Here is a 52,332-nt window from a genome sequence, read left to right on the forward strand (position 1 = left end):
GGAAGGTCTGCTCCAGGACAAACCAGAACTGCACACCTATTCCCTGAGGATGGCTGCATTTAGAGAGAGTGGCTGCCTCTGGACTGGCTGTACAACCAACACTTAATCCACACACCAATTTGTATCACTGACTGCTCTAAGTGCTTTAAAAGAAATTTCCAGCCATACAGCATTTCCTCTTAACCATACCCGAGTTGTATAGTAAACTCTACTTTCACTTAAGGCTGATGCATTGTTGGAATTCTGCAAGCTCTCAGATGCATTCCATTAATTATAAGACACAGAGAAATCTCCAAATATTTTATTGTCTCCCCCCCAAAATTAAGGATTTTGAGGGGTATGCATGTTTTGCTGTAGTACTCTGAACATGAGTAAGTGTAAGAAATGGTAACAAAACTTAACGTATTGGTTCTCAAGTATGTATGGAATGCTTCCACCCCTGCCCCACACTGAATAGGTGCTAGCCTACACATATCTAGCTGAGGAGAAATGTTTTCTAAAACAGAGGCTGGCTTTAGTTCCAGCCTCTGCCATTTTAAGAATTAAGCACTGAATGGCAGGAAGAGAGAAAAAAAAGTAAGACACAGTTTTTGGTTTCCACTACTAACTCAGTGTACTTTATTCACCTGCAGCCTACAGCTGAACAGCCAACACTGGACAGAGTTCAGTAGCACTGAGGAATGATCAGATCTCCCCTTCACACACCCCTCTCCCCGATTCAGGAATGGCTTTCGTTTTGTGGGTGTCTTTCAAGGAAAACCCCACCCCAAAGAAAAAAGGCATTAAGAAAAGGTGGACCCAGGTTTGTTAAAAGCCCATCTTTCAGACTCATACTGGAGCTTCCTGCTTAGCCACCTGGTCTTTTTTGTACACTGGTTCAAGAAGTTGGCACTTGGGGCTCCAATTCTGAACCTGGCACTGAAAGGCACACATCAGATACCCTGTACAAGAAACTGGCATGCTCACTTTCCAATAAGGATGGGCAACTGAAGAGAATCCCAGGATGAGCCTGGGAAAGTGCTGAGGCAGAAGGGGTGGGAGAGAAATGTTCTTTAAAAAAAAGCTTTTTGTATGGTATTAAGATTTCCTTCCTGACAAGGCAAGCTTAAAAAGCACCCCTCTTTTAAAAGTCCCTAAGCCTCAATAGCTGCATAGTTAGAAGCAGGTGCATCTCACACCCTTAGCCTTCTTTTTAAGCATCCCGAACAGCTATAGAACTGCTGTCTCTCCCCCTCGACTGTAAGAAATTTTAAGAAAAGGATTGTTTTAAAAAGTGATGCAGCTATATCGAGTTTAACTGGTATACCTAGCACATAGCCGCCCATATTCAACTGCTCTCTTTTGTTTAAAAAATGATCTCCTGATTACTGGAAAGACCAACAGAAAAAAAAGTAGTACTGGGGGAATGTTTGACACCATTTTATTAATCTTCAACTGCAGTGGAAAAATATAACCTTTTACAAGTGCCATCCTGTGTAAGCTCAAGTCAGTATATATATATTTATATAATTTTTTCCTTTTTGAAGTGCATGAAGACTAATACCATATCAGAATCAAATAAAGAGAACAAATAGGCCAAGCAGTTTCCAAATCGTACTTTTATCTTTTTTTGCTTTGTTTGAACATTTGAATTTCAACCTCATTTTTGCAATCCAAAATATCTCCTGAAGGTTTTTTCTCGTTTGGACTTTGTTTCCTTTTTTTAACTCTTTGGCACAGTTGTGTGTGGTTCGGGCTACTTTGTTCACGCCAAGAGAGGTGCTATGTCCCTTTGGGTTTGTTTTTGTTGCCAATTTTGAGCATAGTTGCATTTTGTTTTAAAGCCTTGCATCCCATTTGGAAAAATTGGATCCTAGTATCTCTACTAACTTGTGAGAGTTTTCCTGGACACCCTCCCCCCTCCCCAGCCCCTGGTTTTCTACATTCACAGTTAAACAAAATTAAGGAAAGGCGCTTTTTAATGAAACAAGATCGTGAAAAAAGTGTCACGATGGGAGCTTTGAACATCCCACCAGCGATTCCCTAAAGAAGCCCTCTGGAGCAACTTCTTTCTCTTCCCCCCCTCCCCCCATTAAACTCTTCCTCTTCTGCCACTTCAAGTAGACTGAACTTGTTTATGAAATGCAACTGCTAATCTCTTCAGTATTTCTCTTTTTTTGGGAAAGATTAACTGCAATGACAAAGTTGAGAATGTAGATACCGCCTCATTCATACACACTCACTCTTGAAAGAAAATCCTTCACCCTTCCCGTTTCTCTCGTGCACTGACAGCATTGAGCGGCCAAAAACTCCCCTCCCCACTCCCGAAAAAGGTGACATGAGGTGGGCTGGGGTTCCCACCTCCTCCTCTCTCTCCAGCAACGAAAGCCAGACCTTATTATATGAGCACTTAAAATTGATCCTGAAGCTAGCTTTCCTGTCTCCCAGACTAATCGCCCTCTTCACTGGCCACAAGACACAGAAGTTAGTCCTTGTCTCCAACAGAAGAGACTGCACTGAAGCATGGAAACCAATCATTTTCCACTTCCTGGAGGCAAGCGATGACAAGGTTTTGTTGCTACGCAAGTCAGTGATTAGCTCCATTAACAGCGCTGCTGCCGTTTGCCGTGGCTGGATTCTCACCGTGGTGTGTTTTAAGCCTCTCACTCACTCATCCTCTCATTCCCAAACACTCAGCATCCGTGCACACTCCTCACTTCCGGGTTGGGTTTGTTTTCTCAATAGATTGGGGGTCTCAGGTGTCATCCCAATGGTAACAGATCTGTAAGTAAAGAAGGAAAATGGTCAGGAGGCAAGGCCATACACAGAAAGAAGAGAAAAATGGCAGGCCCTTTAGCAACAAATGAATTTCCTAGACGTTATATTCAAACTTTTTGCCCTCAAGAAATCCTTTCTGCTTCAAATTCTGAGGAATATTGTAAGTTCCACCAGCAGCTTGTGTGAGTCAGTGGCCCAGACTGCTGGGATTCACTATCACCTTATGTGAACTGGGACTACAGCGTAGGAGAGTCCTTTATGAGGAAGGGTGGAATATACATTTAATACCTATAGTGGCTGATGTGCTGCCTTTCACCTTACCTGCTATTACTGACCTTCTAATTGACAAACCCATGATAGGCTTCTAAGGACCTCTAGGGTTCCCACAACACAGTTCGAAAACTCCGAAGTTCACACGTGGCAAGATTTAAACTAAGGATGTCCAGCACATAGGCACAATTGCACACCATCCTAGCCTCCACTAAACTGTACAATCTACAAGGCGGTATTGCCCAGGACCAAGATACTTCATCAGGCAATCTGAAATTAATACAGCCTGATTTTCTATAATTTATTCTGATGGACTTTCAGGACAATGGAATTTTTCAACTAGTACTGGGAAAATGAGAGGGAAAAAATGGTGATCTTTACTGAGGCCGACATTAATTCCTTGAATTTCTAATAAAAGTTATGTAGGAGAAGTGCTTTGAGGAAGAAACAGTTTCTTTACCAAGCTTGATTCTTCAGTTTTCTCAGCTCTTTAGTGGCCCAGGCAGCAAGAGTTTTTGTTTTGTTCGTCTTTGACCTCCTTCCTTCAGTTAGCAGTTCGTGTATCATGGGCCTAGCTTCTACCAACTTGAGGACATCTTTCCCAAATGCTGTGCACAAATCTCTATGGAAAACAAGAGTACAAATAAGTAATATTTTTGTCAGTGTCTACTGTCAGAGACACCGCCTCTAATCTTCATCTCAAGGGTTACTGTAGTATGCTCTTATTTGTACTTAGTAAATTCCAGTCATAAGAACATAAGAAGAGCCTGCTGGATCAGGACAGTGGCCCATCTAGTCCAGCATCCTGTTCTCACAGTGGCCAACCAGGTGCCTGGGGGAAGCCCGCAAGCAGGACCCGAGTGCAAGAACACTCTCCCCTCCTGAGGCTTCTGGCAACTGGTTTTCAGAAGCATGCTGCCTCTGAGTAGGGTGGCAGAGCACAGCCATCAGAGTGGGACTGAACTGGTCCTACTGCAGTTTCAAGAGTTCAGCATGAAACAGCTTGGTAGGTCATATGAGAGTCACTGGATTACTCATCTTATTCAACATCAATTCCAAACTAAGTGTAAGGATGGGGCACATAAAACATAGGCCAATGGTTTTGAAAGTTTTATTTTTGGGGGGTGGGGGTGGAACCTCTTCGGTTAAATACCTCATCTTGCCTTTGTGGGACATATAATTCACAGGAGGCCTGAACCTTCAGTGTGGTATTTCTAAGCTCCCTCACTCCCCAAGCACAAAGAAGTTGTTAGTATTTACCCTATCAGCCCAGCTGCACAGGCTACAACCCCATCAGTGTGATCTTCATCTGCAGCAATATGGTCAATGAAAGACAAGATGAATTCTACTCTGGGCTGCACCAGCATCACATCCGCTGAAAAGAAAGCACCATTTTGTTTTACTGGGTGGCTGCATAGCTGTTTTCTACTTAGATATTAAAACTTGCCTTTTAGCCCTATGAATCAGTGACCTCCAATAGCATCTGTTGTGAACCACCCTGTTCAGATCTTGTAAGTTCAGGTCTGTGTCTTCCTTTATGGAATCAATCCATCTCTCGTTTGGCCTTCCTCTTTTTCTACTCCCTTCTGTTTTTCCCAGCATTATTGGCTTTTCTAGTGATTCACATCTTCTCATTATGTGTCCAAAGTATGATAACCTCAGTTTCATCATTTTAGCTTCTAGTGATAGTTCTGGTTTAATTTGTTCTAATACCCAATTATTTGTCTTTTTCGCAGTCCATGGTATGCGCAAAGCTCTCCTCCAACACCACATTTCAAATGTTGATTTTTCTCTTATCCGCTTTTTTCACTGTCCAACTTTCACATCCATACATAGAGATCGGGAATACCATAGTCTGAATGATCCTGACTTTAGTGTTCAGTGATACATCTTTGCATTTGAGGACTTTTTCTAGTTCTTCCATAACTGCCCTCCCCAGTCCTAGCCTTCTTCTGATTTCTTGACTATTGTCTCCATTTTGGTTAATGACTGTGCCGAGGTATTGACAATCCCTGACAAGTTCAATGTCCTCATTGTCAACTTTAAAGTTAAATAAATCTGTTTTCATTACTTTAGTCTTCTTGACATTCAGCAATCAACTATATATACACCATGTTAAATAGCCACCAAACACAAACACATATCCAAGTTAGGTGCCATTTTGGTAAACATGTAGTAGCTTTTCTTTAAAAAAATGCATGTGTGTAATCATGTTGTAGTCACAGAACAGAGCAGTCAGTGGCCCCAGGCTGAAGCAAGGTGACTGGCCCAGGACAAGTGATCTCAGGGTGGGATCTCCCCTTCATTGTGTTATTTCATTTCATTTCTTAAATATTTCATTTAAGACACGCACACTATTTCAAAAGAACTCTGGAAGGCAGCCCTTTAACATACAAGGTGGTCAGAAACTAGCCCAAAAGGACTTCCGGGAAGGGTGACTTCGCCTGTGCCTGCCTTTGAGACGAGCTCTCGTCTCAGAGGAAGCTTTTTCAGTTTTAAAATCAGTCAGAACGTTTTTTTTGACTGGTAAAGACTTTCTCCCGGGCAGGGAGAAACGTAGAGATCAACCACAAAAGCCTGTGTTTGTTGGGAGGACTGGATTTCATTAGTTTATGAGAGAAGGTTCAGCCAGCAGTGCCGGATGGACTTCCAAACAAGCTCTAACTGATTAAGCGACACGTTTATCTTTTCTTTAAAGGAAAACGGATTTTAACAGGCAAGCATCCTTCTTTCTATTTTTATCATCTGGTTTAAATTGTTGCAGCAAAAAGAGATTTGTCAATGAATCAGCTATAAAGAATCCCTGGGTGAGTTATAACTCTTCTCTTTCATTCACGAAATTAAGGAGGAAAGAAATTGAAAAAGCTTATCTTTGTTATTATTGCAAAAAGCTGGCTGGACTTGTGCATTTTAAAGATACAAACGGATGAGGGATTTCTATTCCGAGGAGAAAATAAATAAATAAATCTGATTTATGAACTTTGGAGTATTATATGTCTGGGACTATTTTTTTTGGTCTATTTCATTTTGACGAATCTGCTTGTTCACGATGCCACTAACTGTTTTGATGCTGTGAACTAAATTTGTTTTGCATTCCTGATCATATAAGAGATAAGGCAGGCTGTGCTGTCTACACTGTGATGTCATCAGGCTTGGAATATTAACCCAATTGTTGCTGGAATAAGAAGTGGTTTTTTTTTTCTTCGTGGTTTTAAGAATGGCAATCAAGAAAGTGGCTGAGATCCTGGAAGAAATTATGTTTCAGAAAATAATGGATGAGATTGAGATAATGAATCAAACCCTGAGACAGGGTAGACAGGAGATGAAAATTGAATTTGGCAAAATGAAGCAGGAGCTTAAATAGGGGATCTTGTGAGAGAGGAGGTTGATGAGATCAGAGATACAACTGGACAAGCATTAGAAGATGAAAAAAGAAAAATTAAAGGGAAGATGCAAGCCCTGGAGATTGGAACAAATGTGGAACTGGAAAAAGACTTGGAGTTTATGGATATTAGAGATAAAATTTACTGTTTGGAATTCAACGTTGTCTCTGAAGAAATTAATGAAGATATTAGAGATAAAGTTATCAATGTCTTGGATAAATTTCTGGACTGGAATGATGTGATGAAGCTTGACATAGAAAAAATCTATGGAATTAATTACAGATATGTGACAATGGAAAAACTCTCAAGAGATGTGCCAGTGCATTTCGTAAAAAAGAAGAACAGAGATATGACTTTACAACAATATTTCAGCAACACATTCAGAATTGCTGGCAAGGAAATATTTGTGATAAAGGAAATTCCCATCAGACTCTTATTATATGACTATGGCTATGACAGCAAGACTATTATGGGATATTGATAATGGAAGAATGGCTACTGAAATTACTGGACTTAACAGGATTATTGAAGATGGAAGATGGAATTAACATTGATAATGGAAGAATGGCTATTGGAATTATTGGACCTAACAGATTTGATGAGATGGATTAATCGACATGTTTATTTGGAGAAAAATTGATATATATATTTCTCAAGGAATTGAAACCTCTCTTTGACTTTTTGTGGAAAGAATAAAGTAATGTTTATGAGATTTGATGATTAATTAAGATAACTACTGGAGGAAAGTGATTTTGTAATATAATTTAAGAGACAGGTTTGTTATATATTGTAGACCTATAACTGATCTGCGACAAATCGGAAGTCAACATTTTATTTTATTGTTTAATTGTTTTTGTTTTGTTTTTGAAAATTTGAATAAAAATTAATGATAAAAAAAAGAAACTAGCCCAAAAGTCACCTGCTGAATATAACCTTCTTTCAGAGCCCTGGTTTACTCTTCTACTCACCAAAACACATTTAACAGCCTACTCACAGGAGTGGCAATTAACACAATATACCTGAGTGCCCAAGAACAAGGCAATTTAGAGATCTGGACCAGGGATGCATGTGCCGTATTTTAAATATTTATTGTATTTAAGACAATTTATATTTTGCTTATTCATTTGCATTTCTAAGCAGTCCTAACTCCTGCCATTACCCCTTTGCCACAGCCATATCCAACTTGGTTAAATGAAAGGTCATCTTCAAATGTTAAAAGTTGTTTGAGGAAACTTTAAATACTCACGATGCACATTCTCTTGGTCTCCTTTCAGTCCCTGGATGATTCCTGTGTATGCTTCCAGACAGCCCTCTCGCAGATCATTCAGGTAGTCCACCATGTCATAGTCAGACTAAGGCAAAACACACACCAGGAATCAGTTTGAGATGGCTATGCCAGCACAACTCATCTACACAGCAGCCCAAGTTTCCAGGCCCTACCTTATCAACCTGGGCTTGAGAAGCTTGTTGTAGGGTATTCAGTACAACATCTAAATATTTCTTAAATTCCCCTCCAATTGCAAGAGCAATGTCACCAAACACTGAGAGAATCTGGGGCTTCACAGATCGATGCACGTTTTCATTCTGTAATGACAAATAGCTATTTTATTCACAGAACGTGTAAACCTTGAGCAATTACATTAAGTGTGAAAACATTTGTGACTTCTGACCCACATAAAATCTATCCAACCCTGCTTCCAACTACAATACTAAGGTGGGAGGGAAAGAGTAAACCTCCATGCGCACACTGAAATCACTCAAAGAGAGCTCATGCAAGATAAAAGCTTCTTGCCTTGAAATGTCTGTTTATACTCCTTTCCTTTGCCAAAAACCTAGCCACCATACCTATGCAATGTTTACACCTGTGGATCTTTCAACATATTAGGGGTTTTTATTCAGAAGCTTCCCTTTTTATTTCTAGCTCACCTCTGTCAGCTTCCTCATTCAAACAGTAAACTATCAAGGAGCACTCACCCCCAAGTTTTCTAAGAGCAGCTGCATAACCTCATCACAAAAGGGCAGGATGTTGGACTGCAGAGCCCGGCACAAGTCACCCACTAGGCCCACTGCAGCCAAACAGACCTATGAAGAGAAAAGCATTAAATTATACACCCACCCAATCTATGAGTCACTTTTCACCCACCCTTTCAGTGCTGATTGTTACATCCATGCCCTATTAAAAACGCTAAATAAAGCCAGCAAGACAAGCAGTAGCTCAAGTGTGATGTGCCTGGAAGAGTCATAGCTTTTGTTAAATTTTTGTTAATAAGAGCTACAAATAGTGAGAAAGGAGGCAAACTAGTTTGCCAGCTGGAAAGAAACATACTTGGGAATTAGCTTCTTAACAGTCTAGTAAGGGAAACTCATTGCAAGGAGTAATGCCCTTCCTTGAACTGTCAACACCAGACTGAAATACCAGTGAGCGATACATATGCATATAACATTAAACTACAATCTCAGGCAACTTGGAGCAAGCTCACCTTTATACCAAACAAATTCTCTCGTCAGTGACTTTCCAAGTTGTCATGTCCCACCCCTTTCCCCCTGCTGAGCCTGTATTTCCAAGACTTAGGAACTTGATGTTCGCACATCCTACACAGCACTCTCCCCACCCAGCCACATCTAGGCAGGTTCCTCTGTCTTCTGTGCCCTATACTATATTTTAAACCAGATTTACATAATTTATGCACAGCTTTTAATTTGGATACCCACTAAGGCAGTCATGCATCCAGTCTAGGGGCTGCAAGCTACATACTGATGTGTCGGAGAATCTGCAATATCAGGCTGTGTGGACAGTGGCATCCAGTTACTCTGTAACAAACAGGGGTTTCCCATTTGTACCCACAGATGTACCCTATGCATGGTCTCTGAAAATTTCCCAAAATTTCCTGACACGTTCTAAGTTAATTTTCTTTGAAGTATTACATTTTATGTTTTTTCTTACTTTCTTATTTATATTTCATGTGTTTTCTTACTATTGTATTTTATTGCCATTGTGAGCTACTTTTGACAAGCTGCTGATGATCTGTGCTTAGCTTTCTATTACTGTCACAGATCTATATATGGGGGCCTTTTGGTCTTTCCTGGTAGCGCAGGGGTGGCTAGCCTGCGGCTATTTGACCACAACTCCCATCACCTCTGACCACTGGCCATACTGGCTTGGGGCAATAGGATTTGTAGTCCAGCCATGTCGGGGAGGGGGCACAGGCACAGACACCCATAGAACCTGTACACCAAATTTTATCATAGGGCCTCTAGAATGTTGGTGAGGAGCTGCACGTAATGGACAGCATGATTCTGAGGCAATTAGAATCAGCAAGGAAGGTCAGTTGGGTATGAGAAAAATTACTTTTCAGATATCTATAATTTCAGGATTTACTATTAACCAACCAATAATCTGTATGACCTGTTAGGGTAACATCTGTTAATTCTTCAGATTAAGAAATGTTTGGACAACTGTCTACCTCTTCCATGTATCTGAAGTTACTGCCTGAACCTCTTGCCAGTCTTGACAATGCCACCTAGACGATACCGAACAAAACGTCTCAGCAATACATCCATTTACTCTTACTCTCCAAAAGTAACTCCACCAACTTATTTAGGCTTCAAAAACCTTCCTGTTGGAGCCAATATGATTTTTGAAGCCTAAATGTGGTTCAGGGAGAGACTGAGGAGCAAATGGGGAGGCCCTGCAGGCAACATCCAGCCTGTGGGCTGGTTGTTCCCCACCCCTTTCCTAAATTAATCTACGCATTCCAAATCTCCCGACACAGATTAACTGTAGAAAGTTTAAAGACAGCAGAAGTCAACCCCAACAAAACTAAAATGCTCTGTGAGACAAGAAAGAGGACCTTACCTGGTATTCAGCATAGTTCTTCAACCCAACGTTCAAGAAGGGTTTGAAGGCATCCATGTACTTGAGAAATTCTCCTCCCAACACTATGGAGAATGGGGGGGGGAGGAATAGTAAGAGTTCAGACATCTAAATGAAGGGCTTAAAGTCCACAATCTACAGGTTGTCTATAGGTTTGCCCTCTAGATGTTGCTGGACTACAATTGGCCTTGCTGGCTAGAACCAATGAGAATGAAGTCTAACAGCATCTGGAGAGCCACAAGTTCCCCACCTCTGATATAGACGATTCATATGTCCATTTAGCACACAATGTTACAGAGAAATGAGGCTTGGAAAATATCACATTAAGGAATATGTAACAGCAAATGTTTGGAGGCCTCTGGTAAGGTGCATATTGCATTCACAATATACCAAGATATGGTATATCTAATTCCACAGCACCTAAAATCTGCTGGCCTCAAAAGAACCCCATGAAATTACTCTCTCTCCACCCGCCTCTCCATTTCACAGATGCAAGAACCAAGGATGAGAAGTGACTTCAAGGCAACACTGAGGCTTGCTATGTGTCAAGCATACTGTCTAGTCTTCTTAAGATGGTGAGGAAACTGGGAGCATTTTTCAGGTTCATGTACTTCCACCATCCCTTTGGATTTCAGAGTTAATTATGCTCAGCACTACATCCAAACCACAGCTGAAAATTGGCTTGGGGCCAACTATGGCCACAAAAATGCTGGTGCAGACTTCAGCACAGTCAAACTAAAAGGAGGGCATGGAAAAGAGGCCCCTGCTAGTCCACAGGTTGTGTTCTATGAGCCCCAAATTGAGTGAGATTTGAACCCAGGTGTTTTATACCCAAAACCCACACCTAACCCAACTACGTCTCAATTTGTGTGTGCCCCATTTCTTGTTCTAGTGAGCTTTCAGCTACCATCTCCAAAAGACAAATGAACAGTATGTGTCGCCATCCATAGCAACAATATATTTTTTAAAAAAGCTTCCAACTGTGGTATGACAGTACACCCAAGGCACACAAAAAGACGATCAACTGTTGCAGTCTAAACTTCAGGATGAATCATTTCTCAACTACTGTGTGGTTGTTAGAAGCATCATAAAGGAGGAAAGAGAGACCTCAATGTCATCCACTCACGGATGTGGGGTGGAACTTTTTCCAGTGCTTTATTTTTCCACAGAAAAAGCTTTGTACCTGACATTACCGATTTAAGCATACTTAAGCCACATTAAGCATACTTTAGTTTCCTAATAAATTTTTCAGTTCAAATCCTCATGGCTTTTGGGGCACAAACATTAATATGGGGAACTTGTTAGTTTTGTTTACGAAAAGGGATTCAACCATGCTGAAGAGGATTATGCACTATTTAGGGTACCCCTGCCCCCAAGGGTCACATTCTTTCAAGGAAAATCAGTCAGGGGCTGCATGTCAGTGATGGGCAGGGCTGGAGCCACCAACACTCACTGCTGCTCATACCCATCACTGCCTTTCTTTTCTCCACCTCCTTCCCCTGCCCTTCCAGCGAACCATACCTTTCACATGGCTATCAAGCTTAGGAAAAGAAGGTTCAATTCATGCAAATACCAGCAGAGGGGAGGGTGAGGGCTGGATACAAAGATGCTGTGGGCCACATCCTGTTTGCAGGCCAAAGGTTCCCCACTCATGATAAAAAGGCATCAGAAAAATTTCCCCCAAATGTGTAGAAAGCAGACACACTGACCTCTCCTGAACCAAATTCCTTATTCACTCCCAAGCAGATTTAAAGCCATTAGTTTACTTTGACTGTCTGCATACAAAATATTATCCTGCCCTTCAGATTATCAGGGTGGCATAAACCATTGAAAAAGCTTTCTAAACAGACTACTACCTAATAAATCTCACACTCTAGACATTTACAGTGCAATCCTATGCACGTTTACTCAGAAGTCAATCTTGCAGTGTTCAGTGGAACTAACTCCCAGGTAATTGTGCATAGGATTGCAGTTTTAGCTACATTTTCCATAGGAGAGCTTCTTGTGAGCATGAAGTAATGAGCTTTTATAAAAAATGCACAGCATTATTAAATCATATACCAGAATCATTTTTTAAATTTGTCTTAATTGCCTTGTGCAATTTTGTTACCCATTTAAACTGAAAGACAAGACAGGGCTTCATGGGAAAAAGTCTGCCCCTCCCCAACATAAGAAATTTGAGGTGCTGTAAGAGGTAATTCCCAACCCAACACTAACAAACTCCAAGAGAACTAGGCAGGAGCCACAAATGCACTATTGGCAGACCTTGTCTTTGACCCTATTCCTAGACTTTTGAAGCTTGTCATGGCTACAAGGATGAACCACACACTCTTCCTCAGATTAGGGTGGCAGGCTCATGCCTGCAATGGCAGAGGGCTTGAGGTCCTCCAAATCAGCAAAAGCTCACGCTGCTTCCCAACTGCTCAAAAGCCTAGCACAGACAGAGATGAGACCCTGCAGCCCCAACCTCTGGGGAAGGCAGTGTTGACAGCAGCCACAAACATTGGATGGAGGGCAAGTTGTGGAACCCTGGAACTAAGTCATATTATGCAATCCTATGTTCTACAACCATCCGGCTTGTAGACTACCCCAGAAGTCACTAAATGGTGTGCAAATGTTGGTAAATAGCCTCCAGAAGGGAACTAATCCTTACCCCCAGCTCTATTCTGTCTTATCACAGACCACACATACTATATCCATCCTTCCGTATTGTCCTCGGGTTTGATGATCCAGACAGCAATCACCCAATTAAATACCACTAGTTTCCTGATACAACCTCCAGCAGTTCTCTCCATGCATATAGTCCTCCCATCCTCCATTTTCCTACCCCAAATCTAACAAGCAACTCCAAACATGAGATTACTTATGCAGCATTACATCAGCATTCTGAAAGCTTTGAGGCCATGGAACATACTCCTGCAAAGCTCAGCTTATCTATTGCTGAAGAACCATTCCCTACAAGGCCATACCAAGGTCAGAGTAAAGCACTGACCTTCTACCAAGGTGCTGACAGCCATGAGGGCATCTTCTTGGACACCTCCTGATCCTGCTGTGCTTGGGAACATCCTCAAGAGTGATGCCATCACCACATCTGAGATCTGCAAAGCATCTTGGTGCTGCACTTTACGAAGGACATTCTGTGGTTTTGGTGAGAAAAGGAGAACTTAGATGGAGGCTCTCAGATCACATTCTGCTCCTAATGAGTCAATCCCCACATCCTACCCTGTATATATACAGCCATAAACTCTGCAGCTGAAATATAAGTCCATAATGATGGGGATCTAGTATCCATTCCAAAGTTTTCAAACTGGTGATTTATCCTTCCCCTACTGCAGAAACTTTCTTTTGGCAATTCATTTTAGAGTGGATGTGGGTCCTGGCTGGCATATACCTGACCTTATAATGCAACTCTCTAGAGCAGAAAGAACACTGGTAAATTAGCTAACTTTAATAAGTCACCCCATCTGGTGAGCTGGATTTATCTGTGTAAGGCAGGGAAAGCCATCATGGTGCCCTCTAGATGTTATTTGACTCCAACTTCCATCAGCCTCAGCCAGCTAGCCAACAGTCAGGGATAATGGAAGTTGGAAGGTACCACACTGGTTACCCATAGTGTAAGGGTTTGTAACTTCTTGGTTTAATCTTCCTTCTGCCTCAGCGTCCTTCCTCTGCCACCATGCCAATTCAGAAATGAGGTGCAATCTGGGCAGGAGGCACACACACCAAACTTATTACAGTAGGGCCCCGCTTCTTGGCGTTCTGCTAATATGGTGGTGTTCAATTACAGTAGGGCCCCACTCATATGGAGCTCGTTCCGCTTTTTCCGGGCACCATTTTATTGTCAGTGTTCCACTTTTTGGTGCTTTTTGGTGGGGGTCTGGAACCTAATACACCGTATGAGTAGGGCCCTACTGTACTTGCTTTCCATGCTCCTTGTTAAGATTTTTCTAGGCAGTATTCATTCTTATGCAGAACTTCAAAAGAAAAAAATCCCACATTTGAGTCACAGACGTATCTTTGTGCTATGGGTAAAAAATCCCAACTCAAATCTGTTTTCCCCTTGAAATCCTCATGCTAAGTACCTAACTAGTCCTCATGCTAAGTACCTAACTAGTCCTTCATATGTCCTCATAATTCACATAAAACAAGTTTTTACCTGTAAAGTGGCACACAGCAAAGACTGAAGATCATTGAACTGGATTCTGTCAGATGTGCTCTGGATATGGGACTGGAGAGAAGATAATCTTTAGCATTCAAAAGATTTCAAACGTTTTTACTATTGTTGAGTCTGACTAAACAACTAGAAGTCATAATTAGGAAAAGCTCTGTGCATGGATGATTCTAAAACCAGAACAAACTCTGGCCTCACATCTCTCATATACAAGTATTTTCTATAAATCAAGTGAACCTATGTTTACATGGCCACATTATGGTTAGAGGGAACTAAACACATTTAAACCAGGGAAAAATAATGATTGTAATTATGTATCGCAGCTACATATCTGCACTAGGAAATCTCAGTATATGCAGTAAATGGTTTGCTGAAGCTAACAGATCTTCTATCTCAACCTTAGTAGTTACTAACCTCCACCCACAAATGCTTTCTCAAAAGTTCACCTAAAAATGATAGAAAACATGCAAAAAGTCACAAAAAATTATTATGACTACTACTGCAAAGTTGTATTCCTACTCCACTAGGCACCAGTCATTTGCTGGGGCACATATCAACCCATTTTTGCCATCCAACCAACCTCCATTTGGAGCACTTGTTGTAGCCGTTCCATAATGACTAAAGTTGTCTTCTGGACAGCAGGATAACAGTCCTTGGCGCTGTTTTTCACTATCTCCATCAGAGCTTCATATGCAGCACTCCTCAGGTTATTCTGGTGTCCATCAGGCCTGAAGCAGAGAAAAAGATTTTTAGCCACCTAGAAAATACAGTTGCAATTAAATGCTAGCCATCATAGTATAATTTAACTTTTGTCCACCTCTCTTTCTGGCAAGAACTGAAATGGAGATAGCAATACCTGTAAGAGCAGATCAAACTGAAATGGATGGAAAGAGTCAAGTAGGCAGAGGACATGGTTAACTGGGCAGTACAGAACTATGCTGGGAAATAAAAATTAGAAGTGTCATGGTGCAGGGATATCTAAGCCATATTGCACTATAAAGGTTGTTCCTCAAGCAGTTGCCCCCTAATTTTTATTCAGTTCATGTATAAAATTATCTTCTATCTACCAGGTCACAATACTTCATGTTAAGGATTTGTAGCCCACCTTTTGATCAAATTACCTCTAAGGTGGCTTAATACAATAAAAGAACCCTGCCCAGCATCCTTGGTACACCAGGCTAGTGGCAGAGACCAGAATGCCCTCTCATATGCTGTGGCAGTCCCAGGCCAACTGCCATTTGGAGCAGAGCTCTCTCTGCCAGGAAGAGGAAAACAGAGGACCCCGGCAACTCTTCCCTAGTAGTTACTAAGCCTCCACCCCCATGGTTAGTGTTCCCTTCCCATGGGAGCCTTTCTAGGAGAGAGGGGTTCTTCCCAGTAGGGCAGGTTCTACTGGCTGGCAGCAGATGTCAGAGTGCCCTTATCCTCACTTCTACAATCCCAACAACTGGAGGCTGGAACAGAGTTGTTTCTTTAGTAACCACAGTCTGGTCAGCATTTTTTTTTAAAAAGAAAGTAAAGCACATTAATGGCTTCATCCAGAAACAGACTGAAGGCCTATGAGGTCAGTTCAGGTGGCAGGGCGTGCAGAAGTTTGTCAAGCAATTGAAAAATGTTGCCATTCAAGCAACACAAGTTTAACAGTGAGCAGAACATAGCAAGTCACACACAAAATGGCAAATTAAATTTATTTAAAGCATTTTACCATGCTGCCCAGCCAAAAAAAAGCTTCCAGAGCTCACTGCCCTAAGGCTTACATTCTATAAGACATGACACAGGAGGAAAAAGGAATGGGGCAGGAGGAAAGCGAACTCAGGAACCATTCTTGAAGCTAACTGAATTCTTATAATGGACAACTCAGATGGAAAATGTTCAGGGAAAGTTGCTGGTCTCTCAGTAGAGACCATGAAGCGGATCTGCTTCCCTTTTCCTCTTCTGCTCTGCAGTGTAATGGAACAGGCTTATGATTCAATAGAGCTGTTTTCCTGTAATTCTTGGAGAGATATATTTCACCTTGATCAAAATACCAGTTTGAGCAGAATTTGGGTGTTCTGGCTTTTCCAAAATTCTTGTGAATGAACAGTTTAGATATGAAGGTGGGGTAAAGTTATTAAACGGGACCCCAGTATGTCCAGATCAAGATGCCATACCAGCAGCCTGATCACAATTAATAGCTTTTAATACCAATGTATCTAGGAACACCCCCACCCCAAAAAAACATGGCAACCTAGTACTGGCATTGCCAACCTTTTTAGGCACATTTGGATTTTTGAGCAAGTACTATGGGTGTCATGCCCTCTGGCCACTTCCAGTAGAATTGGAAGGTCCTCGAACGAGTGGTTGCCAGCCAGCTCCAGACACTCTTGGATGAAACCGATTATCTAGATCCATTTCAATAGGGTTTCAGGCCTGGTTTTGGTACAGAGACAGCCTTGGTTGCCCTGTATGATGACCTTTGTCGGGAGAAAGACAGGGGGAGTGTGACTATTGATTCTCCTTGATCTCTCAGCGGCTTTTGATACCATCGACCACGGTATCCTTCTGGGGAGACTCGCTGATTTCGGAGTTGGTGGCACAGCTTGGCGGTGGTTCCGCTCCTACTTGGCAGGTCGTCTCCAGAAGGTAGTGCTTGGGGAGCACTGCTCGACACCCTGGGTACTCCAGTATGGGGTTCCACAGGGGTCAGTTTTGTCCCCCATGCTTTTTAACATCTATATGAAGCCCCTGGGTGCGGTCATCAAGAGTTTTGGAGTGCGTTGCCATCAGTATGCTGATGACACGCAGCTCTACTTCTCCTTTTCATCTTTTTCAGGTGAGGCTGTCAATGTACTGAACCGCTGCGACAATGGACTGGATGAGAGCTAATAAACTGAGGCTTAATCCAGACAAGACCGAGATGCTGTTAGTGGGAGGTTCTCCCGACTGGATGGTGGATGTTCAACCTGTTCTGGACGGGGTTACACTCCCCCTGAAGGAGCAGGTTCGTAGTTTGGGAGTTCTTTTAGAACCTTCACTGTCACTTGAGGATCAAGTAGCCTCGGTGGCACGGAGTGCCTTTTACCAACTTCGTTTGGTGGCCCAACTTCACCCCTATCTGGATAGGGATGACCTCGCTTCAGTTGTCCATGCTCTGGTAATCTCTAAACTAGATTACTGCAATGCGCTCTACGTGGGGCTGCCTTTGAAGACGTTTTGGAAACTGCAGCTCGTGCAAAATGTAGCGGCCAGATTGATAACGGGGACCAGGCGGTCCGAACATATAACACCGATTCTGGCCCGCTTGCATTGGCTGCCTATATGTTTCCGGGCCCGGTTCAAGGTGCTGGTTTTAACCTATAAAGCCTTATACGGCGCGGGACCACGATACCTGATGGAACGCCTCTCCAGATATGAACCTACCCGTACGCTACGCTCAGCATCGAAGGCCCTCCTCCGGGTGCCTACTCAGAGGGAGGCTTGGAGGGTGGCGATAAGAAAGAGGGCCTTCTCAGTGGCGGCCCCCGAATTATGGAATAGTCTTCCTGACGAGGTACGCCTGGAGCCGACATTACTATCTTTTCGGCGCCAGGTTAAAACTTTCCTCTTTTCCCAGGCATTTTAGTATGTGTAAAAATGTTTGTTTTTAAGTTTATATTTTAAGCTTTTAAAAAAACTGTTTTAAATGTGTGTTTCATTGTATTTTATGCTGATTGTTGTGAACCGCCCAGGGAGCTTCGGCTATGGGCAGTATATAAATTTAATAAAATGAAATGAAATGAATTAATGTGACCCTTGAAAAATACATAGAGCTGAAAGAAAGTGAGAAAGTGTTACTCTTCCAGTTTCCTCCTTCACATCTATGTACTTTTCAAAGGAGAAAAAGCTAATCATCCTCAGCATCTCATGATCAAGGGGACAGTGTGGGCACCAGGGGAAGCCCCCAAGGGTATCACTATGCCTTTGGGCAACACATTGGCGACCTCTGATCTAGCATATGAACTGCCTCCAACTGGGAGGACATGACTATGCAGCAGGGGCCAGCTAAAGTTGAACAAAGTTAAAGGACAACAATGAACAGAAATCAGGGTATATGACCAGATTTTCTAGGCCCCATAATTTAACATGATTCAAGGCTACAGATTATTCCACTGAAACTTTTTTGCTATAATTTTGTGCCTATGGATGAATGCTGCTCCCATGTGGTCATGGGACTCGAGTGGTCAGTAAAAGTTGCAGAACTAGTTTGATCATGATAAAATTGCCAATACTGTTCAAGGGTGTCACAGCCTCACATGGGCCAACTTTGACAGATGGGTTGCCCCACACACTTGTCAAAACTCCTTGCATGTGCAAAGCCCGCCCCACGCCCCTCCTTTCAAGCTCTGCAATTAGAGCTTGAAAGGAGGGGGTGGGGAGGCTTGGAAAGCTCACCCCGTGTTGATCCCTTCAACTTCTGGGAAGGATCAGTGTGGAGGGGGCTTTCCAATGCAAGCAGACCCCTTTCCCCCCCTCTTGTTCGCTGCAGACATTGGCTCTGGCAGGGAATGCTCTCTCATGCAGCAATGAAGAAACAGGTGCTTGCTTTGCAGCTCCCCCCCCCTTTCATTGCTGCACAACAGAGCAGTCTCTGTCACAGCTGATGATTGCTTCCAGACATCAGCTCAGGCAGGAACCACTCCATTATGCAGTGATGAACAGGCTTTGAAGCTGGAACAATCTTTAAAGGGATGGAAACTGCTTCAAAGAGCACTTGCTCTTAAAGCATTTTGCAGCCCTGTTGGAAGCAATCTTCCTCACACCTTTAAAGATCGCTCCAGTGGTCTTTAAGAGGGGGGAACTGCTTCAAATAGCACTTGCTCAGATCACTCTCTTTCTTTATGAACAAGTTGATGCAGGGTGGGGCATGTGCAATTCTGTTTAGTGCTAAGTTTGGGTGTCCAAGAGAGTGGAGTTCATGTGTGCGAGAAAGCTAGTTGTCAGGTGCTTTAGAATCTGCAAAGAGGGGGACTTCCGGGAAGGGTGACTTCGCTTGTGCCTGTTTTTGAGACGGGCTCCCGCCTCAGAAGAAGCTTATTCAGATATAAATCAGTCAGAACATTTTTTTTTTTGACTGATGAAATTTCTCCCGGGCAGGGAGAAACGTAGAGATCAACCTCAAAAGCCTGTTTTTGTTGGGAGGACTGGATTTCATTAATTTATGAGAAAAGGTCCAGCCAGCAATGCCGGACGGACTTCCGAACAAGCTCTATCTGATTAATGCGATACGTTTATCTTTTCTTCAAAGAGAAAATGGACTAACAGGCAAGCACCCTTCTTTCTATTATTTTTTTTACTTGGTTTAAATTGTTGCAGCAAAAAGAGATTTGTCAAATGAATCAGCTTTAAAGAACTTCTGGGTGAGCTATAACTCTTCTCTGTTATTCACGAAATTAACAGCTTATCTCTGTTTCTATTGCAAAAAGCTGTCCTGGAAGTGCATTCTAAGATATAAACAGAAGAGGGATTTCTATTCCAAGGAGAAAAAAATAAAAAATATGAACTTTGGAACATTATATTGTCTGGGACTATTCTCTTTTTGGTCTAGTTTATTTTGACGAATCTGCTTCTTCACGACGCCACTAACTGTTTTGATGCTGGGAACTAAATTTGTTTTGTATTCTTGAACATAGAGAGATAAGGCAGGCTGCTCTGTTTATACTGTGATGTCATCAAGCCTGGAATATTAACCCAATTGTTGCTGAAATAAGAAGTGGTTCTTCTTTATTTTTGTTTTGTTTTGTTTTCGTGGTTTTAAAAATGGCAATCAAGAAAGTGGCTGAGAATCTGGAAGTAATTATGTTTCAGAAAATAATGGATGAGATTGAGATAACGAAACAAACCCTGCGACAGGGCAGTAAGGAGTTGAAAATTGAACTGAGCAAAATGACGCAGGAGTTTAAAGAAATAGGGGATCCTGTGAGAGAGGAGAATGAGATCAGAGATGAGAAAAGAAAAAATAAAGGGAAGATACAAGCCCTGGAGATTGGAACAAATGTGGAATTGGAAAAAGATCTGGAGTTTATGGATATTAGAAATAAAATCTACTGTTTGGAATTTAACGTTATCTCTGAAGAAATTAATGAAGATATTAGAGATAAAGTTATCAATGGCTTGGATAATTTTCTGGACTGGAATGACGTGATGGAGCTTGATATAGAGAAAATCTATGGAATTAACTGCAGCCATGTGACAATGGAAAAACTCTCAAGAGATGAGCCAGTGCATTTTGTAAAAAAGAAGAACAGAGATATGACTTTACAACAATATTTCAGCAACTTATTCAGAATGGATGGCAAGAAAATATTTGGGATAGAGGAAATTCCCATCAGACTCTTATTATATGACTATGGCTATGACAGCAAGATTATTATGGAATACTGATAATGGAAGATTGGACACTGAAATTACTGGACTTAACAGGACTATTGAAGATGGAATTAATATGGATAATGGAATAATGGCTATTGAAATTATTGGACTTAACAGATTTGATGAGATGGATTAATCGATATGTTTATTTGGACTATGGTTATGACAATAAGATCATTATTATTATTAACGAGATGGATTAATCGACATGTTTATTTGGAGAAAAATTGATAGATATATTTCTTAAAGAACTGAAACCTCTCTTTGACTTTTTGTGGAAAGAATAAAGTAATGTCTATGAGATTTGATGATTAATTAAGATAAATACTGGAGGAAAGTGATTTTATAATATAATTTAAGAGACAGGATTGTTATATATTGTAGACCTATAACTGATCTGCGACAAATGGGAAGTCAGCATTTTATTTTTTTGTTTAATCATTTTTGTTTTGTTTTTTGTCTTTGAATGTTTTATGATTTTGTTTTGTTTGTTTTATGAAAATTTGAATAAAAATTATTGTAAAAAAAAAAAGAATCTGCAAAGAGGGCTTTGAGCAAGCCCTTACCCTTACCTGTATAACATCAGGTCAAGGGGGGTGAGTATGGCTTGCTCAAAATGGCTTCACAGGCCATTTGGGGAAACTTGACAGGCCGAGATTGGCCCATGGGCCAAAGGTTCCCTATCTCCACTTTCACCTTCATCCCCATGCCTCCTCCATGCACAAAAACCACCCGCATGGTAACCTCTTGCATCTTCTTCCTCCCACACATTGCAACTACACAGCACGCTTTTCACTTTCTGCTCAATTATGAGGCCAGCACTATTCTTTGGGCCCCTCTGTACCCATTTTCATCTTCACTACCATTCCTATGTCTCCTGCTCCCCCCCCTTTTGCAACCCCTTTGCCTCCTGTTTCCATCTTCAACCCTTTTTCTTCCCTTCTCCTTGCTCCTTTTCTCAAATCCCTTACACAGACCACCCCCATTTCCATGCCTGCTCTTCTTGTGCAGCCCCCTTTGCATACACACCCCATTTTAAACAATGGGTGAGGTTTGAGTAAAGCAAGGATGGGAGACAGGGAAATTGGCTTTAAACCACAGGAGAGGTTTAAGTACAACAAGAAGGGAGTTGGGAAAGGCTCTGTTGTACCAGTATTAGCTTCTGTGTTTATTATTTATTACTATTTGGTTTAATCTGGCCCTTCCTCCCAGCAGGAGCCCAGGGCGGCAAACAAAATCACTAAAAACACTGTAAAACATCATAAAAACAGACTTTAACACACATTAAAACAACACATCTTCAAAAACGTTACCTGACGGTGTGTTGTACCCACTTCTATTTCTCCTTGTTAAAACTTTAGAAAAGCCCTTCAGTGTTCTTTCCTTCCCAACCTATTCAGACCTCTCCTGTTTTCAGCCACCACCTTCCCCCTTTCTCTGCCCTTCTCTGTCCTCACTGCTTTGCCAGTGAAGGAAAGGATCTCAGGATTGCTAGAGAATGCACACAGTTCAGAGGCCACATCCGTGCTTTGCTCCTCGCCCTCTAGGTTTCCATAGAGATGCGGCCTGCCCCTCCAGCGTGATGGCATTCTAAGGCAAATATAGAATAGGAGATATATCTAGGGTTTTAAAACACGTATTTTGATGATAGACTATCACAAAGATGAGAGAACATGTCTTTGCCAGTCTCACTCAGAAGATTCAGAGTAGATCAAGCATAGCTTGGGACAATTGCTACAATTGGTTATAACAGGGATCATCTGGCCTTACAGCCATGTGCCACACCACCTGAAAGCAAGTAAAGCAGACTATATCCATCCCTTTGGCAAAAGTCAAAACAAAATGCAGAAGCTTCTACCCTAAGTTAAACAGGCAAGAATTCAGGTGGGCAATTAGAATTTGAAACATGAGAGGAGACTCTGCAATGTCTGGCAAGACCACTACCTTTCTATTAAGATAAAATAATGTTTGAGATTAACAGCACACAGAAATTTCAGTTTGGGGGCTAGTGGCACTGATAATACCAGAGATATCATTGTTCCAAGAGTTTCTGCAGCTCTGGCAATGGATTTGGCAGATTGTTGCTCACACCTTTTATAAAAGCAGCAGGTTCAGCTGCATGGGATAATAATGGAAACCATGCCAAGCACGCTTCAGTTCTTGCTGTTCTGCATCACAGGTTGTATTCATCAAAGGTTTAAGAAAACAATTATTGATGTCTGGGTGTACACTGCTCCAAGCAGCAATACAAACATTTTAAATATTTCACCAAGGCATTGATTTCCCACAATGAAAAGCTGATCCCCCAAATGATAGCAATAGCTAAAGAAATGCTTTTTTGCCAGAAGTATTTACGAATAAGGTAAGTGTTAATAAAGTCTATGGGAAGAACAGATTCTATTGTCCTGCCTGTATACCTCTGGCTGGGGTCTTTTAAAATTGCTTGATTTCACTGTTCACAGTGGGTCTGCACCTGACTTCAAAGTAGATCACTAAGAGTACCATTATTTCTTACAGCTCTCATCACCCACAGTGAGCAAAGGCATGCTGGCTCTGGCTGATGGGTGCTGTAGTCCAAAACATCTGGAGGGCAAAAAGTTGGCAAAAGCTGCTGCATATGGTATATAAATGGTCAAGACAAAATCTTTTATAGGACCATATTTGGGGTAGATACATATAAGCTTTCAAGTTGGCATACAAGGAAAGGTGCTACATCCGAGACATAGCAAGGCCAGTTAATTAAATGCTTTGCTTTAGTACTAAATGATTTTGCAGCCCAGATTGCTCCAGTACATAAGAGGATTTATCCATGCTAAAAAAATAATAATTCTGCACCAGGGTAAACCATATTCTATGTCAAGAGGAATGGAATTCTGCTATCTGTGTCAGCAATGCAAGTTAAGAAAACTTGCACGATATTGTATAATTCTTGTATATTTTATTTTACATAAATTTATGCTGCTTCTGATAAGTGATGAGTAAGAGCTTGACAGGGAATTATTCAGATTTTGAGTATGCTGCTCACACAACTTTAAGCATATCTTTGCAACAACATGGGGTAGATTTTTTGAAAAAAACAAATGCCAAGATTTTTTAGAAAGTTGCATTCTGTGCCTCAACTGTTGCTCTCATGTGGAATTGCAGGACACATGCAGTCCAACCTCTATTGAAGTTTACTGATCTTCTGCTTATCCAGGCTTTACTAGGGTTAACTTCCAACAGAAACCCCTAAAGGATAGCTTGAAGTTCATTATAGCAAGGGTAATGGCTCAGAGAATGAGAGTGGCTGATTTACCTGTCTGTGGTCTCTAAAAGTTTCTGAACTATGAGTTCAAATGATGAGGATAAGCAGTATGTTGCAGGCTCCTCCTGATCATCAGCCACATCAGCAGCTTCATAAGCAGCTTCTGCCAAACTAGAAAAAGCCTGAAAGACAGCAGATATTAACAGCTTAGCTCACTGTTTCAGGAAAGTTGGTTCAGTTTGTAGGAAATCATTTTCAGTCTGAACCCTCACATCCCCTAAACGTTTGAATTTTTATTTTCAAATAAAAACGTTATTAAACGTTTAAACTCCCTGAACCTCTCCTTAACTTCTCCCATCCCCAACATTACAGAAACTAAATTACAACAGACCTGTCACCACAGTTTGCATCTTAGAATCAACCTAAAGTCTAAGAATGAGTAGCAGTTTTAGTCGTGGAACTGTCTAATGATAGAGCTGTTGTGCTGTGTTCTTTCTATATTATATTTTTATGTGTATTATACAAAACCTAAACACAAAGTCATTCCCTAATATTTTGCCAACATACCACCCCCCCAACCATGTTTGGGAGCAGCAACTAAATGGACTGAAACACTAGCCACTTTTTTCCTAAACAGAGAAAGGATTCTGCCTTACCCAGCATACATTGGAGGCCACTCTAGGCTCTGCACTCAAGCCTTCAATTAGACACTGCAACAGTGGAGCGAGGTAAATATCATTTATGGCTGCTTCGGGGAGCAACTCGCAGATCCGACCCACAGTCCATGCAGTTGTGTCTCTGACTACTACGCTGGGGTCCTTCATTAATTCTATTAGGGTAGGCATAGCCTAGGATAGAAATGGGTAATTAAGAAGTCAATAAACTTTATTGCATATATTTATACACCACCTCTTCATTATCTTCCCCCACCCCGTGGCTTACAAAAAGTGTAAAGCCCTCCCCAACATTTCAATTAGCCTGCAGACCCAGGAGGCAGTTAGATCTCAAAATCCATAGCATGGTGTGGAATATTCCTAACATGTATGCTTACAGCCTATAATGAAAATGGGTTCAATGTGGTGCTCTAGTATCAGAAAAGAATTGTACTGTAATAATGGAAGACACTGAAGTGGTGAAAGTGTTGGTCTAGGACTGGAAGACGCTAATTCAAATCACTGTTCGCCATGAAGCTCACTGGGTAGCCTTGGGTCAATTTATTAAGAAAATGTACACTCTGCTTTCCACAAAAAAGATAGCGTTCAAGATAGTTTATATATCATAACACAAACTAAACAGTGAAAAAATAATTAACAGCAAATAAACCTAGCCAAGAAAATAAAAAGCTTGTCTGAATTTTTTTAAAAAAGGTCTTTAAGTGACAGAAGACTGGCCAAACTGATCCCCCCAGTGGAGGGGGTTCCACAGTTTGGGAGCAGTCACAGAGAAGGTTTGATCCCAAGAGATCCTCTCAGATCTTAGGGAGACAAAAGGATGATATGGAGACTTTAAAGCCACAAATGTTTTCAGTCCAGTCACCAGCACCTTGAATTGTGCTTGGAAATGATGGGGGGAGGAAGTAAATTCTCTACAGCTACTGTTCTCTGGCCAATGTCTAGTCTTGTCATGGCATTCCTTTTTGGGAGGGAAATACAGCACACCAATGGCTCTCATTCTTCTGGCCAGTGACATACACCAGAGTGCCCTTCCCTCATTTCTGCAGTCCCAGGACAACAAACTTTCTACCAAAAATAAAGGAAGCCCATATAATATTTCCTATTGCTGTGTTGTCTCAAACATGACTCATGGTCCACATGCACAACACAGCTACCTTATTCAAGCTCAGAGGCTTTGCCTTCTGTAAAAAGTAGGCAAATACATATGGAGGATGTTGTATTTCTTCTCCTGGGAAGGTTTACATTGATTACTATACTCATGAACAGCAATTGGTTCAGGTTGGTGGTTAGTAAAGGAAGTTTGAAGTGAACTGTTTTGCCCTTGTCCTTTGAAATGTCATATAAAAGAACCAAAGCCTAGTGAATTGTTATGCTCAATTTTTTTTACTTAGGGCACTGATGAAAACCTCTGTCAAAATGCATTTGGCTTATGTTGTGCTATGATTTGAGCTATTATGGATTCATTACAAGAATTTATCTTTACTGTAAAAAAAAGTACTTTAATTACACAACAGAACCAAGGATGCATGCATGCCCCCCCCCAAATCTACTTCTCAATGTGCAATGGGAAGATTTCTCATGAAATCTAAACAACCTGATATATTGACAAGCCAATAACTATCATATGGATGCTCTCATGGCTCTGAGGATCAAGTACATGCCACCACACAATCTCTCACCTGAATAACAAGGGGTTTGAGCTGGTTGGGCTCTGGTCCTTCCAAAATGCATCCAAATGCCATGACAGCAGCGTCTCTATATCGCCAATCGGGGTTTTTTATGTGTTCTTTGATGAAGGGCAGAACATGAGGGACAATGTCATCTTCACAACAAGTGGCCAGGAGCATGAGGCAGACCCCAGCAGCTTTGCAGGGGTTCCAGTCATCATCATCATCATTCTCATCCTAGGTCAGGTGAGGATGGGAAGAGACAGCACCCAAGTCAATTTCTTTCTGCACATACCTAATTTAAAAAATCAAGACCCTTTCACTCTACAGCCTTGAGAACTACTTTTGTTTGTTGGACTACACTTGACACTTTTAGAACTAGCTTAAGTAGTAATCAGGAATGAGAATCTAGGCTAAAGCAGACTATCAATCTCACTAGTGAAAATGTTACCACACATGAAGTTATGTATTCACTGCTTGTCCAGTAGAAACTGGAAAATTAATGTACAAACTTAGAGCACTCTTGTAGTAATTCTGATACAGAATACAAGTAATGTTTTTAATAATATGAAAAAGAGGCTTAATCAAGAGGCTTTTAACAAGGACCCACTGCTGCTAACCCAATTCTTGTGAAGCTCCCATTTAGCAGTTTTTAATTAAAAACCCTGATACAAGTGCTTAATAGAAAAAGCATATTATATTAAGGAATAGCCTCAGGACCACAAGAATGGTGCATCGTTTTGTCTGTTCAGTAGGAAGACTAGCTTCAGAGAAGTGGGAGGTGCCTCCTTGGGTCAGCCCTGAGTAGTCTTTCTTCCAAGAGCTTGTATCTTAATAGATGGAGCTGAAAGCAGCCATGTGTCACAGCCCACTATATGGCAACAAGCATGGAGAATGGTACACTGCTGATCAGTGGAGTGAACACAGCCGCATCACAGACCAAAAACTGCCATGAATATTCCAGAGTCCTTAAACAATAGCAAGTCATAGGAAAAGAAACAACTGAAGGGGGCACATTATTTTGTCAAGACCATGCTATACTTTTTACTAGAACTGGACATATTCCAAGTGTAGTATAGTGGTTAGAGTGTCAGAATGGGACCTGGGAGACCAGGGTTCAAATCCCTACTCAGCCCTGTAGCTCACTGGGTGACCTTGGACCAGTTACTGTCTCTCAGCCTAACCTACTTCACAAGGTGGTTATGAGGATAAAATCAGGAGGGGGAGAACCATATTTAGATGCCCCCTTGAGCTCCTTGAAGGAAAGGTGGGATATAAATGAATGAATGAATGAATGCATGAATAAATGATTCTATTTCTTCAACCTCACAAGAATGACTGTAAGCCCTAAACCTCACTTATTCTAGACAGTGACACAGACATACCTATCACATACCTGTTTGGTCAATGTCTGTGTGAGAATTGGGACAAGATACTGGAGTGCACCCTTGGCATAGAATTTGCTGGTATGCTCTGGAGGTCTTCCTTGCTCTGCTGCCTAAAAACACAATTCACAAATATTTTCATCAGTTCCAACCATCCATGCACTTGAAATTGGCCTACCTATCTGAGACTTTAAATACCAACTAGATGCTTTGAATAACGCACTGGCCCAGTTCACATGTCACATTAAATCACTATTTAAAACTAAAATTGGTTTAATGTGAATGAACAGCACGCTGGTGCACGCTGCTCTGAAGTTCCTGCAACAGTCGTCCCCGCTGCGCACAAAACAAGCTAGTGTCCACCTTGCTGTGTCATCTGAATGCAGGCCCATTGCTTATTTTTCCCAAATAAACTACAAATAGTAACCCACGAACAAATCTTGTTTACTGCTTGTAGTATGGGAAAAAACATGAGCTTGGTTGTCGGTAGCATGGCAGGAGTTAAGGAGCACTGTGCAAATATTTGACTAGTGTGCATCAGGCAGCTGCTTGTTCACGTTAAACCAGACTTGGTTTTAAACTATGGTTTATGTGTGACTAATGAATCAGGCTACTGAAAAATAATTAATTTAAAGTGTGTTCAGTTGGTTTTGAAAATATGCAAATACTGACAATATAAGCAAATTACAATCTAATCCCCTTTGTGGTTTTAAGTATTGACGAATTAGCACATAGTTGGGAAAAAGCAGATGTAAATCCCAGCTCAACTACACATCCCATGGGAGACTTTGGTCGAGGTATTCTTACTCATCCTCAGTTCTCCAACCTGTAAAACATGAACTACCACTGCAGAATGGCTATTACAATGGCAAGAGCAAATGTGTAAAGTTCTATATAATTCAACCATATTTTCAAGTGCATTCTGTCGTAATGGACACACTGAGAATCTTTCAGGAAGATACGTTTCCCAAAGGAAGAAAAACACAGCTACTTCCATTCTTAATTTCTACACCACCCTTCACCAAAAATGGTCAGAGGATGGTTTACAAAAATAAGATAACATAAAAAATAAGGAAAGCATTAAAATAATTCTCATAAAATATATACAAACGTAATAATCTGCATCATTAAAAATGACATAGCCCATTAGTCTCTGAAGACCTGAAAAAAAAGATATCTTCACCCAGTATATAAAAAATGTCAAATTGGGGCAAGACACACCTCAGTGGGGAGGCTCTTCCACATACACAGTCACCACTGGAAAGGTTCTTTTACAGAACAGCACACTATGCACCACATCTAATGCAGAGATCACCAAGACAGCCTCCTCCACTGATCTTAATGCACAGATAAAACTTGGGCCACAGATTCAGGGCTTTAAAGGTTGACATATACATCCTTGAACTGGGCCTAGAAGATAACTGGCAACCAGTGAAGCTGTTTAAAAATATGAGTTATATGTAACTGGCCCACTACTCCCATCAACACCGTGGCCGTCTCATTATGCACTAGTTGCAACCATGGTAATTTTCAAGGGGAGCCGCCAGTACAGTGCATTACAATAGTCCATCCTGGAGGTTACTACAGCATGAACAACTGTAGCCAGGAACACTTCAAGGACAGTGCAATCCTTGTTCAGAAAAGGCTGTTACACATGAAAATTGGAATAAAAATTAATTGAAAAAAAAAAGAAAAGAAAAGGCTGTTCCACCAAATCGCAGGCCTGGGAACCACAGAAGCTCTGTCTTGTCTGGTTTAAGTTTCCATTTATTGTCCCACATCGTCTATTAATTCCCCAGGCTTTCACTGCCTCTACCGATATCAATGGAGGAGAAAGAGAGAGTTGGGTGTCATTAGCATACAAGTGGCACTCTGTTCTAAATCTGCTGATGACTGATCCCAACAGCTTCATATAAACAGCATGGGCAACAAGACTGATCCTTGCAGGACAACTACCAAAAGTCATCTAATGCTACTTTCTGAAACAATCCTTAGAGAGAGGAATGAAACCATCAGCAAAATGATATCCCCAACTCCTAAGTCCTAAAGGGGTCCAGAAGGTTACAGTGGTCAGTGTTATCAAAAGCCACCAAGAGGTGCAGGAGAGTCAACAAGGTTGCATTCTCTCTCCCAAGTCTTCAACCAGGGCAACCAAGTCAATTTCAGTTCCAAACCAGGCCAGGATTTTGAAATGGGTCTGGATCATCAATTTCATTCAAGCATGCCTGAAACTGTCTCACCACCATCTCCTTGAGCATTTTGCCCAAGAAGGGGATATTAGCACCTATGCGGTAGTTGTCAACTATTTCTGGGTCCAGCAACGTCCTCTTGAGGAGACAAACTGCCTCCCTCAAAGCCAATGGCACCTACCCCTCCCACCTAGCTTCGGTCTCAGCATTAATAGATGTATGCATCACTTTAGTCAGAGTGGTGCATGGTGTCTCATCATGGACCGAAGGCTGCTATACAAGTTATAACTATCACCACTGATCACTCACCTCTGATGCCTCGATAGCAAGGTCCATTTCTTCATCACAGACATTTGACCAGAATTCAATTCCTTGTAGAGCCACCTCATCAATGTCACTTTTCATGGCTTCAATTGTGATCTTTGGAGAAAGAAAAGGTATTTTGAGATCTTTGTTGCAGCTTTACTAAGGCAACACACCCATTAAGCAACTACATTGTTAGTATTGATTCCCAGTCTTGAATACTCACAGCGAAAAGTGCAGGACCCATATAAGTCTCCATGTACTGATAATAGAGGGACATAATCTTCACCAAGTTCTGTAAGGCAGCTACTCGCACCTAAGGACAACGAAAAGGACAGATGCAGTTACCTCTATGGATGCTCTTTGAAAGCAAGACAGTTTATTGGTGCATTAGATACAGCAGTGGAGCATGACCACCCCACCCCCCAAAAAAAACCCTGGGTTTCAAACTACATTGGTTGACCAAGTAAAAATTCATGGTCTGCTTCCCAATTCTAAATGGAAAAACTACTGGGAGACTGGAACAAAGGAAGGCTCCAAGGAAATAACCTTCCTATGGTATTTTTGTAAGTGTCAGCAATGGAAGAGTTGTGCCTTACTAGCTATGAAAAATATCCATAGAAGTAGACCATAACATCACTGCAATGCAAAAAATGTAGCAACGTCCCAAGCCTACCACCTTGCCAGGATTGTTCTTTGAGCATACTGAAAAGGCTTGGGAAAGAAGGAAACATCTGTGCACTGCCTCACTCAAAAGCAACCAGCTCTCACAGCTAAGTTACCACATCCTGAAATGCTCTTTTTTCCCCCCAAGACAAAATTACTTCGTCACAACATAGGACAGTTTTTCATAAAATTGTGTCACATCAATACTGGGGAACAATGTTGCTTCAGGGAATCTCTTCCACTTCAAAATGTCTGTGTCAATCAACCTCAGTTATGGGCAAATAGGTACATCCATTTACCAAGTAGCAACTTACCACATTATGGATTTAATATCTTACTAAGCTAGTGATCCTCCCAAGTGGCCAAGAGAAATTCACAACCAACCTCCTTCTCTGGATTTCCAAACAGATGCAGAACTCAACATTGGCAGGATGATACCATGTTAGCCATGCTTATGTAACCTGTTGAAAGCTACCTTAAAGATCATTTGACCAAAAATAACTACTTATGTCCCCATGGTGAATGATCAGATGTATTCACCTTATATTTCATAACAATAGTGCAGGCAGCTTAACACCACTAAGCTTTCATCAAGGCCAAGGAGTGTTGTGCTAGTGCTCAATACAGCACATCCCCTTCAATGGCCTCTTGGAACGAGCAAGGTTGCAGCCTGTATAATTATGGGGCCACATGACCTCTGTATCCACAGTCTATTCGGTCACAAACCATAAGTGATGGTACGAGAGTAGACAACATCCACAATCAGGCCTATTCCCAGCAGACAGCCATCACCAAAATAAGGCAGCTACATATACTCTGGAGGAATTCGATTACAAAAATAAACATTGCAGATTCACAAAGGAATGGGTCAATGACTTATTAGCTGCCATAGCCAAAAATGGAAGCATGGTCTGGATTACCTGGTGCTGCGGACAAAACAAGTAACACAGCTATGCCACTCGTCTCCTACTTGCCAGCTTCTGAGCATTATCTGGCTGTCATAGTTGGAAATAGAATGGTGGGCTAGACAGACGTTTGGTAGGAAGTGGCCAGCATCACCTCTGCAGGAGTATATCATGTTTGCTTGTGACTGAAACCATGCTCTAACTTAGCTTAGTCTGCTCTGCAGACATGCAGCCCTGACATTCTATTTGACTCCTTCCCATGCAATTGTGTTGCCAAATCATATTTGCTTCTTACTGAACATGTCAAAAAATGCACCCCTTGCTTTCCTTGGCTAAAACTATAGCTCATGCTCCGGCTATCTCCTGTGCCTTGACTGTTGCAAATTCCTTTTCTTTGGCCTACCTGTATCAGTACTCCTACTTCTATCCAAAACACTGTTGAAGTTACTCATTTCTCTCATTGCTCTGACCATATGAAGCCCCTCCTCAAATCATTTTAATCTACATCCCCAACCGTAACCAATCTTAAGGATGCACAACTGGATTTGCTCACATTAACACTTTGCCTACCCGTATCTTTTCCCATCCCTCTGTTCTCTACCCACTGTCAATTTAGATTGTAAGTTCTTTTGAGGCAAACACATGACTTTTGTTTTGTTTACATAAGTCTAAACCACCACACACACTGATGGTCCTGAATAAAAAACTAAAAACAGGATCCTTTGAAGAGGTTTCCCATCCTTGCTTTGAAGAAACAAGTCTCATGCTTTGGCTAGTTTCATATACCAAGACCAGTATCAGTTACTATTTCTTTTAGACCAATTAGGACTTAGCTTACCCTTGTATCCGGACACTGTGTTGCTTCGCAGACTACTTGCATTATAAAGTGCCTTTCAGACTGGAAGGGAGGGTGGAGAGAAGAGAGAAATACAGAAGTTAAAGATTGAAAGTTGTAAGAAAATACTTTGCCTCAAATTAAAATAAAGGCAGATAACTGTATCTACATACTCCTACTAAATCCTGACAATTCCAGTGTTTATTACCAACTGTGGCTCTCAATATACAGAGTCAGATCTCTAAGGAAGCATGGACATTAGTCAGAAAAGGCTCAAACTCCTGCTTTCTTGGGGCATAAATGAGTGCCTCCATTTACTGGTAGCTTTGTTAAGCGGCAGGGGAGCCACTATTGTCACCCATAAGTAATTTGCTGTCACCTTAAAAGAAAGATAAGGGTCTCACAATCATACTTTTATTTTGACTAGTTTCCCTGTAATTCAAGGACCAGATTAATAAACTGCAAGATATAAGGCACATCAGGGTTCCATAACACTGGTCCTCATGCAAAATTGTTCCGTCTGTCTTTGGTGAACTTAAGAGGAGCCTCCACCAGCCTGGAGCTAAGGAGAGAGCAAGGACCATGTCTGTAGGTGAGATACACATCATAACCATAGGGAAGATCTCTATATCCTACCCCCAGCGCAAAGCTCAAAAGGAAAGCTAGGGGTTGTCATTTTGAAGCTGGGCTGCTGATGCATTCTATAACACCTCAGCAGCCTAGCACCAAAACAAGCTCAGAGTTTGGAGCTGGAGAAAGGATAGGACAACTTGGGAGCTGGGGAGTATCCTTGATCCCATTCAGAGAAACAGCATAATGTCAGGGGCAAGGAGAAGAGCAGAATCTAAACACAGATAAAATGAATTGGGCTGTACTTTAATAATGTATTTTTATACTGAGAGCCTATGTTAATGGGAAGTCATATAGATCTGGTAAACAAAATAAGTAAGATTTATCAAGTGTTGGGTTGCAAAGCAAGCCAAAAGGTATTAAGTTTAAGGTACTGTGAATCCAGTATAACATGCAACAATCTATGCGCTGTTCACAGAAAAAATGTTAGGCAAAACTCTGCATTGGTCTCTAGTAAGGATTCTGATGTAATCCTCACTACTGGAAAAATCAGCATTTACTGCAAAGTTTTTAACACTGTATGAGGCACAGTAGAAAGTAGAAAACTGCCAGCCACTTGCTTTTTGAAATTTACACACACCATAGAAAAATTTCTTGTATGAAAAAGAAGACATTTACGCTCTGACATTTGACCATTTTAGTTTCTTTTCTCAGTTTATTTTTTGGGTTCTTATAAAATATAGTTTCTTAAAACTAAAACTTATTAAAATCAGGACTTTATTTTCAGAAATTAGAAGAAAAATACACTACTAAGTCCTAACTGACTCTGCAAGATGATTTTAAAATCGCCTGCTGGCTCCCAGAACATTGCAGTTGATTTTGTTTTCAACAGTCTAATGAAGTAGCTTAATTCAGAGCCTAATTTCTAAATTTTCTGGAAAAGTTAGATACCAATTGGCAAGAGGTATTACTTCAGCACTTATTCCATGTGCAGGACACTTAGGTCTTGAAAACTGAAAGGCTCTGTGAAGAATGATTTGTGCCCATTTGAATGGGTTCTCTCATTCTTTCTTGAAGCCTCTGTATAGAAGAGGTAATGATTATGGCCTTTCATTTATGCTACCAGAGTGCTTCTTTCCATGCCTCAGCTAATTAAAGAAAAAAGATCTAGCCCCCTATCATCATTTCAGAGGCAGCATTAAAACACGGATACCCAATCCAAGTAGCTTTAATGATTTCCAAAGGCTGACAGCAGGGCAGCATTGCCCATACTGACTCTTAAAAGCTGGTCTACATTACATTTCCAAAGACGCTGAAACATAGCTCCTGTTTGAGATACACTGGCAACATCTGAAAAAATAATTATGCAGTAAATTAAGTATGCTATGGAGCATATTCAGATAGAAGAACTCATCCACAGGCAGTATCACACCCAAAAAGTGGAAGTGAACATGCAAACCAGGCTTCAGAGCACAGACTGCTTAGGAAGCAAATTGCAGGCACTGCATAGCCAAGAGATTGCCTCATTCCCTGTTTACTGATGTCCAACAAGGACATGCAAGGAGGTGCCCTCTATGCCAGCTTACAACTGCAACTCTTCTAGAGAGTTACTAGAGTCCCTTAGGTGGCCAAACCTATGTCCATTAAAAGCCACAGCATTTTTTGTTCAATTTTGGTTGATTTAATATTCATTCTTCACCATTACAACAGGATTACATTTTCACAGCATATCAATACACAAATCCAAGTCTCAGCAGAAATGGGAGTGCATCAGAACTCAGAGTGGTGCATGGTTTCTCATCACAGACCATGGATTTAGTTCTCATGTCCCACTGGTATCACTCTCAGCCACATTCACTCTCCCACACGCACTAGCAACTACCCATTTACCTCTTTGTCAAAATTTGCTTTGGTGAATTCCAAAGAGTTAAGGAGTGCATTGGTAGCTGCTAACTTCACATTATTACTTGGCTCTTCTTTCCTCATGCCTTGGATAATGGCTGTTAAGATCTCATTGGACTTGTCCTGAAGCTGCTCTGGATCCTGAAACAGGTATCAAAACAAGGCGAACCATTTCAGTAGCAAGACATTACACCTAAATCTTTGGTTATTCCAGGCAAGTACAGAATATAAGTATGCATTGTTCTCCATTAAAAAAAACTCAGACCAGCAGCATGCCAGAACTTGTAGGGAACACAAGTGACAGTCCTCAAACATTTAGGCTCCCAGAACATTTTTTCTTGAAGAACAGTGGTGTAGAAGAGGAAATGGAATGGAATTACTGCATCAATAGGCATGGTGGAGATGGTAAGAGGAAGAAGAAACAAATGTGAGAGCCCAAAAACAGTCTTCCTTCTAACCATTTCAGGAAGCTTGTACATACACATACACCTTCTGAAAAAGATTTAACAGAGGGGGCTGAAAGTTGTATTACAGTATGTTCTATAGATTATCTCAGTGGTTCCAACCTGGGTGTCAGGACCCCCAGGAAGGGTTGCAAAGAGCCAAGAGAGGATTTATTAATTTAAAAAATTAATTAATGGCTGGTCTGTACACCACCAACTTGCAAGTTTGTATTGCATGTGCACACAGCACCTCTGCCTCCCCTTCCTTCCTTCCAGCCGGCTGGTAGTCAGTTCCCACACACAGAGAGCTAAGCAGCACTGCACGTGAGTGAGCAAGGAATGTGTGGGGTGAATGCATCAAGAGAGGGGGCCGGCTGGACTTAAATAAGCTCCAGCGCCTCTCCCCTCCCCTTTTGTCAGTCAGGGAAGATTGATCAAGCTGATTAGCTCTGGCTGTAGAGACAGAGGGATCCTGGAAGGGGGCCACTTGCCAAAAAAGTAAAGGGACAGAGTCCTGGAGCATCCCCCCATAAATACACACCTGGGCACTCATTAAAATTTCACTGTATAGTAAACTTATAGTACAATGTATACATGTCTGCTCAGAAGTAAGTCTTCATATTTAATGGGGCTTACTCTGAGGTAAATCAACCTGCAGTAATCAGACCAAATTCTGTTGAAGCTTTGAAGCTGTACTACCTTTTTTGGAGGGGGGATATGGGGTTTTATAGTACAAAGATGCATCATTCTGGTTAAAGGAAATGAAAATATATGTCTATAATACAAGGACGTAGGCTGCAATCCTAACCAGCTCTACTCATAAGTAAGTTCTATAGAATTCAATGGAGCTTACTCCCAAGTGAGGTTAGGACTACAACCAGTTTAATTCTGCCTTCTATATCTTCACAACCACCATATGAGGTAGGTTAGGCTGAGAGTTAGTGGCTGGCCCAAGGCAGTGAGCAAAAAGAATTATGGATAAAGTAAATTTTAAAATGTGAAACTGCACATGCTCAATGTATTTTTGTTGCTGTTTATCAAGCCTTGAGTGTTTTTATAGTTGTATATGTTCATTTTAAATTTATTTTAAAAAATGCCAAAATTTTGTTGTTTTTACTCTTCACTTTAGTTGTTTGCATGGTTTAGGGTTGGAGGAGAACAGACCTCTTGTGCCTTTAATAGCTGTGTGGCAGGCAGAAATTAAAGCCTTTTCTAGTATGGAAATACAATTATGGGGAAAGCTTCACCTGTTGACTTATTATTGTCATATGAAACCCCCTGAGCTGAATGCTGAAGATGAGGCATCACTGTATACAGAAAGAATACTTAAACCAGAGTCCAAATGCCCTGGCATCAACCAGATTCTGTTCACCACACTGGGTGGTTTACTATTATCTCCTGCCTTTCATTTCCTTCAAAATTTGTTAAATGTTGTTTATATTGCTGTAACCTGCCCTGGGAAGGTATGGTGAAGGCCAGGTAATAAATATCAATTGTCGTATTTGTTGTTATGATGACTGAAAAGTTACACTATTTAACATTTCATTATGTATTTTTTTCAGTTAACAGAGACTAAAATTACAACAATTGCATATGGGGTTCATGAAAAATTTTGAAGTCACAAAGGGGGTGCCGTACTCACAAAGGTTGGGAAGCACTGGATTATCTCATACCTTAGTGTGACAGTGTGGCAGACGTGTAATAGATCTGACAGATGAGTCCAGTGGGTAGAATTTCAGATTCAAATCAAACCATTAAGAGCAGAGGAGGATAACACATGCAGGAAGAAGGGTAGCACTTACAATATCCTGACAAATATAGCCAATGGCCTCCAATGTCGACTCTTTCATATGCTCTGTGCTGTGTTGATTTGTAACATTAGCTACCAGCTGAGGAATAAGTTCAGGCCACTGATTCATGGGGATCTCTGCACAGGCGATGCCAGCAACGCACTGTGATGCCGAGCTGGGCCTGTAGGTTTCTGTACCCAAGGTCTGCAAAACCTGTAAAGAGAAATGGGGAGGGATTAAGAGATGATACCACTATACTTGGAATACTCTTGGGATAGCTGGACTTTCAATTATACTACAGGACTGCAGAGATCTTCTGGGTGTGCCACTTTCCATTTTATGATAGGCTCTCAAAGAGTGTCAAAATAAGCCTCTTGAAGTTGAGAAAACAATTTCAGCCTCCAGAGACTGAACAAATTATTTTCTTGACTTGGGAATAAACAGGAAAAGAACAGTAAACTGAAGAGGGAGGTCTCAAAACACAGATGTAGAAGTATGTTCTGCATGCACTATAGAATGACAGGGTGTCTGAAGAAAGACAACTGTAAAAAAAGCAAAAATGCTGGGGGTTTACATACATAATTCTTGACTTCTCGGCGAGCATTGGCATCGATTGCAAGCCATCTCTGCTGGTGCTGGGCCTTTACATCAGGGTCTTTAGACGTCAGAGAGTTCTTGATCTGCAAACCAGCTGCAACTCTGGCAACCTGGCTGTTCCCTGGGTTTGCCAGCACTCTGGACAGTTCCACAAGGAAAGTGGGCTGGCCGACAAAAGAGAGAGGTGAAGATATTTCAGTAACAGAAACTAGGTAAAAACCTTCTCTTGAGAGAAGGTATCATTATGCCTGATCTCCATGCTTTAAACAAGTTTAACTGCAGTACATCCAGTTGAATTTAAGGGTCCAAAGCCATAACTGAGGAATCTTACCTTGCCAAGTTAAAAATACACAAACACACCTGTAATATAGAATATAAATATGTATTCCTTCTTACTAGCCATTTATATAGCACTAACCGTATAACAAACAGTGCAGGCAATCTGATTACCCATAATTTACAGATTAAGAACTGACACACAGCAACTTGCTGAAACTCATTGTGATTCCATGCCCAAACTCAGATTTGAACACATTTCTCAAGTGTAAGTGTCCTAGTCCATTTCACCAAAACTGATTTTCTCATTTCTTGAATACAGAGATAGCATATCTATGAGCACTGCAGCTCAAGATATGTTGCTGCCTGAAGCAAAGCCAAAAATGGTACAATCCCCATCCCACTCCAGTAGGGCCAACAATTTGAACGGTGCAACAAGCCTTTTTAGACATGGTCTATTCCCCCTCATAATTCCACCTGAAGCATGTTGCTTCACTCTGCTGTATGGCAGGACCATCCCCGATTCTAGTCCTTTCAAGTTGCTAAGCTGATTCCTTATCTTTACATTCCACCCTTTTGCCCCCAATAACTCCCTTCTCATATTCCATTCCAAATAAATTCCCCCACCAAGTTGTGTGCAATCAAATCTTCCTTTAAGTTTTTTGAAAGTTATATTTACACTTAAGGACTGCCCAAACCAAACACATACAAGTTACTACAAGGTTGGGCAATAATGGACAAATATAGGCCCCAAAGCAGAATTATAGCATGGGCGTCTCAGAATTCTGGACAGCAGTGGGCGGAAGGTAAGTATAGAGATGTGAAGCGGAAAAAAACCAGAAAAATTAAGAAAAAAGGGGTTTTTCCAAAGCCGTTTTTTCCCTGAAAAGTTGAAATTGAAGAAAAAATGGATTATGGAATGTTTTATTTTAGCATGATGAATAAAATGTTTTACTGAATCTTGCCCCCCCCTTTTTTCTCAGTTCTTTTTATGGGAATGGATGCTTTATGTCTGCTTGACACTGTGGAGGACTAATGGAGACAAACTTGCAAAGCGAAAGAGGTTCCTTACAGTTCAGGTGTTCCTTACAGTTCAGGATCTTGTAGATCCATTTGTTACCAAAAAAAATAAAAATGTAAAAGTAAATTCAATTTGTAATCGTTTGAATAAAATGTACTTTTAATATACCAAACGTGATAATTTTATGCCAAACCAAATTGTACATAATTACATTTTATGTTCCTGAAGTAACAAAGTGACTCAATCTGTAAAAAGTGCTAATATTGCATTTTTTCTGAAAATTTCCATTTTTTTTCTGGAAAAAACCATTTCCCCCCATGGCTTCAAAATTTCCAGAAATTTTGCATCTCTAGGTTAAGTATCTACATCACTGGAGGGAAACTGGAACTGGCTAATGAGGCATACCCTTATCCCACCCATTCTACTTGAGCTAAGCTTGACAGATAAGCGAAGCCACCCACCTGTCAATCACCTCATCACAATAATGTCAGGTAACCAGTCTTTGCTTGCACAATTGGAAATCAAATCTTTGATTTCTTCATACATCTTTGGAAGCCCCAAAGATCAGCTGATTGTCTGGGTTTGCAAAGTGCTGTGCTCACGCTTTGTAGGTGCCGCCAATCAGCTGATGGACAGTGCCTGCATACTCCATTTCAGTCAAGCCACATTTTTACCTGATCCACACCTATATACGGGGCAGGTATAAGGGAAGCCCTGGCAGACCTAATTAGGACAACTGACAGGGTGTTCCCCACCCCTGGCCTACACCGTAGTTAGCGACTAAGAAAATCCACATTTGCTTCTTAATAGTCATGATATAAAGTCAAACTTTATACTCTCATCAGTATAATCAAAGCATCTTTTTTATGTACTGCCTTCAAGTTGATTCCAACTTATGGTGACCCTACAAATAGGGTTTTCATGAGGCTGAGCAGCAGTGACTGGCTCAAGTTCACTCAGTGAGCTTCATGGGTATGTGGGGATTCGAACCCTGGTCTCCCAGGTCATAGTCCAGCACCTTAACCATTACACCACACTGGCATCTAAGGACCAACAAAACAGTAGGATGTGCATCACATCCATCAACTGTCGTTTGGCATGTAGTCTTTACAATAGGCAAATTATGGGTTGCATCCAATAAAGTCCTACTCAGAGAAGACCAACTGAAGTTCATGAACCTATGTTAGTCATATTCATTAACTTCAATGGGTGTACTCTGAGTAGGTTTAGCTTTGACACCACCCTATGTAAGTACATAAAATTGCTCTCAGTTGTGTCCCTTTGGCTCGTGAGATTTTCCAGAGACATCTAAATGTTGACCCGCCCTGCTATAAAAGATTGAAATTTGACTCAAAGTGAAAGCCTAGAAGTAGCTAGCAGTGGTTTTAAAGAAGTCAGTTTGGCAAGGGATATTAGGGTTCTGTGTGTTCCAACATGATCTCCTAAGATGGAAACTCAATGTCACCAAAAGGTCTTTATGTGTTACTGTGAGGAACAAACTGGGAACTACTTAGCCTACTTTCAGACAAGATGGCTCTGTAAAATTCTAGAAACATACCAGCATGGGAGACAAAGGGCAATTTGCTCAAAAGCACATAACAATTTAAACCCCCCTTTTATTCCCAGCTACACTGAGGTGCACTGGCAGACTGGCAATGGAATAAATTTCCATCACAGATGGCGGCTGAGAAAGTATGGGGAGAAAAAAAACAGCAAAGGGTAAAGGTAGGGTGTAGAGTTCGGGTATTGGGCAACTTTTATTTACCCAGTCTGGATGTGCAGAGGGTGGGACTGGACAAGATGACTGAACATTCAACAGGACTGCCTAGTGGGATTTATTTTTTACTCTCTTTGTACGGCAACACACACAGAAACCCATGACATATCACAAACTGCTTTTGCAAGTTTTCTCAGTTTCCGGAAGTGGCTTGCTGGATTTCTGTTTAGGAAAACACAAATCCAAAGTCCCACTGAGCATGTGTGCAGTTATTTGGCTCACAGCCTCCCCACAGTGTTCTATACAGTGCTAGTTCCTAGACAATAATCCTGGAATATTTGTTCTCTGCCTTCCTGCAGAATCCCAATTAATTTACTCCCATCAGTCTAGCTCTCTGCTATGTGGCAGTCTCCTGATCCCCCACTCCTCCCCCACATCAGTTTATTTTCATGTCCAAAAATCGGAGGTAGTGTGTGGAGCTCTGAATTCAAAGGTCAGGGAATGTTATTCTAGTAAATGGCAGTCCAGGAAGAGGGGGAAAACTTAAAAAGACCCCAAAATCCTATGACACAGGAGTTCATCACAGGGAGAGCAAGTAAAATGAGCACTACAGATTATCTTGACAAAACATGTTCTGAAACCAGTATGTGCAGGGTAAGTGACTGGAAACCCTGTGTTTATCTCACAAGGTGCTGTTCTGTCCTCACACACACTCAGTTTTAAGTATGTTGAATTCATAAAGGCCAGGGGAATCACTGATCCCTAAACAGTTGTGATAACACTCAGTTATTAACTTCTGCCTATTTGCGGCAAGGCTGGCTCCTAACAAGGCACTTAAAACATTTTCCACCTTGCACATATCAACTGCAAATATTTTTCAGCTTTTTGCAGGACTCACAGGAAGAATAAGTATGGTACAGTGTATAGTATACTGGACTTATTTCAAAGTTCAACCTAATTTCAAATCTATTCACATCCATGAAGCTCACCAACTGATGCCAGGCCAACCACTGTCTCTCAGCCCCATCTATCTCAAACGATATTGCGAAAAAATGGGGTATCTTGTATACCCCACACTTCAGAAAGAGGGTGGAATGTAAGTGTGATACTGCATCATAGTAATTTGATTGGGAGAGGCTGCACCTGGCCAAAACATTTGGGTGCGACAGGGAGATAGCTAACCATTGGGTCTTGCATAGTTTATGCTACTCTTAACATTAATTTAGAGCACATGAAATCTTCACAGCACAGTACTGAGACAACACTTTGGTGCACATTACCTTACACATAAATACCCTTACTTCTTCATATCTGATAAAATTTTAACCCCAGGAAGGACTTTGTCCACCCATCCATAGAAAGGCCATATAAAGTCAAAAAAAGAGCATCCCAAAGTCCTTCTGCTGTTTAACTTTCCAGAGAAGCAACAATCACATTATTTGCAGAAGCCCTGGTGATGGGGCACTGCCCTGGTTACACATGTATTAACTACTACAGTAGGGCCCCACTCATACGGCGGGTTACGTTCCGGACCCCTGCTGTAAAGCGAAAACCGCTATAAAGCAGAACTCATTGAATAGAATGGCGCGCGATGCCAGAAAACTGCTGTAAAAGTGGAACAAGTGCTGTATGAGTGGGGCTTTAGTCTAATTGCGTCTAATTGAGACCGCTGTATTAGTGAATCGCTGTAAAGCGAAGCGCCGTAAAGCGGGGCCCTACTGTAACAGCAAATGTACATTTGCTTGTAATTACCTTAATTCCTCTTATTTTTTTCCACACTCTTATAATGTAAAAAAAGTAGCAAGTCTATATGACCGTCAAATATTTCAGTGCAAAGAAACCCTAAGAACATAACCCTGCAAATTAAACACAATTACAAAGGATAGGGAAAAAACAATGCTAAGAACCTATATGAAAATTAAAATACATGTTGTCTCCTAATCCTTGATAAGCTATTCACTCACCCAGTAATGCCAGTGGAACACATATCATGCAATTTACAAAAAAATTCTTCTCCAAAAGCCTCCAGGATTGCTTGAGTCAATCAAAAGCCTCAAAGTGTTCAATAGTTTTTAAAGGCAGGAGCCTGAGAAGCCAGTTATGAAGAGCCATTTAAAGGTTCTCTCAAATAATAAATACCATGCGTAATGCTAGCACCTCAGCAATATCCATTTAATAGCCAATTGGGACATGCTGCTAGTGATTTCAAGATATGCTGTATAAATCCTTCCCAAACTTGTAAACTTGTAATCACACAGGCTCAGTCACTTTATTGAAGCAAACACAGGCCAGGATTGCCCTCACAATTGGGTGGCGCAACTCTCCGGAGCTTTGCCATTGGCTACCTTGGCTGCCTCTTTCATTTCCCCCCTCCCGCTCCCAAGAGAGAGATCGTCCAATCACCTTTCCATTCTGCTTGAGAGACCCAACCATTAAACTTGATACACCCATTTCTTTGCTCATACTTTCTGGAATGAACAGTGAATTGAATTTTCTCACTATTTTATGTTGTATCATTCCAAGCACATAAACTCAAGCTGCCCTGCTTCTTCTACATTAATTCAGTGGGCACTTGGCTGTGCCTCCTTCTGTGTTGAATTCCTACCAATCTTGTTCTACAACAAGCCTTTTGGAGATAGGGATGAATTACTATCTCACAAGGTGTTAGAGACTGAAAATATCTGACATATTAAGAGACAGACCAGCAACTGATTTCAAAACAGGGCCAGGAAAAAGAAAAAAATTATTTTGAAGCAAGGAATTTTAAGAACATAACATGGAAGAGGCTTCAGTAAAGCCTATTTAAACTAGTTAACGGGGATAGGGTGGAGTTGGAAAATGGGAAAGGAAGGGAAGCAGCGAAGAAAATGCGGGAAGGGCCCTGAAAACTAGGAAGGACAGCCAGTAAGGGAAACGAAACCTAAGATAGGTGCGCCTATGAACATAACAGCCGGAGAGGCCCGTTTCGTACAGCAGCCTCCTCCTTCGGCTGCATCTAGCTAGTTACTCATGCCGGCTTCCCCACATGGCCGGCCCCCGCAGGCCTCATCTATCCACCTCCCCCCGCTTTTCCCTCCATGCATGCAGCGCGGCAGACCCAAATCGCCTCCCCTTCCTTTTCCCTCCCACGGGCCAGGATCGCCTTCACGATTGGGTGGCGCGACTCTCTGGAGCTTTGCCATTGGCTATCTCAGCTGCCTCCTTCATTTTCCCCCTCCCTCCCCAAAAGAGAGAGAGAGAGAAAGAAAAGCCTTCGGTTAGGCTGCGCCCCTCTATGGCGGTTCGGCCTGCTATGTGTTTTAAAAAAAACATACAACACACACAGGGAAAGGATCTCGTTTTTGCGAACCCCACCCAAGACCAGTCCAAGCCCGGTGTTTCTCTTACCAGGTTCTCGATGGCGGCCTGTTCCAGGAACTTCTGAGCTGCCTCTAGCTCGGTGCAATCTGCAGGGGTTTAGAAGGGGAGAGAAGGTACACGAGGCGGTGTCAGTGGCGGCTCCCGATCCAAGCCTAGCAATACCCCCTGCATCTTCTCTCCCCTCTTTCGAGGCACTGACCCTCACACACACACAATACAGAAGGGTTCTCATACCCACACTCCTACCATGAGTCCAGCACAAACCCCTTCCGATACAGAGGGCTTCCGAACCTCTTTTTCCCTTCTAGTCAAACTTCGTTTCCATCAACAAATCAACCGCAGATAGGGAAAATTCACTTTCTCCTTTTCGCTCACAAGAGTTAGAGGAAGGAATAAACATTTTCTCTCCAAAGGCAGAATTGGGGAGGGGGAAGTTATTTCACACACAGCAAATGGATCCGGTGCACATCCACCAGATAGTCTCACTTTTTTCTAGATTGTAAGATCCCATTTCTTCAAATCCAAACATATTTTGGAAAGCGGGGAAGAGAAGAGATGCATTCAGCTTCCATCAGCTTGTGCTGGGACGTGACTATTTCCCCAGTCCCTTGCTAACGCATCTATGGCAATCAGTTACTTATCACTGCCAAACACCCCACCGATTTGGGCCTACACTCACCCTAGACAAATGTTGGCCTCTACACGACCAGTTTTATGTAAGTGTGTAAGTTCCAGGTGCTAGATCTCAATCAAGGTGTAAAAAAAACAGGAGATCCTAATCTTATACCCAGACCTCTACTGACCCCGCATGGGACCCATTTACAATCCTCCCCACAATTCACACACTTTCCCTCTCCACCACAAGCCAGCATATCCGGGGAGAAACCCATCGCCCTTCCGACACTAGAAGTAGAAGCCTTGCCCCACAGCCATATGCTACGCACATTTTGGAGAGGCAATCTTCACCCCACCCTTCGCCCTCGTGCCACGAGAGCCGACTCCATCCTCGTCTTTAGTAGGACCCCATCACTTTCTTTGCCCTCTCATTCCCTTTTAATGCAGAGACCACTTGCTCACATCCCCAGCTACCATCCTCACCCACCCACCCAAGGATCACTACATTTCCCAACTAACCAATATGGAAAAAAAGAGTTTTATGCCTGACCGCCACCGCATTAAATCACGCAGGAGCTGGCGGGAATCATCCCCACCTACCCCCCAAGTGACCCTGAACACTTTTTTCTCGTTCCTTCTCCCCTGCCTCTAGCATGGGGGCCCGTCAAGCCCTCAACTGTACCTTTTATCTTTCCCCCCGCCCGCTAGAAGGAGAAAGTCCTCTTTTCTCTAACTGACCGTAATCCTCGGCTTTACTAGCCTTCCTTCCCCCACCCTCTTCCTCCTCGAAAATTCATTCTCCTACTCCCAAATATCGCCCCCTCTAGTCGCCTCTTCCCCACATTCAAGTAGGGTGGTGGCTGTCCCTCTCCCACCCTTAGATATCCCCCCCACATTTGGGGGGGGTTCTTTTTCCCAGCCGCCCCTCTCCCGCTCCTCCACACAGAGGGGCCTATAGGATGTCATCCATCCCTCACCCAACCCTTTCCCTTTACCTGGCGAGACCGTCTTCTCCAAGATAGTAATGAGCTCCATGGCGGCGGCGTAAGGCGAACCCGGGAAGGAATGAAGGAAAGGGGGGAAGGGAAAGGGAAAAGAGGACCGGAGTTGGTGGCCGCCGCCGCCGCCTCTCTTCGCTCGCTTGTTCGCTCGTTCCGCCGGCCGGTCGGTCTCTCCCTTCGCGCTCTTTACTTCTCCCTCAGCTGCGGCGGGGTGGCCCCACCCCCGGCGGAAGCGACTCGACTCTCCTCTACTACTTCCCCTCCCCCTCCCCAACACACAACTCCTTGTGGCGGCGGAAGAGAATGGGGGGGAGGGGGACAAGGAGCAGGAAGAGAGGAGTTTTTTTAAAAAAAAGCGCGCGCGGCGAGGTGAAGCGAAGTGATTCAGTGAGTGAGAGTCAAGGGAGGGGGAGGAAAACAAAAGAGCGCGAGCGCGTGCGTGCAGCCCCACAGCAGCCTCCCTGAGGGGAAGCTATTTCGCTTCCCTATCCACTGACTGACTGGGCTGGTCAGGCTTGTCAGGCCCCAGCCCGCCTTCAGTCACATAACGTTCGTGCGTCATCAGCGTGCACACGCACGCCTGAGTTTTTACCCCGACGTACGAAGAGATCAGACTTGAAGCCCCTCGCACTCCCTCCCTTGTTTTCCACTAGCCGACGCCCGCCTTGCCCTCCCTCAAGCGCCGATTGGCCAGTTGTGACTCGTACGTCATGACGCGTTCAGGTGGAATGGAGCGCAGTAGTTTTGGCTTTTAAAAAAAATTTCTTAACTATTTGTGAGAAATGTGCAGGCTTAATTAAAGTTGAAGATCCTCTGTGGAGCAGAGTGGTAAGCGGCGGTAACACAGCCGAAAGCTCTGCTCAGGGCGGGAGTTCGATTCCAACGGAAGGAAGAAGTCGAATCTCCGGTAAAAGGGGTCGAGATCCACTCAGCCTTCCATCCATCCGTGGTCGGTAAAATGAGTACCCGGCGTATGCTGGGGGGTAAAGAAAGGCCGGGGAAGGAACTGGCAATCCCACCCCATATATACGGTCTGCCTAGTAAACGTCGCAAGACATCACCCTAAGAGTCGGAAACAACTCGCACTACAAGTGCGGAGACACCTTTACCTTTTTAAATTAAAGGTGCGGTCCCTGTGGACACTTACTTGAGAGAAAGACCTATTGAGCTAGGTGGGATTTTCTTCTGCGTAAACGTACATAGATGCAGACTGGTAATGTTTCACTTGCTTTATATTAGTTTGTGTGGGATACTAATATTTTAATTAATGTATTGTTAGGTTGTCTTTCTCTTGCTTATGTTACTCTGCAAAGCGCTATGCATTGATGATTGGTAATAAATGCATTATGTATAAGGTTCTGAAGTGTAAGGACGGACATGTCTTCTGCGCAAGCCCTGTTGAAATGAATGGGAGCTGCGTGAAAGTTGTAATACTTGTAGGAACATAAAACTGCCTTATGCTGAATCAGACCACTGATCCATCTAGCTCAGTATGTACACCACCAGTGACTCTCCAAGATTTCAGACTGAATGCTCCCAGCTCTACCAGAGGTGGCAAGGATTTAATCCCAGGGACTTTTTGGATAAATGCATGTGCTGTATCATTAAGCTATTGCTCTTCATTTTGAGGCCGACTCCTACATTCATGATAAACCCTGCTGTTGTATACTACACTGCTTCAACCTTTTTATTTGAGCCATGAGAAGCTGCCTCAGTTATGTACACCAACACACGAATTAGTGAGTCTGAAAGCTCCAGAGACCATAGGATGCTGCCGCTTCTGCAAAAGAGAGGGAAACTGGACTTGATGGTTTGCTGATAGAGAGAGTCCATGGGGAGTCCAGCAGGAAGCTGGCTAAGGGTACATGCTCCTTCTCATTGGTAAAGGGCATAAATAATCAAAAGACCAGGGTTGGCTACTAATTGCCAGCTTCTGCTGTGGATAACATGATACTACTGTATGCCCGGGTATGATGTAATGAAAGGCTGCCTGCTCAGAGAACTAGAAGCAAAGCCATTGCAATTTTGAGAGCTTGGAGTAGAGGTGCACTACAGTACCCATTACAGTAGCATTGGTTCAGGTTTACTTGACTTTTACTCGTGGCAAGCTTACTAAAAAGACACACATACCCTGAATTTGAATCTCATCAGAGTGGTAAATACACAAGGTATATTGATCCCATTTCCTGTCTAGAAATTCTTCAAGGGGAATCCTTTGCTAAAATATTAGAATGTAGTACAGGAATTGGGTAACTGGGTATTGAGCTGCTGCTTGCACTTGCCACTTTATGATTGTTGCCTCTATGATTTTGTAAGTAGTAGAGCTTATGATTGTTTCAAACTTTATAACATGCTCTGCATTCTGTGGAAGAACATCATACAGAAAGTGGGATTGGACCAAGACGAAGGAGGTGTGAAAATTGGAAGGAGAAATATCAATATTTAAGATATGCAGATGATACCATACTACTAGCAGAAACCACTAATGATTTGAAACAAATGCTGTTGAAAGTTAAAGAGGAAAGCACAAAAACAGGACTACAGCTAAATGTCAAGACTAAAGTAATGACAACAGATTAATGTAACTTTACAGTTGACAATGAGGACATTGAACTTGTCAAGGATTATCAATACCTTGGCACAGTCATTAACCAAAATGGAGACAATAGTCAAGAAATCAGAAGAAGGCTAGGACTGGGAAAGGCAGTTATGAGAGAACTAGAAAAGATCCTCAAATGTAAAGATGTATCACTGAACACTAAAGTCAAGATCATTCAGACCGTGGTATTCCTGATCTCTGTGTATGGATGTGAAAGTTGGACAGTGAAAGAAGTGAAAAGAAAAATAAACTCATTTGAAATGTGTTGAAGGAGAGCTTTGCGGATACCATGGACCACAAAAAAGACAAATAATTGGGTGTTAGAACAAATTAAACCAGAACTATCTTTAGAAGCTAAAATGATAAAATTATCATACTTTGGACACAATGAGAAGACATGATTCACTAGAAAAGACAATAATGCTGGGAAAAACAGAAGAGAGTAAAGAGGAAGGCCAAACAAGAGATGGATTGATGCCATATAGGGAGCTACAGACCTGAACTTGCAAGTTCTGAACAGGGTGGTTTATAACAGATGCTATTGGCGGTCGCTGATTGATAGGGTCGCCGTAAGTCGAAATCGACTTGAAGGCACATAACAGCTGCATTCTATGAGTTGTTGCTGAATCATTTTAATTACAATCTTGCTATTTAACATCATTTACTTTCTTACGATGTCTGTTTACATCACAACGGATTCCTTGGGGAGGAACTGGGGTCCTGCTGTTACAGTTGTTATTAGCAGGGGGAGATAATAATGGACATTGAACTAGCCAGATGGGGATTGGGAATCCAGCACAAAGCCCACCCCGTCCTCATCCTTCCAATAGCGTCAGCAACCCAACTTGCCCTACCAACTAGCCCTCGAGTCTTTGGTGCTGTTACTCAATGCCAGATCACTACATAAGGAAACTACCACAATTAATGGATAAAGATGCCTGTAATTGACTTTTGTTTTTATTGTATTTTTAATGTTTTTATTGTACAAGTTTTTTAAACTTCTTGTAAACTGCTTTGATGTTTTTAATGAAATAGCAGTATACGAATATTTTTATCAATCAATAAACAAACATGGCTTGTATTATTGAGACCTGGGGGAATGAATGAGCGTGGGGTGTTGATGGCCTATGGTTGTGTTCACCCAGGATCTTGGTGCAGCACCAAAATAAGCATCAGGATCAGGAATGGAGGGGAGGGTATTACAGTAGTTTATAGGGAAGGGATGGGACCCTAGAAATTATAACGGATTACAGCTCCCATCATTCCAGTCCATTGGCCACGTGGACTGGGACTGATGGAAGTAGAAATCCAATCATTCTTTCTCCCTCATCAGGATCTGAATCCATCTTATCCTGAGTTTCACCGACTTCTATTTGGCATTGGCACCAATGTGGGTACAAACCATCCCACTGTTTAACATTCTTATTACCAGAGGTGACAAAGGCACTTTGGCTTTGAGGATTCCTGGGAAACCTCAACATTCATGCCAATGCTCCCTTTCTGTGGCCACCATAGGATTTTCCCAAGATGTCAGAGGCCCAATGTATGTAGATTACACTCTTGCCTTGGTGTTCTGGATGTGGGGTAATTTTCAATAACAGTGGTGGTCAGACTACTTCCTGGGAGATGGGAGATTGCAGCAGCCAGGCTGCTTTGTAGGGGCAGGAGCCCCATTAGGAGAGTCTGTTCCCAGGTGCTATAGAAGCCAAAAGATTTCAGACTGCCCTTGGGAAATTTATTGTTGGTACATCTGGTGCGCCTGTTGAAGATCTGGTCACTCTCTTGAAAACAGAGATGCCCCGAGTAGTAGACGTGTTCTTTCCTAAACATCTTCTTTCACTTTTGCTGTATCTAGAACACGGTCCAGTGCAGCGTTGCTTTTGTTACTGATAGTTTATTGAAGTCTTAACATTTCCCCATTAACACAGTTCCTTCCCCACCCTCTGCTTGCCCACAGTCCCTCCCTCCTCCCCTTATCTTCTTTCACAGCAGCATTTTCATGTCTGCCTTTCAGTCATTCGTAAAGTCATAAAATGGTTAGGTGTATATTAAGTAGTTAATCAGGTAATGATCAGAAGAGAAAGGTTCCAATGTCTGTGCTGTGCCTCCCACTTCTCTTAGATTTGGAAGTTTATCAGTGAAGAGCTCCAGGAATTCATGCCAAATCACTTGAAAGCTGGTGCTTTTGTCCAGTTGACAAAATTTTCTCATGAGCTGCTAATTGCAGGTCCTGCATCCAAGACTTCAGCGCCTGGTGTGACTGGCTTTCCAGTGCCGGAGGATTGCTTGCTGTTAATATATTTATTTTAAAACAGTTATATCCTACTTTTCACTATCTTTGCCTTTTCATCGTCTCAAAGCCGCTCCCACACAAATTTTAAATAATCAACTAAACTGCAAAAATTTAAAGTCTAAAAAAAATAAACAAAAAACCATCAGCAAATGTCAAGCATCAGAGCAGTATTCATACTGCAAAGGCCTCTTGGAATATAAGTTTTAACCAGGCATCTGAAACTTACCAAGGATGGTGCCTGCCTGGTTTCTACTGGGAGTTCCCTAAAGTTGGGCCCCTACACTGAAGGCATGAGTCCTTGTTGACATTGGTCATGCTTCTGGTCCATGCCAAACTACTAATAGTGCTCCCCCAGGTGATCTCAGTGATCTACTTAGGATATACAGCTTTAAGTTGGCCTTTAAGGTATCCTGGGCCTAAGTTATTCAGGGCTTTGTATACTAGTACAAGAACCTTGGCCCTGGCCAAGTAGCAGGTGGAAAGCCAGTACAGGTGACATGTGTTGGCAGTAGTGTCTTCTCATCACCAGTCTAACTGCAGCATTCTGCACTAGCTGAAACTTCTGGACCAGACCCAAGGACAGCCCCACAAAGCCCAATGGAGCCATCATTTGTTGTTCTTACAGCTCCCACTTAGTAGGTATATGGCCAATTACAACATTGACATCTACTATTTCCAAGGATTTGTTTAAACTCAAATTAATCCTAGTTTGAATTTCCTTCCAGAAGAGTTAAAACAGCAGGGCATCCCCACAAGAGATGTTTCAAGTCTGCTTTTGGTTACGTGTATCCAACATTCATCTGTGTTGAAAATGCCTAAGCGCATAAAGCAGGATAGGATTGGTGGGATTTTTTGGTTGAATTAACCTCAGTCTAATATTGTAAGCAGCTAGTTTAAAGTTATGTAGGGCTTTGCCCATTACACAGATCTTAGGCAAGTTTTAAATTTTAATTAAGGCAAGGTTTCATTGGGGTCTCGGTCAGGGCGTGTGTTATACACTGAAGACTGTAAACATTCATCAAGTTTTTGGGAGAACCCTAAGGAGCATGCTGTTTGCAATAGGTCTGGTTCACATACTGTGCTTAGTGCATCTGGTCCAAATTTTGCCACTACTCTATTTATGCTATGTGAATTGCTAGGCTGCAGCAGGGGGAGAGATTAAATTCCTCCTGGAGTGCGCTAAAGGTTTTTAACATCTTCTGGGTAAGAATGTGAGAAGTGCAAGATTCCTCTTTCAACCAATAATTTCCACAGGATTGGGTTACTGTTTAATGTTTGTGTGGACAAATGGATAAAAAAACGATGTTGAAGTTATGGGATTAATTTCAGTTATTGCAGCCAAAGGATGTGGATAAAGTGCTTGGAGGAACATAGCCTACCGTATCTGCTTGTTTTTTGATGCTCATGGCTTATTACATCTGGCATAAGAAAGTTAGCC

The 52,332-nt window shown here is 42.0% G+C and overlaps 1 protein-coding gene across 1 annotated transcript; it reads right to left on the reverse strand.

Annotated features, from left to right (window-relative positions):
• Positions 1–587: 587 nt before the first annotated feature.
• Positions 588–46,626, reverse strand: KPNB1 (karyopherin subunit beta 1). Its single transcript, XM_061588624.1, has 22 exons — positions 45,997–46,626; positions 44,414–44,472; positions 37,994–38,176; positions 37,428–37,628; positions 35,171–35,323; positions 32,714–32,773; positions 30,531–30,620; positions 30,311–30,421; positions 27,824–27,925; positions 26,440–26,664; positions 24,743–24,934; positions 24,138–24,268; positions 15,036–15,183; positions 14,441–14,512; positions 13,277–13,421; positions 10,267–10,349; positions 8,385–8,492; positions 7,851–7,994; positions 7,657–7,762; positions 4,288–4,402; positions 3,488–3,649; positions 588–2,761 (listed from the first exon to the last, which is right to left on the reverse strand). Coding segments are annotated over exons 1-22 (2,631 nt in total). The 5' UTR covers positions 46,037–46,626; the 3' UTR covers positions 588–2,760.
• Positions 46,627–52,332: the final 5,706 nt, after the last annotated feature.

This window comes from Rhineura floridana, chromosome 11 (genome assembly GCF_030035675.1).
Source record: "Rhineura floridana isolate rRhiFlo1 chromosome 11, rRhiFlo1.hap2, whole genome shotgun sequence".
Taxonomy (NCBI): Eukaryota; Metazoa; Chordata; class Lepidosauria; order Squamata; family Rhineuridae; genus Rhineura; species Rhineura floridana.

Excerpts from the sequence above, each read along its gene's own strand:
- KPNB1 (XM_061588624.1), bottom strand. The coding sequence starts at position 46,036 with ATGGAGCTCATTACTATCTTGGAGAAGACGGTCTCGCCAG. Across the intron at positions 26,665-27,823 it reads CACAGACATTGACCAAACAG|GATGAGAATGATGATGATGA; the intron begins GTATGTGATAGG and ends CACCTGACCTAG. Across the intron at positions 13,422-14,440 it reads TGCTGTGTGCCACTTTACAG|AATGTCCTTCGTAAAGTGCA; the intron begins GTAAAAACTTGT and ends CCAAAACCACAG.